Consider the following 66,685-nt stretch of genomic DNA (forward strand, 5'->3'; position numbering starts at 1 on the left):
TTTTTTTTTGAGACGGAGTTTCGCTCTTGTTGCCCAGGCTGGAGTGCGGTCGTGTGATCTCGGCTCACCGCAACCTCCGCCTCCTGGGATCAAGAGATTCTCCTGCCTCAGCCTACCGAGTAGCTGGGATTACAGGCATGTGCTACCACGCCCAGCTAATTTTTGTGTTTTTAGTAGAGATGGAGTTTCTCCATGTTGGTCAGGCTGGTCTTGAACTCCCAACCTCAGGTGATCCACCCGCCTCGGCCTCCCAAAGTGCTGGGATTACAGACATGAACCACTGCACCAGGCCATGCCCAGCTAATTTTTGTATTTTTAGTAGAAACAGGGTTTCACCATGTTGGCCAGGCTGGTCTCGAACTCCTGACCTCAAGTGATCCTCCTGGCTCAGTCCTGTAATGCCAACACTTTGGGAGGCCGAAGCAGGAGGATCTCTTGAGGCCAGGAGTTTGAGACCAGTCTGGGCAACATAGTGAGACCTTGTCTCTACCAAAAATAAAAGAATTAGCCGGGCACAGTGGTGTGCACCTGTGGTCCCAGCTGCTCAGGAGGCTGAGGTAGAAGGATCGCTAGAGCCCAGGAGTTTGAAGTTGCAATGAGCTCTGATGGTGCCGCTGTGCTCCAGCCTGGGTGACAGAGCGAGACCTTGTCTCTCTCTATACACACACACACACACACGTATATATGTATATATATATATATATGTGTATCTGTGTGTGTGTGTGTATATATGTACACATACATATATACATAAAATATATATGTGTGTATATATATATATATATATAGAGAGAGAGAGAGAGAGAATAAAGCACCAATCAAGTATTAGTGCCATTTATAATGGAGATGGGCCAGGCGCCGAGGCTCACGCCTGTAATCCCAGCATTTTGAGAGGCCGAGGCGGATGGATCACTTGAGGTCAGGAGATCAAGACCAGCCTGGCCAACATAGCAAAACCCCTTCTCTACTAAAAATACAAAAATTAGCCGGGCATGGTGGCACGTGCCTGTAATCCCAGCTACTCTGGAGGCTGAGGCAAGAGAATCACTTGAACCCAGGATGTGGAGGTTGCAGTGAGCCGAAATGATGCCACTGCACTCCAGCCTGGGCAACAGAGCTAGACTCAGTCTCAAAAAAAAAAAAAATTTTTTTTTTTAAGAGACAGGATCTTGCTCTTTCACCTAGACTGGAGTGCAGTGGCACAATCATAGCTCGCTGCAACCTCAAACTTCTGGGCTCAAGAGATCTCCCACCTCAGCCCCCTGAATAACTGAGACTACAGGCACATGTCACCACACCTAGCTAATTATTATATTTTTTGTAGAGACAGAGTCTTGCTATGTTGCCCAGGCTGGTCTTGAACTCCTGGTCTCAAGCCATCCTCCTGCCTTGGCCTCCCAAAGTGCTGGGATTACAGACATGAGCCACCTCGCCAGGCCATAATAAGCCACGTTGAATCTTCATACTTGCCAAGCTGAAAGCCTTGGCATCTCAGGATTCTGGTGACCAAGACTTCCTCCTCTGGATTTTTGTTTTTGAGTGTTTCCCTCTTAGACCCCTCTTCTCTCTGTCCCACTGTGAAATCAATGCCAAGTCTTCTGCCATCCCCCTTATCACACCCCATCCAGTGACCTATCTGGACAATTCCCCAATCTACGAATCAAGTCTCGACCTTCCAGGCTGTCTCCAACTATCTATGGGACATCTGTGTTGTGATGAGAGCAGTGAAATAAAAGATGTGAATGATTTGCAGGAAATGACCTGGATCCCTCATATGCTTTTTCTCTTTTTATTTTATTTTTTAAATTTTTCGTAGACACAGCGTCTTGCTACGTTGCCCAGGCTGGTCTCAAACTCCTAGCTTCAAGTGATCCGCCCACCTTGGCCTCCCAAAGTGCTGGGATTACAGGCGTGAGCCACCACCTCTGGCCAATACCTTGCATGCTTTACAACCTTCACAATCAGCTCCTCTTGCAGACAGAGGAAGGAGACCAGAGATGAAAGGGTTAAGTAATTGGCTCCAAGTCACAAAGCCAGTGAGTGCCTAAACGGCTTGCTCAGAATGATAGACTAAAAGGAATCATCTAGATCATCCCACAAGACAGATATCAGAGACGCCGCACTCTCCTGGTGAGTCATAAAGTCACGGCTTTCTCAGCCTCAAAAAGGACATAGCACCCAACTTCCAGTAAGGATTAAATAAGGTAATGTGTGTAAAGTGCCTGGCAGAGCATTCCTGGCACAACATTTCAATTGATGGTAGGTATTATTATCCAGCCAACTGGAGCAGCAATTCTCACATGGGGTGTATCACAGCCTGTACTTTGGAATTCAGGCATAACAGAAGCCTCTTGTTTATTCTGCAGTCAGGACTGTCAGGGCTCGAGGAACACCCACAGGAACTTCAGGAATCAGGCAAGAGAAAGAGGGAAAATCACTACGCGTGACCATGAACTGTTTTATTTGATTTTTGGAGACAGGGTCTTGCTCTTTTGCCCAGGCTGGAATGCAGTGGCACAAACACAGCTCACTGCAACCTCAAACTCCTGGGCTCAAATGATCCTCCCATCTCAGCCTCCCAAGTAGTTGGCAGCACCGACACGCACCACCAGGCCCTGCTAATTTTTAAAAAATTTTTTGTAGACGCAGAGTCTCACCATGTTGCCCAGACTGGTCTTGAATTCCTGGGCTCAAGTGATCCTCCCGCCTCGGCCTCCCAAAGTGCTGGGATTACAGGTGTGAGCCACCACACCTGGCTATAAACTATTTACTTATTTATTTATTTATTTATTGAACAGAGTTTCGCTCTTGTTGCCCAGGTGCGATCTTGACTCACTACAACCTCTGCCTCCTAGGTTCAAGAGATTCTCCTGCCTCACCCTCCCAAGTAGCTGAAATTACAGGCATACACCACCACACCTGGCTAATTTTGTATTTTTTAGTAGAGAAGGGGTTTCACCATGTTGGTTAGTCTGGTCTCAAACTCCTGACTTCAGGTCATCCATCCACCTTGACCTCCCAAAGTACTGGGATTACAGGTGTGAGCCACCATGCCAGGCTTAATATAAACTTCTTTTAGAACAGGGATGATGTCATAGTTATTTTTATGCTGCTGTTACTTAGGTACTTAGTTCAGTTCTTGGCACATAGTAGGTGCTCAGTTCGTATTTATGAATGCATGAATGCCTCCAGCCTATGTCTGCAGTTGGGGACAGTGAGAACAGACCGATCACTTATCTCAGGTCACCCAGTTGACCTGAGTTAAAGATAAAACCTGACTCCTGGTATCCCTGTTTTTTGTTTGTTTGTTTTGTTTTTGTTTTTGTTTTTGTTTTGAGACGGAATCTCACTCTGTTGCCCCGGCTGGAGTGCAGTAGTGCCATCTTGGCTCACTGCAACCTTTGCCTCTCAGGTTCAAGCCATCCTCCTGCCTCAGCTTTCCGAGTAGCTGAGATCACACCCAGCTAATTTTTTTGTATTTTTAGTAAAGATGGGGTTTCACCATGTTGGCCAGGCTGGTCTCGAACTCCTGACCTCAAGTGATCTGTCTGCCTTGGTTTCCCGGCCTGTTTTCCCTCTGTCCCCCAGGCTGGAGTGCCATGGTGGTGGGATCTCAGTTCATGGCAACCTCTGCCTCCTGGGTTCAAGCAATTCTCTGCCTTAGCCTCCCAAGTAGCTGGGATTACAGGCACCCACCACCACACCCAGCTTTTTTTTTTTTTTTAAGTAGAGACAGGGCTTCATCATGTTGATCTCACATGTTTCATCACATTTAGTAGAGACAGGGTTTCATCATGTTGGTCATCACCTGATCTCAAGTGATCCGCCTATCTGGGCCTCCCAAAATGCTGATATTATAGGCATGAGACACTGTACACCCTGATTCCTAGTATCCTAATCCCAAACCAATCCATAGCCCAGCCTCACACTATACTTCTGAAGGTTAGAAGTGTGACTAGCGTGCTTAGATGTATGTGAAGTTTCACATCTGTGCTCCCCCAATCGTCAGCTTCCTCTTTCCCATGCACATAAACCAATACTGGCTACAATGTCTGTTCATTTATTCAGCAAGCATTATTGTCATCTTCTCTGGGGCTGGTTAATTCCACTTCTTCTTACAAGTAGCTCACTTTAGCTGGCTATTAAAAATACACTGTTTTGGGCCGGGCGCGGTGGCTCATGCCTGTAATCCCAGCACTTTGGGAGGCTGAGGCAGGCGGATCACGAGGTCAGGAGATCGAGACCATCCTGGCTAACACGGTGAAATCTCGTCTTTACTAAAAATACAAAAAATTAGCCAGGCGTGTTGGTGGCAGGCGCCTGTAGTCCCAGCTACTCGGGAGGCTGAGGCAGGAGAATGGCGTGAACCCGGGAGGCGGAGCTTGAGGTGAGCCGAAATCGCACCACGGGACTCCAGCCTGGGCAACAGAGCAACACTTGGTCTCAAAAACAAAAACAAAAACAAAACGAGTTTTATTTATTTATTTTATTTTATTTTATTTTTGAGATGGAGTTTCACTCTTGTTGCCCAGGCTGGAGTGCAATGGTGCTATCTTGGCTCACTGCAACCTCCGCTTCCCGGGTTCAAACGATTCTCCTCCCTCAGCCTCCTGAGTAGCTGGTACTACAGGCATGTGCCACCATGCCCAGCTAATTTTGAATTTTTAGTAGAGACGAGTTTCTCCATGTTGGTCAGGCTGGTCTTGAACTCCTGACCTCAGGTGATCCACCCGCCTCAGCCTCCCAAAGTGCTGGGATTACAGGTGTGAGCCACCATGCCTGGCCTAGGTTAGACCAGCCTGGGCAACATAGCAAGAGTTTGTCTCTACAAAAAAATTTAAAAATTAGCCAGGTGTGGTGGTGCACACCTGCAGTCCCAGCTACTCAGGAGGATGATGTGGGAGGATCGCTTGAGCCCAACAAGTCAAGGCTGCAGTGAGCCCGGATCGTGCCACTGCACACTGCAGTCTGGGTGACAGAGCGAGATCCTATCTTAAAAAAAAAAAAAAAAAGCCCAACACTTTTTTATCTGGAGAATATTTAACATACACAAAACCAGAGAGAATACATATTTCAAAGCATCACTTTGTATATGATAAATATATATAGTTTTAGCCAGGTGTGGTGGCTCATGTCTGTAATCCCAGCACTTTAGGAGGCTGAGGCGGCTGGATCACTCGAGACTAGCCTGGCCAACATGGTGAAACTCCATCTCTACTAAAAATACAAAAATTAGCTGGGTGTGGTGGGGCATACCTGTAATCCCAGCTACTTGGGAGGCTGAGTCAGGAGAATAGCTTGAATCTGGGAGGCGGAGGTTGCAGTGAAAATTTACAGGACAATCTCATTTCTTCCACAAGTAAGTTGGAAGAAGAGACAGAGAGAGATGGAGAGGAAATCTACAGATTAAAAGAAAATTAAGACTGGGCACGGTGGCTCACACCTGTAATCCCAGCACTTTGGGAGGCTGAGGCAGGCAGATTGCTTGAGATCAGGAGTTCGAGATCAGCCTGGCCAACATGGTGAAAACCCATCTCTACTGAAATTACAAAAATTAGCCAGGCTGGGCGTGGTGGCTTATGCCTGTAATCCCCATACTTTGGGAGGCCAAGGCCGGTGGATCACGAGATCAGGAGTTCAAGACTATCCTGGCCAACATGGTGAAACCCCGTCTCTACTAAAAATACAAAAATTAGCTGGGTGTGGTGGTGTGCGCCTGTAGTATCAGCTACTGGGAAGGCTGAGGCAGGAGAATCGCTTGAACCTGGGAGGCAGAGGTTGCCATGAGCCAAGTTTGGGCCATTGCACTCCAGCCTGGGCAACAGAGTGAAACTCCATCTCAAAAAAAAAAAAAAAAAAAAAAAAAAATTAGCCGGGCGTGGTGGCATACACCTGTAATCCTGAGTACTCAGGAAATTGAGACAGGAGAATTGCCTGAACTTGGCAGGAGGAGGTTGCAGTGAGCCGAGATCCCACCATTGCACTCCAACCTGGGTAACAGAGCGAGAGTCAGTGAAAAGAGAGAAAGAAAGGAAAAAAGAAAAGAAAGAAAGAGAGAAAGAGAGGGAAGGGAGGGGAGGGGAAGAAGGGAAGGAAGGAAAAAGGAAGGAAAGGAAAAGAAAAAAAAAGAATCTTGTGGCCAAATGTAGGGGGGTTTTTTCCCACACACCAAGCAAGCAGTCAATTCTGCAGCCGGTGTCTTTCAACCCAGTTCAATCTGGACACCACCTGGAGATAGTGACAGATCCCACAGGTGGACACTCAGTCCCCCACTGAGTGGAGACTGTCCCCCACTACCAATGCCACTTACAAGCCTCAGGTTATTCTACCTGCACTTCTGACTACCGGTTATATACTGGGAGAAAACCCCCCGTTGGGTTCAATTAATTTGCTAGAGCGGCTCACAGAACTCAGGGAATCACTCACTTATATTCACCTGTTTATTATAAAGCATATTACAAAGGCTACAGATGGGCCAGGTGTGGTGACTCATGCCTGTAATCTCAGCACTTTGGGAGGCTGAGGTGGGAGGACTGCTTGAGGCTAGGAGTTCGAGACCAGCCTGGGCAACATAGCAAGACTCCATCTCTAAAAATAAATAAATAAAATGAACAAACAAACAAAAACAAAGGATACAGATTGGCCAGAAGCAGTGGCTCAAGTCTGTAACCCTAGTACTTTGGGAGGCCAAGGAGGAAGGATTACTTGAGCTCAGGAGTTCGAGACCAGCTTGTGCAACATGGTGAAACCCTGTCTGTACAAAAAATACAAAAAAATTAGCCAGGCATGGTGGTGCAAGCCTATAGTCCCAGCTACTTGAGAGGCTGAAGCAGGAGGATCACTTGGGCCAGGGAGGCAGAGGTTGCAGTGAGCTGTGATGGTGCCACTGCACTCCAGCCTGAGAGGCAGAGTGAGAGCCTGTCTCAAAAACAAAAACAAACAAACGAAAACAGGGCTGGGTTCCTGCCTGTAATCCCAGCCCTTTGGGAGACCAAGGCAGGAAGATCACTTGAGGCCAGGAGTTCAAGACCAGCCTGGCCAACATGGCCAAACCCTATCTCTATTAAAAATACAAAAATTAACCAGGCATGGTGGCACATGCCTGTAATCCCAGCTACTTGGGAGGCTGAGGCAGGAGGATTGCTTGAACCTGGGAGGCGGAGGTTGCATTTCAGCCTGAGTGACAGAGTGAGATCCTGTCTCAGAAAAAAGAAAACAAAACAAAACTATACAGATGAAGACATGCCTAGGGTGAGGCATGGGGAGTGGGGTTGGGAAATCCATGTCCTCCCAGAGTGCACCACCCTCCAAGAACCTCCACATTCTCACCTATCCAGAAGCTCTCCAAACCCAGTCCTCTTGAGCCTTTTACAGGGGCTTCCTTGGATAGGCATGATTGACACCGGTATAGAAGTGTGATTGGAAGCCGGGGCGTGGTGGCTCACGCCTGTAATCCCAGCACTTTAGGAGGCCAAGGTGGGCGGATCACTAGAGGTTGGGAGTTCGAGACCAGCCTGACCAACATGGAGAAACCCTGTCTCTACTAAAAATACAAAATTAGCCAGGTGTGGTGGCGCATGCCTGTAATCCCAGCTACTCGGGAGGCTGAGGCAGGAGAATTGCTTGAACCTGGGAGGCGGAGGTTGCCGTGAGCTGAGATCGCGCCATTGCACTCCAGCCTAGGCAACAAGAGCAAAACTCTGTCTCAAAAAAAAAAAAAAAAAAAAAAAAAAAAAAAGAAATGTGATTGGACAAAAAGGGTACCACCTAATACTAACAGACCGAGTGGGGAAGCCCAGCCAGGCCTGTCTGTTCAGATTCTCCTTGGCCTCTCTCTGTGTAGTGTTCCTTCCTCCAGGGGATGGGGCAGGACCCCTTCTGAAATGAGGGTCTCATGACCCACAATCAGACAAGGTAGGTCAGAGCATCTCTTAATAACCAGCTTCAGACAGAACGGCGGGGGAAGAAGATTCCAGTATATTTTTAGTTTCTATGGCCTGCCTAGGTGAGAAAAAGGAGCAGGAGAGAGGAGGCCAGGAGGAGGTCAGAGACAGAGAGACTGTTTTCTGAAGCCTGCTTCTGAGGCCAAAAGTGCCCCCACGTTCTAACAAAAGACCGTCTTTCACTTTTATCGCTCTGAAGCTGTTCCGAAGTTGCTTCGGGAATTGAGGACATAGGCCAACTACTCTAACAAGAGAAGGGCCGATTGTTTTAGTTACTTAGGAAATAACAAGGGCTTTGGGAGTTATGAGCCAAGAACCTCGGATCTATATATAGGATCTATAAATGGATATATAGATAATAGCACAGTGCCCTTAAAAAAGAGACCTGAGAGAGACCCTCCTCTCTTCTCCGTGTGAGGTTAGGGCGAGAAGATGACACACGTGATGAAGTGAACCCTCTCCAGATGCCATTTCGGCTGATGCTTTGATCTTGGACGTCCCAGATTCCAAAACTTTGAGATAGATATATATATATATATATATATATATATATTATATTTTTTTTTTTTTTTTTTTTTTTTTTTTTTTTTGAGACAGAGTTTCACTCTCGTTGCCTAGGCTGGAGTGCAATGGCGCGATCTCGGCTCACTGCAACTTCTGCCTCTCGGGTTCAAGCGATTCTCTGGCCTCAGCCTTCCGAGTAGCTGAGACTACAGGCGCACACCACCACGCCCAGCTGATTTTTAGTAGAGACGGGGTTTCACCATTTTGGCCAGGATGGTCTCAATCTCTTGACCTCGTGATCCGCCTGCCTTGGCCTCACAAAGTGCTGGGATTATAGGTGTGAGCCACCACACCCAGCGTGCAGTTGCCTTTCTTACTGATGCTCAAGTTATTTAATTTTTGGATAAATTGCTGTTTTAAAGCAACACAGAGGGCCAGGTGCGGTGGCTCACACCTGTAATCCCAGCACTTTGGGAGGCCAAGGTGGGAGGATCGCTCTAGCCCAGGAGTTCAAGACCAGCCTGGGCAACATGGTGGAACCACTACACTCCAGCCTGGGTGACAAAGCTAGACCCTGTGTCAAAAAAACAAAATAACAAAACAAACGAAAAAACACAGAAGGTCGTGATAGATCTTTTTTTTTTTTTTTTTTTTTTAAGATGGAGTCTCACTTTGTCATCCAGGCTGGAGTGCAGTGGCGCAATCTCTGCTCACTGCAACCTTTGCCTCCCGGGTTCAAGTGGTTCTCCTGCCCCAGCCTCCCAAGTAGCTGGGATCAGGGGCACCTGTCATCATGCCCAGCTAATTTTTGTATTTTTAGTAAAGATGGGTTTTCACCATGTTGGCCAGGCTGGAGAAGGTCGTGATGGATCTTTAAGCAGAGCTATGGGGATGGCGAGGAGGGCCCTGGACCAGCCTGGCAGGTTGGCAGGTCGGGGAATGTGTCTTGGAAATGGAACCTAAACTGAGTCTTGAAAGTCCCCTTCCAGATAAGAGGGGCTGGGTCCTTCAGGTGGGAGGGGACAGCCTGAGTAAAGCCCAGGGCTGAAACACAGCCTGGTTTGCAAGAACAAGCAGTTCTGGGTCGTCTGCCCTGGCTGGGGCTGCACCTTGGACCCAGCCTGTAGGCAGGGGCTGGCTAGCCCCCGAGGACTTCAGGCAAGAGAGGGACAGATTTGCCTTCTGTGTAGAGACCGCCCTCTGGTGGCCACATGGAGGATGGCAGGAGAGAACAGCCCCGAAAGAAAGCGACAGGCTGAGCTCATAACGCTGCAAATGCAGCTTCTTCTTCCTCTTTTTTAAAAGACGGGTTTTGGGCCGGGCTTGGTGGCTCACGCCTGTAACCCCAGCACTTTGGGAGGTCGAGGCGGGCAGATCACGCGATCAGGAGATCGAGACCATCCTGGCAAACACGGTGAAACCCCGTCTCTACTAAAAAAAAATACAAAAAAATTAGCCAGGCGTGGTGGCAGGCGCCTGTAGTCCCAGCTACTTGGGAGGCTGAGCCAGGAGAACGGCGTGAACCCGGGAGGCGGAGCTTGCAGTCAGCCGAGATCGCGCCACTGCACTCCAGCCTGGGCGACAGGACGAGACTCCGTCTCAAAAAATAATTAAATAAATAAAATAAAAAATAAAAGACGGGTTTTGCTCTGTTGCCCAGGCTGGTGCTGTGGTGCAATCTTGGCTCAGCCTGTAACTCCTGGCCTCAAGCAATCCTCCCATCTTGGCTTCTCAAACTCTGGGATGACAGATGCGTACTACCATACCCGGCCCATCCCCAGTGACTGGAAAATGTGCCCACTGGGGAAATCTATTGGCCGGATTGTGATTGGTTGGATGCTCCCACTGCAGGAAAGAGGGAAGGACAAGTGGTCACGTCGAGGCCTGCCTGAACTCCAAGGGTATCCAGGCTGAGGTTGCTCAAACCCAGAGCTGATTTATTTTTATTTTTTGACACAGTCTCACTCTGTTGCCCAGGCTGGAGTGCAGCGGTGCAATCTTGGCTCACTGCAGCCTCCGCCTCCGGGTTCAAGCGATTCTCCTGCCTCAACCTCCGGAGTAGTTGGGATTACAGACACCCGCCACTACGCCCAGCTAATTTTTGTATTTTTGGTAGAGACGGGGTTTCACTATGTTGGCCAGGCTGGTCTTGAATTCCTGGTCTCAGGTGATCCTCCTGCCTTGGCCTCCTAAAGTGCTGGGCTTACAGGCATGAGCCACCATGCCTGGCCTGAATGAAACATTTCTATGCTCCAACTTAAAATGAGAATCTTATTATCTGAGAATCTTATTATCTGAGATTAAAATGAGATTATTGTTATCTGAGAATCACCCAGGGAAGTCGTGGGACTGCCCAGATTTTCATCCAATAAAGGGAAAATTCTTCCCACAAATAAATTTTATAGGACGGTAGAAGCAAATATAGGGCATTCCAATTACATTTCAATGAGTTATTCTTGATGAAGTCGTGGATACACAAAGCCAGCCAGCAAATAGGATTGACCAAAGTCAGAGGATGCTGTGACCACCCCAGGGCTCTTTTTGTCTGTTTGTTTGTTTGAGATGGGTCTCGCTTTGTTACCCAGGCTGGAGTGCAGTGGCACAATCTCGGCTCACTGCAGCCTTGACCTCCTAGGCTCAAGACAGTCTCCCACCTCTGCCTCCTAAGGAGCTGGGATGACAATCATAAGCCATCACACCTGGCTAATTTCTAGTATTTTTCTTTTTCTTTCTTTTTTGGCCAGAGTTTCACTCTTGTTGCCCAGGCTGGAGTGCAATGGTGCGCTCTTGGCTCACCACAACCTCCGCCTCCCGGGTTCAAGCAATTCTCCTGCCTCAGCCTCCTGAGTAGCTGGGTCTACAGGAGAACACCACCACACCCAGCTAATTTTTGAATTTTTAGTAGAGACAGGGTTTCACCATGTTGGCCAGGATGGTCTTGATCTCTTGACCTCATGATCCACTTGCCTCGGCCTCCCAAAGTGCTGGAATTATAGGCGTGAGAGGCAGCGCCCGGCCGTAAGCTGTGTTCTTAACTCTGTCTTTCCTTCCCTGGGGATGGTATCATTTCCCCATCCTGTTAAGTGCCCTTGACTGCTCTTACCTTTAGCTCTTGGAATTCTGCCATCTACCCTAACTTCACCTCCACCTAAATCCTGCTCACTCTACAAAGCCTGCCTCTTCATGCATCCTCCCTCCTAACTCCATCCCAATGCCCAACAGCTCTTTGCTAAGCAGATGCCTTTATTTACAGACAAAGAAGTAAACAGGCAAAAGGAAGAGGCTTGTCCAAGGTCATGCCACAGATGAACTCTCACTGGGAAGACAGTTCAGGGTCCTGATACCCAATCTAAGGTAGCAGCTTTGTAGCACATCAAGATGGGGGCGGGTCATGCCTGGCCATGTTCACTTCCAGAATGATTATAGCTTTAACAACATTTTTTTTTTTTGAGATGGAATCTCACTCTATTGCCCAGACTGGAGTGCAATGGTGTGATCTCGGCTCACTGCAACCTCTGCCTCCTGAGTTCAAGTGATTCTCCTGTCTCAGCCTCCCGGGTAGCTGGGATTATAGGCATGAGCCACCATGCCCGGCTAATTTTTGTATTTTTAGTAGAGAGGCGGTTTTGCCATTTTGGCCAGGCTGGTCTTGAACTCCTGACCTCAGGTGATCCACCTGCCTCAGCTTCCCAAAGTGTTGGGATTACGGACATGAGCCACCATGCCCAGCCTACTATAGCTTTTAACAATCTTTTTTTTTTTTTTTTTTTGAGATTGAGTCTCGCTGTGTTGCCCAGGCTGGAGTACTGTGGTGCGATCTCGGCTCACTGCAGCCTCCGCCTCCTGGGTTCGAGCAAGTCTCCTGCCTCAGCCTCCCGAGTAGCTGGGATTACAGGCACATGCCACCATGCCCAGCTAATTAACAACATTATTTTTTAATTTTTGTAGAAATGAAGTCTCACTATGTTGCCCAGGCTGGTCTTCAACTCCTGGGCTCAAACGATCCTCCCACCTTGGCCTCCCAAAGTGCTGGGATTACAGGCGTGGGGCACTGCGCTGGGCCCAGAACTACCTTTTATGGGAGGCATGGAGTCCACAGTGGGTGGAGGTCTCAGTGCCTTGGGCTCAGGGGCTCAGCGAAAGGCCTCGGCCAGGCCTAGATGAAGGTGAGGCAGGTGGAAGCGGGGACCCCACAGCTTTCCTTGTGCTCCTCGAAGAGCTGCTCCAGGGCCGTCATGTAGAGGGCATGATAGTGATTGACTTCTGCCTCAGTGGGGTGGAGGCGCTGGGGGACGGGGATGGGGCGGCCCACTGCAGGGAGAGGGAGACATAGGTGGGCGAGGGATCTCTGATGCCCACGCAGCTGCTGGTGGCCATCCCCCCGGAGGTGGGCACTCACCCACAGTGGTGATGGGCACAGCAAAGGGCAGCAGGCCCCAGGAGGTGGCTGAGAAGAGACCACGACCCCAGAAGATGCAAGGAGAGAAGCCCGTGAGCTTCTTGAAGGTGAGCTGGCACCAATGCTGCCAGGAGCCTGTGGCAAAAGCCTTCAGTCTAAAGATGTCATTCTCCCCAAAGGAGTACATGGGCACCAGGGACGCCCTGGGAAGGAGCAAGAGAGAAGAGGGGGCTCAGGCTGCTGGACTGCTCCGAGATGGGCACCCCAGGGGCTACAAGTCCCTCCCACTACGTCCAGATGCTACTTCCCAGGGTCAAAGCACATGACTATGGCTACAAAGAAAGATCTAGAAGACAGGACTCACATTTCTTTTTCTTTCTTTTTGTTTTAGAGAGAGGGCCTTGTGGCTAACCACACCTGTAATCCCAGCACTTTGGGAGGCCGAGGTGGGAGGATCATTTGAGGTCAGGAGTTGGAGACCAGCCTGGACAACATGGTGAAACCCCCGTCTCTGCAAAAATATAAAAACTAGCCAGGTGTGGAGGTGTGTACCTGTGATTCCAGCTACTACAGGGGCTAAGGCACAAGAATCACTTGAACCTGGGAGGCAGAGGTTGCAGTGAGCCAAGATTGCACCACTGCACTTCAGTCTGGGTGACAGAGTGAGACTGTCTCAAAAAATAAATAGGCTGGGTGTGGTGGTTCACGTCTGTAATCCCAATACTTTGGGAGGCTGAGGTGGGTGGATCACCTGAGGTCAAGAGTTCGAGACCACCCTGACCAGTATGGTGAAATCCCATTTCTACTAAAAATACAAAAATTAGCCAGACGTGGTGATGTGCACCTGTAGTCCCAGGTACTTTGGAGGCTGAGACAGGAGAACTGCTTGAACTTGGGAGGTGGAGGCTGCAGTGAGCTGAGATCGCACCACTGCACTCCAGCCTGGGTGACAGAACAAGACTCCATCTCCAAAAATTAAAAATTAGAAAATTTAAAATAAATACATAATTAAATTTTTTTAAAAAAGAAAAGGCCTTGCTCTCTTGCCCAGGCCGGAGGGCAGTGGTGCAATCATAGCTCACTGCAGCCTCAACCTCCTCGGCTCAAGCCCTTCTCCCACCTCAGCCTCCTGAATAGCTGAAACTTCGGGCGTGCGCTACCACACCTGGCTAATTTTTTTTTATTTTTGTAGAGATGAGGTCTCCCTATGTTGCCCAGGCTGGTCTTGAACTCCTGGCTTCAAGTGATCTTCCTGCCTTGGCCTCCCAAAGCGCTGGGATTGCAGGTGTGAACCACCACCCCCAGCCAGGACTCACATTTCTTGAGACACAATTGAGTAGTGGGCCTTCTCATAGTCATTTTCTCATTCGGTCTTTGCAATAACAACATTGTAGCAAGGTAGGTATCAGCCCTCTTCACAAGTAAAGAAACAAGTCCGGCCGGGCACGGTGGCTCACGCCTATAATCCCAGCACTTTGGGAGGCCGAGGTGGGCGGGTAACTTGAGGCCAGGAATTCGAGACCAGCCTGGCCAAAATGGTGAAACCCCGTCTCTACTAAAAATACAAAAATTAGCCCTGTGTGGTGATGGGCGCCTGTGGTCCCACCTACTAGGGAGGCTGAGGCAGGAGAATCATTTGAACCCGGGAGGCGGAGGTTGCAGTGAGCCGAGACCACGCCATTGCACTCCAACCTGGGCGACAGAACGAGACTCCGTCTCAACAACAATAACAAAAAAAAGAAACAAGTGCAAGGGCTTGCCTTTGAGATGGGGTCAGAGAGGGAAGCCAGGGCTTCCGAGCCCGAGGGCCCTGCTATTTGCATTATGGTCCTGTCTCCACGGAGGTGGGAGGGAGCCTGGGGTAAGCGGGCCCCATGTTTGGTACCGAGTCATGCCCTGGAGAGCCCACGTGGGCCTCGGTGCAGGGCACGGCGCTGGTCTCTGGGCACCCAGATCCCCCCTGCAGGGACCCAGATGTCTGGGGACTGAGGGAGGGCATAAACCAGCAGAGAACTGACAGGTAGGGCCTGCATGCGCGCACTCACCCGTGCCTCAGCGCCAGGCGCACGAAGCCTTTGCGCTTCTGGAGCGTGAGGCAGTGCTCCCCGGGAACTGAATACAGGGCCTCGTGCGCACCCCCCACCATGATGACCACGGCCTGCCCGAGCTGGGGCTGGGACAGGATGAAGTCCAGGCTCTGGCGGCTCACGGGACAGAGTCCTGTGGGCAGGAGGAGGTGGAAAGTAGTTCCCATCTGCCTCCATGGCACCCCCGCCCCTCACCCAGCCTTTAGTTCCGAGCCCCCTACCCCCATCTCCAAGGCAGGGAACCTACCCAAATGCTCACTGCAAGTCTGGCCAATGCTCAGGCTAGCCCCTGTCCTGGGTGGGGGACTTATTATGGGGGGGGGGTCCCAGAGGGGCCAGGGAACATCTGGTCAGGAGTCTCCTCCCATTCGGCTCACCAAAGGACATGATGTAGTCGCGATAGACCGGGAGGTAGAAGAGGCCAGCCAGTACGGCTAACCAGGGTCGGAGCCCCGGGAAGAGCTGGGAGAAGCCATTGCTCTCGGTGGAGAAATTACAGAGGAAGCCTGTACACATGATCCCATGAGGGTGGGCGCCCAGCACGTAGTTCCGATCCGGGGGCAGCTCTGCCGTTTTCACCAGCTTCGGGGTGTTGAGGAGGATGAAGGGAGGATGGAAGGCAAGACACCAGCTGAAAAGAGGGGCCCTCCACCCCAACAGAGTTCCGAGTTAAGGGTTCTTAGGATAGGGTCAAGGGCCCAGGTTTTTTTTTTTTTTTTTTTTTTTTTTTGAGACGGAGTCTTGCTCTGTAGCCCAGGCTGAAGTGCAGCCGCACGATCTCGGCTCACTGCAACCTTTGCCTCTCGGTCCCGGTTCAAGCTACTCTCCTGCCTCAGCCTCCCGAGTAGCTGGGATTACAGGCACGTGAAACTATGCCCAGCTAATTTTTGTATTTTTAGTAGAGACACGGTTTCACCATATTGGCCAGGTTGGTCTTGAACTCCTGACCTCGTGATCTGCCCGCCTTGGCCTCACACAGTGCTGGGATTACAGGAGTGAGCCACCTCACCCACTCTCTCTCTCTTTTTTTTTTTTTTGAGGCAGAGTTTCACTCTTGTTGCCCAGGCTGGAGTGCAATGGCGTCATCTCAGCTCACCACAACCTCTGCCTCCCGGGTTCAAGCAATTCTCCTGCCTCAGCCTCCAGAGTAGCTGGGATTACAGGCATGTGCCACCATGTCTGGCTAATTTGTTTTGTATTTTTAGTAGAGATGGGGTTTCTCCATGTTGGTCAGGCTGGTCTCAAACTCCTGACCTCAGGTGATCCACCCACCTCAGTCTCCCAAAGTGCTAGGATTAAAGGCTTGAGCCACCACAACCGCCTTTTTTTTTTTTTTTTTTTTTTTAGAGACAAGGTCTCACTCTGTTGCTCAGGCTGGAGTACAGTGGCGCAATCATGGCTCACTGCAGCCTCCAACTCCTGGGCTCAAGCGATCCTCCCACCTCGGCCTCCCAAAGTGCTGGGATTACAGGCATGAGCCATGGTGCCCCACCAAGGCCCCGCTCTTGAATATCATCCACTCCCAGGCCGGGCACGGTGGCTCATGGCTGTAATCCCAGCAGTTTGGGAGGCCGAGGTGGCTGGATCACTTGAGGCCAAGAGTTTGAGACCAGCCTGGCCAACATGTTGAAACCCTGTCTCTACTAAAACTACAAAAATTAGCCGGGCATGGTGGCGGGCGCCTATAATCCCAGCTACTAGGGAGGCTGAGGCATGAGAATAGCTTGAACCTAGGAGGCGGAGGTTGCAATGAGCTGAGATTGCACCACTACACTCCAGCCTTGGTGACAGGAGACTCAGTCTGAAAAAAAAAAAAAATCCATTCCCTGTCCCACTGCCTGAGCTTAGGCAGTGGGGAGCTCAGGCCCCAGCACAGGGAAGGGCTCTTAGGTGTGGGAGGGAGATGAGGAGAGGTAGGAAGCAGTGTTTCTGCAGGGTGACCCATCACCTTGACAGGATAATAATCCCTTAGTTGTCTCCAAATTGCCTGGTTCCTTATCCACTCCGAACGCCTTCCACCTGCGGACAATGAGATACTGGTGGGCGAACCCCTGGAGCCACCTCCCCTCACCCCCATGTTCCCACCATCTCTGGCTACCTCGGCCCCCGTCCGGAGCTCACCTTGGTTGGGTGTGTCCCAGTCCACATAGAGCCACACCAAGTAAAAAACAGAGAAGGGCCAGAGTGACGTGAAAAGGAGGACAAAGACAAGAAGGGAGAAGAAAGGGCCTGGGGGAAGGGAGAGAAAGAAAAGAGTTCACTTCTGAAACTCCATCATTCCCTCCAGCTGCTCCCTTCCCTTCCTCCCCTTCAGAACAACCAGCTATCTCCTCTGGCCCTCTCCCAGACCAGTCACCTGGTCACTTTCCTCAGGCATGCAAGCCAGCAGCCCAGCCACTCTCCCTCCAAGCCCTACACCCCTAGCAGACCCCAGGCACCCACGCCTCCCCCGCTCTCACCCATGAAGAGGAAAGTGAGCACATATTGGTAGGCGCCCACTGCTTCTAGATGCTGCTTCTGCAGGGTTTTGGAAGTGGCTGGGGGCGGCAGGGCTGTGGCAACTCCCATTGCAGAAGCTCCCCTCTTCCAGCAGGATCCCAGAACCCGGAGGACAAACGATGAAGGCTTGGATGTGGACCTGGGCAGACTTTCTTCCTACAGGAGCCCAGCCTTGGGGGCCTGGCTAAGTCGCAAATCACCTCCCAGAGTAGCGTGTGTCCATAGGTGCGTGAGTGGGGAGATCTTTGGATCCAGAGCCCCAGAGGTCTCTGGGTTTTTTCTCTGCCTGATCTTTGAACTTCCTGTCAGTCACCAGCCTGGGCTGGCTGCTGGGTGGGGCTGGGAGGCCTAAGGGGTGTGCAAGGGAGAGGTGACACCCGAGTGCCTCAGGAATTGATTTGGAGTGGACAAGAGTGATCTGGCTAGCCCCACCCACTGGGTGCTGGAAGGGGCCAGGAACCCTGCTGAGACTATTTGACCTCCAGTGGGGGGGGCGGGGGGGCCTGGTCCGGGCGTCTCCAGGAATATCAAGGTCATCACCCCTGCCTGGACCTCCCCCGCCATGCACAAACACACACAGGCTGCAGGTCTGTTTCCCACCTTTAATTTTTTTCTTTTTCTTTTCTTTTCTTTTTTTTCTTTTTTTTTTTTTTTTCAGACGTTGTCTCACTCAGTCACCCAGGCTGGAGTGCAGTGGCACGATCTCGGCTCACTGCAACCTCTGCCTCCCGGGTTCAAACGATTCTCCTGCCTCAGCCTCCCCAGTAGCTAGGATTACAGGCGCGCCACCACGTCTGGCTAATTTTTTTTTTTTTTTTTTTTTTTGTATTTTTTAATAGAGACGGGGTTTCACCATGATGGCCAGGCTGGTCTCGAACTCCTGACCTCAAGTGATCCACCCGCCTCGGCCTCCCAAAGTGCTGGGATCACAGGCGTGAGCCACCGCGCCCGGCCGCCAATCTTTAATTTCACTTCCCCATCTGCAGTCACGCAGCGGACAGGCGAGGCCAGGCGGTGGGGCGCGCCTAGGTGAGGACCAGGTGTCTGTCGGCTGGGACACAATAGCGCGCCTTGTGCTCCTCGAAGAGCTGCGTGAGTCGCCCCACGTAGCGCGCTTGCAGCGAGTCCACCTGGGCCGGACTGGGCGGGGGGCTCTGCTGCGCGGGAATCGCCGCTCCCACTGCGGGCGGGACGGGAGGCGATCGGGGCTGGGATCCTCGGTTCTCCTCCTCTCTTCCTCCTTCCCTCCCTTCAGCCCGTGGGGATAGGCAGGAACAGTTCAGGGCTGGCGCGGTGGCCAAAGGCCAGTCTGGGTGGCGAGGCCCCAACCCGGGACGGGGAGGGAGCGGGCCCTGGGCCAGGATAGGGGGGCGGAGGCCGGGGCTCACCGACGGTGCGGATGGGCGCGCGGAAGGGCAGCGGGAGGCCCCGGCGGCCCAGGAACAGCGGCAGGGCCACGCTTAGCAGCGGATGCAGAGCCTCTTGCGCCCTCCACACCCACGAGCTCGGCGGATTCGGGAACCGCTGGAAGAGCTCGTTCTCCCTGGAGAAGACAGGCACTAGGGAGGCCGCAGGGGAGCAGGGCGCGGCTGACTCCTGGCCCCGGGGTCCGCGGGTGGCGCCACTCTGCTCCTCCCCGGCCCGCCAGCCCCGGCATCCCCACCGGGTCACGCTCGGGTCCTCACCCGAGTTCCAGAGTTGCCTTAACGAATCTCTTCTGATTCCGAATCCGCAAGCTCAGTTGTCCGGGTTTTGCCTCCAGCGCCTCCAGGGGCCCTCCCACGGCCAGGACAGCCACCTGGCCACCCCTGAGGCAGCGGGGCCTTGACAAAGGAGACCAAACCTGGGGGGAGGGCAGAAGCTGGGGGACCCAACGCCTGGGTCTTATTTATTTATTTAGGGACGGAGTCTTGCTCTGTTGCCCAGGCTGGAGTACAGTGGCCTGATCTTGGTTCACTGCATCCTTGACCTTCAGGGCTCAAGTGATCCTCCCACCTCAAGCCTCCCAGTAGCTGGGACCACAGGTGTGTACCACCACACCTGGCTAAATTTTTGTTTTTGTTTTTCGTTATGTAGAGATGGGGTTTCACTGTGTTCAGACCAGGCTGGTCTTGAACTCCTGGCCTTAAGTGATCCTCTCGCCTGCGCCTCCCAAAGTGCTGGGATTACAGGTGTGAACCACCGCACCCAGCCAAAGCCTGGGACTTGGAAAGAAGAGTGGAGAGGACATGGGGAAAGGAGAGCTGGGCCCCAGAGCCCCCTGGGAGGAGGATGGAGGGGCGGGAGACAGCAGCAAGATCCCCCTCTTCTCACCACCTGACATGATGTAGTCCCGGAAGAAGGGGAGATGGAACCAACAAGGCAGCATGAGCAGGTGTGGCGGGAGCTCCGGGAAGAGGCAGGAGACGCCCGTGGGCTCTGTGCAGAAGTTGGCGAAGGCTCCCACGACCAGGACCCTGTGAGGGTGGAAGTCAAAGAGGTAGTTCCAGGAGGGGTCCAACTCTGCAGTTTTAACTAGCTGGGAAGCAGACGGGCGCACCCCACCCCAACGGTGAGATTGCACTTTGGGAGATGGTGGTCCCAAGAGTCTATTCTGAAACCCCAACCGCACCCAGCACCCCACGGCCCAGGTTCTCACCGAGAGGGGGAAGTAGTCACAGTAATGTCTCCAAACTGCCCAGTTGCAAACCCAGGCAGATCTGCGGCCTCCAGCCCTGGGTGTGTTTCTATCCCAATAGAGCCAGACCAGGTAGAGGACCACCAGCATCCAAGCCCAGCTGAGGAATGCAAGAGCCAGGCTGCCAGGTGCATCTGGGCTGGAAGACGGGGCAGGGGGAGCTCACAGTACAGGTGTTTAAGCCCAAGGCTTCCCTCTGCCCCCTTCCATTCCACCTGCTTCCCAAACTCCCTCCCTACACCTCCTCCCTTGGGGTAAAGGAAAACAGATCACCAGCTGCTGGGGCCCTGCCCAGATCCCCAGGCCTTGGGGACTCACCAAGCCCTAAGAAGGAGAAGACCCATTGCGGGACAGCAAACACTTGGAGACCCCTTTGGAGGAGGCTGGAGGAGGCCACCATATTCTGGGGGAACATCACACGGGGGCCATCCCCATTTCTTAAGCACATCTCCTTTTGGCTCAACACGCTAGCCCTGACCCTTGACCTTGGTCCCGCCCCCATTTCCGCCCCCTTTGCTGCTCTGCACACTGGAGCCCCAGGCTCCCAGGGAAGGAATCATTACCTGGGCTCACAAGGCTATGACCAATGGGACCAACAGAGATGACCAGGGGTGTGGCCCAGCTCCTGGGGGAGGTGTTTGAACTCTGCAGAGGTCAGGGGGGCTGGTCAGTTGTGGCAACTCAGCCCTGTAATCCCTGCACACTTTGGGAAGCCAAGGATAATTTGAGTCCAGGAGTTCAACCAGCCGGGGCAACAAAGCAAGACCCTATCTCTACCAAAAAAAAAAAAAAAAAATTAGGCCAGGCGCGGTGGCTCACGCTTGTAATCCCAGCACTTTGGGAGGCCGAGGCGGGCGGATCATGAGGTCAGGAGATCAAGACCACAGTGAAACCCCGTCTCTACTAAAAGTACAAAAAAATTAGCCGGGTGTGGTGGCGGGCGCCTGTAGTCCCAGCTACTTGGAGAGGCTGAGGCAGGAGAATGGCGTGAACTCGGGAGGCGAGGCAGAGCTTGCAGTGAGCCGAGATCGCGCCACTGCACTCCAGCCTGGGTGATAGAGCGCGACTCCGTCTCACAAAAAAAAAAAAAAAAAAAAAAAAATTCAAAAAACATTAGCTGTGTGTGGTGGCACATGCCTATGGTCTTAGCTACTTGGGAGGCTGAGGCAGGAGGATTGCTTGAGCCCAGGAGGTTGAGACTGTAGTGAGCCATGATTATACCACTGCACTCCAGCCTGGGCAACAGAGGCTGTCTCAAAAAACAAAAACAAAGCAAAGTAAAAACCCCCCAAAAACAAAACAACAACCAAAAAAACAAAACACAGAAACTAGGACCCTCTGGGAAGGAGAGAGGTGGTCTGAATGGGGTGTCCTACAAAGGGCAGGGCTCCCCCATGAATCAAAACAGCCCGAAAACCTGCCAGTCATCGGGGCTGGTCCCTGAGGCCCAGGACCTGCAAGAGCGGCTTAGGCCTCTGTGGGAGGACACTTGCCAAGAGGTGTTTTCTCCTGTTCCTACTTGTCTTGCAGCCATCCACAGGACATGGGACGAGGGTAGTGGGGCCCAGGGCGAGATGGATTCTAAAGTCTGGCCAGAACAGTGCTCAATCCCACAGAAAGGGAACCAACCAGGTGATCAGCCCCACCTAGCAGGAAGGAAGGCTCCTTAAAGGAGGTTTTCCCTGAAGACTAGACAGGAGGAAGGAAAGGGATTCCAGGCCAGGCGTGGTGGCTCACGCCTGTAATTCCACCACTTTGGGAGGCCTAAATGGGAGGATCGTGTGAGGCCAGGTGTTCGAGACCAGCCTGGTCAACATAGTGAGACCCCCCCCATCTCAAAAAAATAAAGATAAGGCTAGGTGCGGTGGTTCACACTAGTAATCCCAGCACTTTGGGAAGCCGAGGCGGGTGGATCACTTGAGGTCAGGAGTTTGAGACCAGCCTGACCAACATGGTGAAAGCCCGTCTCTACTAAAAATACTAAAATTAGCTGGGCATGGTGGCAGGTGCCTGTAGTCTCAGCTATTCAGGAGGCTGAGGCAGGAGAATCGCTTGAGCCCGGGAGGTGGAGGTTGCAGTTAGCTGAGATCGCACCACTGCACTCCAGCCTGGGTGACAGAGTAAGACTCTGTCTCAAAAATAAATAAATAAAAAGGCCGGGCATGGTGGCTCACACCTGTAATCCCAGCACTTTGGGAGGCTGATGCGGGCAGATCACCTGAGGAGTTCGAGACCAGCCTGACCAACATGGAGAAACCCCTTCTCTACTAAAAATACAAAATTAGCCGGGTGTGGTGGCACATGCCTGTAATCCTAGCTACTCGGGAGGCTGAGGCAGGAGAATCACTTGAACCTGGGAGGCAGAGGTTGCGGTGAGCCGAGATCGTGCCATTGCACTCCAGCCTGAGCAACAAGAGCGAAACTCCATCTCAAAAATAAATAAATATAAAAATAAAAAATAGGCCGGGCGCAGTAGCTCAAGCCTGTAATCCCAGCACTTTGGGAGGCCGAGGCGGGAGGATCACGAGGTCAGGAGATGGAGACCATCCTGGCCAACACAGTGAAACCCCGTCTCTACTAAAAATACAAAATAAAAAAAAAAATTAGCCAAGCATGGTGGCGGGCGCCTGTAGTCCCAGCTACTCGGGAGGCTGGCGCAGGAGAATGGCGTGAACCCGGGAGGCAGAACTTGCAGTGAGCCGAGACTATGCCACTGCACTCCAGCCTGGGCGACAGAGTGAGACTCTGTCTCAAAAAAATAAATAAATAAAATAAAATAAAAATAAAAATAAATAAATTTTAAAAAAGAGGATTCTAGATGTGGATGGTGAGCTGTTGCAGGCAAGAGATATCTTAGGAGAGGTGAACAAGCCTGTTTGATGTGTGTGTATATATATATATAGATAAATAGGTTTTGTTTTTTTTTTTCAGACGGAGTCTCGCTCTGTGGCCCAGGCTGGAGCGCAGTGGCGCAATCTCGGCTCACTGCAAATTCTGCCTCCTGGGTTCATGCCATTCTCCTGCCTCAGCCTCCAGAGTAGCTGGGACTACAGGCACCTGCTACCATGCCCAGCTAATGTTTCATATTTTTAGTAGAGACAGGGTTTCACCATGTTAGCCAAGATGGTCTCGATCGCCTCGTGATCCACCTGCCTCGGCCTCCCAAAGTGCTGGGATTACAGGCATGAGCCACCATGCCTAGCCTATATATATGTTTTGAATCAAGGTCTCACCCTGTCACCCAGGCTGGAGTGCAGTGGCTCAGTCATAGCTCACTGTAGCCTCCAACTCCTGGGCTCAAGTGATCCTCCCACCTGAGCCTCCTGAGTAGCTGGGACTATAGGCGTGCACCACCATGCCCAGTTAATTTATTTTTATTTATTTAGAAACTGATGTTTATTTTCCATCAACTTTATTTCCACGTTGCTTAAGAGCCCATGCAAAGGCCGGGCACAGTGGCTCACGCCTGTAATACCAGCACTTTGGGAGGCTGAGGTGAGTGGATCACCTGAGGTCAGGAGTTCAAGACCAGCCTGGCCAACATGGTGAAACCCCGTCTCTACTAAAAATACAAAAATCAGCCGGGTGTGGTGGCACACGCCTGTAATCCCAGCTACTTGGGAGGCTGAGGCAGGAGAATCGGCTTGAACCTGGTAGACGGAGGTTGCAGTGAGCCAAGATTGCAGCACTGCACTCCAGCCTGGGGGACAGAGAGAGACTCTGTCTCAAAATCTGTCTCAAAAAAAAAAAAAAGAAAAGAAAAAAAAGAGCTCGTGCAAGAACAGATTAAGACCATTCAGTTGTTGCTCCTACCCATCCAGTGGCCTGAGCGGTGGGAGCTGCAGACCAGTCTTCTGTGGCAGGCTGAATGCTCCAGTCTTCAGTAGGGAACTGCTGGATAGCACAGAGGGCACCTGCATGCCTTCAGACCAGTCTGCAACCTCAGGTTGAGTAGCAGTGAACTCAGGAGCTGGAGCAGTCCATTCACCCTGAAATTCCTCCTTGTCACAGCCTTTTCAGCGGCAGCCTGCTCTTCTTTTTCAATGTCTTCATGATCTCTGTAGAAGTAGAGGTCAGGCATGACCTCCCATGGGTGTTCACAGGAAATGGTGCCACGCATGCGCAGAACTTCCCAAGCCAGCATCCACCACATCAAACCCACTGAGTGAGCTCGCTTGTTGTTGCTTGGGATGGCAATGTCCACATGGCGCAGAGGAGAATCTGTGTGACACAGAGCAAGGTAGGTAGGTTAACATAAGGTGCCTCTGTGAGAGGCTGCTGATCAGCCTTGGGGTCAGTAAACACAAGAAGCCTTGACTCCCGGAAGGCTGCCTGGATCTGGCTAGTGAAGTTTCCAGGAGTGAAGCGGCTAGCGATTGGAGTGGCTCCAGTGGCAGCAGCAAACTTCAGCACAGCCCTCTGGCCAGTATTCCTGGAGGGTATGACACTGACATCAGCGGGGTTTTCAATGGCAACAATGCCACGAGCTGCCAGCAGAAGCTTCTCCCAGATCCTCTTCAGATTTAGGATGTGGATGCCATCACTTTTCCTTTTACACATGTACTGTTCCATCTGTAAGTCAAGATTGGTGCCACCTAAGTGGGTTCCCACTGCAAGGAAATTAAGGACATCTTGCTCCTTCATTTGCAGGACATCAAGGGCTCCAGATGTTGTGAAAGTTTCTCTTTAAGTTACAACAGGAATCCAGAACAACGCTGGATGGACCCCTCTGTGGGTAGCGGGGAAAGCTTTTTTTGCTTTTTTGTTTTGAGACGAAGTCTTGCTCTGTCACCCAGGCTGGAGTACCGTGGCACGATCTTGGCTCACTGCAGCCTCTGTCTCCTAGGTTCAAGCAATTCTCCTGCCTCAGCCTCCCGAGTAGCTGGGATTACAGGTTTGTGCCACCACACCTGGCTAATTTTTTTATTTTTAGTAGAGACAGGGTTTCACCATGTTGGCCAGGCTGGTCTCAAACTCCTGACCTCAAGTGATCTGCCTGCCTCGGCCTCCCAAAGTGCTAGGATTACAGGCGTGAGCCACTGAGCCTGGCTTATTTATTTTTTTGAGATGGAGTTTCGTTCTTGCTGCCCAGGCTGGAGTGCAATGGCGCGATCTCAGCTCACTGCAACCTCCCCCTCCCGAGTTCAAGCAAAATCTCCTGCCTCAGCCTCCCAAGTAGCTGGGATTACAGGCATGAGCCACCACGCCCGGCTTTTTTTTTTTTTTTTTTTTTTGAGACAGAGTCTTGCCCTGTCACCCAGGCTGGAGTGCAGTGGCACGATCTCGGCTCACTGCAACCTCTGCCTCCTGGATTCAAACGATTCTCCTGCCTCAGCCTCCCAAGTAGCTGGGATTCCAGGCACCCGCCACCACGCCCAGCTAATTTTTGTGTTTTTTAGTAGAGATGTGGTTTCACCATTTTGGCCTGGCTGGTCTTGAACTCCTCACCTCGTGATCTGCCCGCCTCAGCCTTCCAAAGTGCTGGGATTACAGGCATGAGCCACCGTGCCCAGCTTAATTATGTATTTTTTTAGTAGAGACAGGGTTTCACCATGTTGGCCAGAGTGGTTTCAAACTCCCAACTTCAGGTGATCCATCCACTTCAGCCTCCCAAAGTGCTGGAATTATAGGCATGAGCCACCGCGCCCAGTGAATTTATTTTTTGTAGAGATGGGGGTCTTGCTATGTTGTCCAGGCTGGTCTTGAACTCCTGGCCTCCAGGGATCCTCTGCCTGCCTCGGCCTCCGAAAGTACTGGAATTATAGGTGTGAGCCACTGTGCCCAGCCTGGGAAGTCCTTCTTTTGGTCTGTGCCCTCTCACGCACTTTTGTTTTTTTTTGAGATGGAGTCTCACTCTGTGGCCCAGGCTGGAGTGCAGTGGCGCAATCTCAGCTCACTGCAAGCTCCGCCTCCCGGGTTCATGCCATTCTCTTGCCTCAGCCTCCCGGTTAGCTGGGACTACAGATGCCCACCACCATGCCTGGATAATTTTTTGTATTTTTTAGTAGAGATGGGGTTTCACCGTGTTAGCCAGGATGGTCTCGATCTCCTGACCTCGTGATCCGCCCCCCTTGGCCTCCCAAAGTGCTGGGATTACAGGCGTGAGCCACCACGCCCGGCCCCTCTCACACACTGTCTCCAGCTCAGGCAATACAGGGGAAGGGGAAAGTGGGAGCCAGGGAAGCTTCCAGGTTCCCACGAGGGTCTAACATTCTGCCTCTCCCTTTTCCTGTTGCCTTCCCTTTTCAGGGTCTCTCCCCTCTATGCTGCTGGCAGGAGGGGAGATGGGGTTAATGGGCAGACCAATGGACTCAAGACTTACAAACTGTCCTTTATTCGGAGTGAGGCTGAGGAACATTAATAATTTATCACGTGGGGAGTCCCCAGAAGCCCTGTGCCCATGAACCCCTGTGGGCAGAGGAGAGAGGCGGGGACTCTGGGAGCTTCCTGAGAGGGCTGTGTGTTGGGAGCAAGGTGACATATTCAGTCCAGGCACACGGAACATGCACTCAGGAAGCGGGGAGAGAGTGAGACCCATCCCCTAACTCCCAGGATGGGGGCCAGGCCCCCTAAAAAGGCACAATGGCAGGGCAGGTTTGGCAGAGTGGTTGAGTGTCAGGGGTCGACAAAGGACACCATGATGTAGCGTGTGCCCCAGGTCGTGGGCAGCCCCTCGTGGTAGTGCGTGAGGCGGCCGGGGTGCAGGAGTGCCCAGCCCTTCCTCGGGGAGGAGATCATGCAGTCGTAGCGCAGAAAGCGGCAGCCACCTCCCTGGAAAGAGGAGAAGGGAAAGGAAACATGGAGTGAGGAGACGTGTGGCCTGGGGAGCAGGCAGATACAGGGGGCAGGGCGGCTAGACCAGGGGGCATGGTGCAGCAGACTGGGGCGACAAGGGAGATGGCAGATATGGCAGACACCGGGGGCTGGGGTGCCCGCAGACAGGAAGATCCAGGAGGAAGCAGAGGTCGCCTGCCTAGAAGTGATCCAGGAGCTGATACCCACAAAATCACTGGGAAATGGGTAGGGAGGGGAGCTAGGGGTGCATGCAGGGGCTCTAGGTGGGGACCCGAGGGTCCCGAGGTGAAGTGTGGGTGGGTGGTGTGGCTGGGGCGCACCTCATAGTCCAGGCCCTTGTGGTTGAGGGCGACGTTGAGGGTGAAGGTGGATGAGTCGTGGTGTGGCCGCAGAGACGGCTGCTCGTCTGGCCGGTATCGAACCACAAAGTTCATCACCGCCCGCGCCTGGGGGAGAGGAGGGAAGAGGCTGCAGGGACAGCTGTGAGCGCAGGGGGTCTTTTATTTTGTATTATTATTATTCTTTTGAGACAGTCTCACTCTGTCACTCAGGCTGGAGTGCAGTGGTGCGATCTTGGCTCACTGCAACCTCCGCCTCCCGGTTTCAAGCAATTCTCATGCCTCAGCCTCCCGTGTAGCTGGGATCATAGGCACCCGCCACCACACCCGGCTAATTTTTGTATTTTTAGTAGAGACGAGGTTTCACCATCTTGGCCAGGCTGGTCTTGAACTCCTGACCTCAGGTGATCCGCCCACCTTGGCCTCGAAAAGTGCTGGGATTACATGTGTGAGCCACCACGCCTGGCCACAGCAGGGGGTCTTCAGGGAGATGACGGTCCCTGTCCAGGGAGGGGAGGGGAGGGGCGGTGGGACCCCTGCATGGGAGGGTCTCGCTGCTCACTGCCATTAGATTAGGGCCAAGCCTCGCCCCGGGTCTCAGCCTGGCTCCCTCCCTCCCCTGGGGTGCCTCCTGCAGTGTCTCATTCCCCTGGGAACTAAAGTGCATGGAGCCCAAATGCTGTGGGGGCCCAAAGGGGTCTGCGTGGAGACTTCCTGCCCGGGACTGGGGTGGGGAAGGTGAGGAAGCAGCTGGCAGGTGGGCAGCGCACCTTGGTGTGGTAGCCGGGAAACAGGCTCTCGGTCATAGGGCCCACATACGTCCGCAGCAGCTGCAGCCACTGGTCCTCGTACCCCACCTGCTTCATGTGGATGTCCACAGTGGGCACATTCTCGTAGCCTCCAGCCAGCCTTGAATCCTGGGGGCGGCGGGCACTGAGCCACCCGCCCCTCCAGCCATGGCGTCCCCCCAGGGCAGTCCAGCCTCCTTCCTCCTGTCCTCCAGCCTTCACACCTGTGTTCCTCTGTGCAGAACAGTCTTCTTTGCTACTTCTCAGCCTGACTCACTGCTCCCGGCCCTTCAAGTCCCAGCTAAGATGTCACCTGTCCTGTGAAGCTCCCTAGTACTCCCAAGTCTGGATCAAGGCTTCCCCGTGGCTTCCACTGCACCCAGGCTGCTCATCGCAGCCTTAGAAGCTGTGTGGCGGCTGCTGCTCACAGCAGGGCAGAGCTCGGCCGGCACGAGGCATTCCTGCAGTGCAGTCTAGGACAGTGGCCCAGGAATGGAGTCTTGCTCTGTCACCCAGGCTGGAGTACTGCGGCATGATCACAGCTCACTGCAGCCTCTAACTCTGGGGCTCAAGTGATCCTTCTGCCTCAGCCTCCTGAATAGCTGGGACCACAGGGACATGCCACCATGCCCAGCTAATTTTTTGGTTTTTCTGAGATGGAGTTTCACTCTTGTTGCCCAGCCTGGAGGGTGATCTTGGCTCACCGCAACCTCCACCTCCCGGGTTCAAGCAATTCTCCTACCTCAGCTCCCGAGTAGCTGGGACTACAGGCGCCCGCCACCATGCCTGGCTAATTTTGTGTTTTTAGTAGGGATGGGGTTTCTCTATGTTGGTCAGGCTGGTCTCGAACTCCTGACCTCAGGTGATCCACCTGCCTCGGCCTCCCAAAGTGCTGGGATTACAGGCGTGAGCCACTGTGCCTGGCCCAAACCCGGCTAATTTTTAAATTTTTTGTAGAGACAGGGTCTTGCTATGTTGTCCAGGCTGGCCTCAAACTCCCCCTGCTTGAGCAATCCTCCCGCCTCGGCCTCCCAAAGTGCTAGGATTACAGGCATGAGCCACTGTGTCCAGCAGTAAATATTTCTTGAATACATGAATAAATGCAGTTGTGACCCCAGGGTCTGCCTCCCGCTTGGGCACCCCTCTTTGCTCCCATTTTCCTGATTCCATTGTTCATTTACCAGATCCCGCACCTCCTCCTCTGGGGAGCCCTCTGCCCTCGTCGCCCAGGCCCTTACCTCATGCCGGCCGCCTGACCACTGGCCGTAGTGCTCCATCTCTGCCACCAGCTCATCACACATTTGTTCTGACAGCAGTGGGAACCAGTACACGTCCGGGCATGGCTGAGGACGGGGCGAGGGAAAACAGGGCTAGCTGACGCCGCAGAACGGGGAAGGGGACAGGCAGCAGGCAGAATGGGAAGGGGCAGGGAGGAGCAGGGATGGCTGTGTGAGAGCAGCCGGGGACCCGCCAGGTAGGGGCTGGGGGAGCGGCAAGGCTGAGGACCAGTTTCTGGCACAGCAGAGGTGGCAGAGGCTCCTGGAGCCCCTCAGGCTGGGACAGTGGTTTCCAAACTTCTGTAACAGTGCATATCTCTTTTTTTTTTTTTTTTTTTTTTTGAGATAGGGTATTGCTCTGTCACCCAGGCTGGAGTGCAGTGGCACAATCATAGCTCACTACAGCCTCGACCTTCTGGGCTCAATTGATCCTCGCCTCAGCCTCCCAAGTAGCTGGAACTACAGGCACATGCCACCGTGCAAAGCTAATTTTTTCTTTTCTTTTTTTTTGAGACAGGATCTCGCTGTGTCACCCACGGTGGAGTGCAGTGGCATGATCTTGGCTCACTACAACCTCTGCCTCCCAGGTTCAAGCGATTCTCCCACCTCAGCCTCCCGAGTAGCTGGGACTACAGGTGCATGCCATCACACCTGACTAATTTTTGTATTTTTTTTTTTTAGTAGAGAAAAGATTTTGTCATGTTGGCCAGGCTGGTCTTGAACTCCTGACCTCAAGTGATCTGCCTGCCTCAGCCTCTCAAAGTACTGGGATTACAGGCATGAGCACCACTCCTGGCCTCATTTCTTATTTAATTTTTTGTTGTTGTTGTAGAGACAGATTCTCGCTATGTTGCCCAGGCTGGTCTTGGACTCCTGGCCTCAACCGATCCACCCACCTTGGCCTCCCAAAGCGCTGGGATTACAGGCATGAGCCACTGAGCCCAGCCCCATTCTTCTTTAAAGATGTGATTTCATGCATAACACCAATATACCCAATACACAGGACATGAGAGGCTGTCTGATCAATGCTGGGTTTGGGGGCAAGAATCCTTTCTGCTCGGCCTCTGCCTTCATCTTGTCTGAACAGAAAACCCTCACATCTCTGGGGAACTCAGTGTGAAAACTTTGAATCCAGGCGGGGGCCCCCAAGAGGCGATGGCCATGAGGGCAGGGGGCAGGTGGGGAGGCTGCGCGGGCTCACCTGCTCCACGATTCCTTCCCCTTCCAGGGCCCGGCTGTAGTTCTCATGGATGTACTGCTCCTTCCAGTCCTGTGGGAGGGTGGGGGGCACATCAGATCTGTGCCCCCTCACTCCCAGCCCCCAGGGGACCGCCCCTCCCGCTCAGTGTCCTGCGCTGGCAGCAGCCATCACGTTTGGTGTCTTCCTTAGCATAGGGTGGGGAACCTGTGTGCTCTGGGCGTGGGGGCCCCACTCACGATGGGGTTGTCGAAGATCTGCCAGAGATCGGGGTGCAGGTGCTCCGTGTCGTATCGGGAAGTGGCCAGGAGCCGGCCAAATTCATGCTGATTGCTCAGATGGAGGAAGATGCCCTGTAGTGGGGTGGGGGTGTCCATGATGCAGGCGATGCCTGGAGTCCAGGGGACTGCCCCCAGGCCAGACCATGCACCCACGCTCACCTTGTCTCGAAAGCTCTTACAGAAGGCCATGTCTGGGTCTGTGTCACTGCCCGAGAACACGTCCTTCTGAGGCACCTCTGTCCGCAGGGTATCACCCCGGATCACATAGGCCTGGGAGATGTATGGCACGTTCCACACACCCCTGGAGGCACCGACACCACGGTCAGCTGGGAGGGCAGCCCCCCAAATTCTGCCCAGCTCATCCCGGGAAGTCCTTCTTCCCTCAGGGTATCCCAGTCCCTGAACATAAGGCCCCTGCATGTCCCTTGTCAAGCATTGCTGGTCACAACCACCCCATCTCCCAAAATGCAGTCAGTTCCTACCCCAAGCTGTGGCACTTCTTTTTTGTTTCTTGTTTTTGGTTTTTGAGACGGAGTCTCACTGTGTCACCCAGGCTGGAGAGCAGTGATGTGATCTTGGCTCACTGCAACCTCCACCTCCCAGGTTCAAGCAATTCTCCCACCTTAGCCTCCCAAACAGCTGGGATTACAGGTGCCAGCCACCATGCCTGGCTAATTTTTGTATTTTTGGTAGAGATGGGGTTTCACCATGTTGGCCAGCCTGGTCTTGAACTCCTCACCTCTAGTAATCCACCCACCTCGGCCTCCCAAAGTGCTGGGATTACAGGCGTGAGCCACCGCGGCCGGCCTTTGTTTTTTATTTTCTTGAGACAGGGTCTCCCTCTGTTTCCAGGCTGGAGTGCAGTGGTGGAAACATGGCTCACTGCAGCCTCAACCTCCCAAGTTCAAGTGATCCTCCCACCTCAGCCTCTGTAGTAGGTGGGACTACAGGCACGCATCACCGTGCCCAGCTAATATTTTAAGTTTTTTGTAGAGATAGGATCTTGCTACGTTGCTCAAGCTGATCTTAAACTCCCAGGCTCAAGCAGTCCTCCTACCTCGGCCTCCCAAAGTGGTGGCATCAAAAGTGTGAGCCACTGCACCCGGCCTCGTGGCACCTCTGACTGGTGACCACTCCAAACCCCTGAGAGTGGGGGGCTTGGGTCTACTTGGGCCCTAGGTTGGAGGAGGCAGGGGGCTGCAGGCTGGCGGGACTCACACTCGCTTCCGCTGCACCAGCTCCACGTAGTCCTCGGAGCGGGCGTAGTACTCATCGGGGCTCAGGGCACCCCAGAAGTTGGACCACAGCTTGCCGTGGCGGGACAGCATGGGGGCGATCACCTTCCTGCGGACAGGTGGGGGTGAGGGCTGGGCCGACGGGAGCAGGCCTGGGGAGCCCGGAGCCCAGGGCAGGAGTGGGGTTCCCGGGGCCCGTTGGGGTGCCCTCCGGCTGCGGGGAGAGGGGGTAAGCCACCTGTTCTCCTCAATGAGGATACGCAGGGTCTGCAGGTTGGTGAGGACAGCGTCGGCGTCCAGGCTGAAGTAGAACCCACACTCGGGGTCCTGCCGACACAGGTCCCTGGAGGTGAGAGGCGAGAGCTGAGACGGCGGCGGGCGGGGAGGCGGTGTGGATGGGGGAACCGGCCCATGCCCCCAGGAGAAGAGGAGGGAGGCAGTGCCTATCCTTCCTTCCCCAGGCTCTCTGCTGTCTGGGTGAGCTGGCAAGGGCGGGGGTGACAGCATGGGGGCGGCAACGACGCGAATGGGGAGGCCCACGAGGGGCTGGACGGGTGACAGGTGAGGCGAAGGTCAGGCAGCAGGTGGTAGCACCCCCGACCCTACACCCTCATCCCACCTTCTCCTCCCCCCGCAAGCACCCGCTCACATGGCCATGTCCCTGGCCTCGCCTGGGCTCAGAGCCTCCTCCGGCCCCACCAGCTTCACAGCTGAGAAGTGGTCCTGGAGCTGCGGCCAAGAGTCAGCGATGTGGGGCTCATGGAAGACCTCCTGGGAGGGGATGACATAGGGGGATGGGCTCAGAGGGCAGGGAGGCGGCACCTGAGGGATGGGGATGCGGGAAGGAGATGGGGATGGGGGTGCGGGAAGGAGATGGGGATGGGGGTGGGGGCACGAGAGTTCTGATCAGGGCAGGGAAAGGGTCCCTCAGGAGAGGCTCCAAGGGGGGAGTCTCACGTTGTTGTGCAGAAAAAGGGTGACCCTGTCGGGGGGATAGTCCAGAAGCAGCAGCCGCTGCAGGAAGCGGGGCAGAAATGGGGTAGGCTGTTCCACAAACACGGCCAGAAACACCCGGGGGGGAGGCTGGAAGATGCAACACGCAGGGACTCAAGAGAGAAGCCCGGACTTCTCTGCTGTCCCCACCCAACCTCCACCCTGACAGGTGCAGGGACCCAGGAGCGATGCCCCCACTGCCCCCCAGCCCACTGTCCTCGTACCTCCTGCTCAGCACACTGCCCTCTCGTGCCCCTCCCCGGCACCCTCACCTCACCTGCCCCCCCGGGAGTGTCCTCCGGTCCTGGTTGCAGAAGCCACAGCCTCCCTCGGGAGTCCAGCCGTTGGGGACGTAGTTTCCCAGGTAGTTGAGCTGCAGCTGTTGGGGACAGACTGAGGCTGAGTGGCTGAGGCCTCCAGGGGTGGAGGTGGGAGTCAGGCACCTCTGCTATGGGGGCTGGGGAGGGCCGGCTTCTCAGAAGGGTTGGAGGTGCCTGGGGGTTGGGGCAAGGCGGGGCGGGGGTTGAGACCACTGGTGGCACCTTAGTGGGACCATTTCCATGGACCACAACGGGGAGCGTGTCGTAGGCCACGTTCCGGATACGCACACGGTTCCGATCAAACTTTAAAACCACTTCATCTGGGGAAGAAAGAGGCCAGGCTTCAGACCCCCTTTCTCTGGGAGCTACCAAGCAACACATTCTTCTAAATATGGGGTCCCAAATTCTCCAGGGAATAAAGGGACACCAGGGCTATCCTGGAGTGTGGCTCGTTGGGGGCAGGAAGCTTTGGGTTCTGACTAGGCTGCTGGCCCAGAGAGCTCCACTGCCTACTACCTGCGTGATCACATCGCAGCTGGGCGAGGAAGGGGAGGGTGAGCTGAGCGGGAGGCCAGTAGGAGCCTCAGCATCCTTTCCCCTCCTCGTATTCTCTCTCTCCTTCCTTGGTTTTTTTTTTCAGAGATGGAGTCTCACTCTGTCACCCAGGCTGGAGTGCAATGGCATGGTCTCGGCTCACTGCAACCTCTGCCTCCTGGGTTCAAACGATTCTCTTGCCTCAGCCTTCTAGGTAGCTGAGACTACGGGCACATGCCACTACACCTGGCTAGTTTTTGTATTTGTATTTATTGTTTTTTATGCTGAGATGGAGTCTCACTCCCAACACGCAGGCTGGAGTGCAGTGGCACGATCTTGGCTCATTGCAACCTCCACCTCCAGGGTTCAAGCGATTCTCCTTCCTCAGCCTCCCGGGTAGCCGGGATTACAGGCGCGCACCACCATGCCCGGCAAATTTTTGTATTTTTAGTAGAGACAGGGTTTCACCATGTCGACCAGGCTGGCCTTGAACTCCTGACCTCAGGTGATCCACCTGCCTCGGCCTCCCAAAGTGCTGGGATTACAGGCATGAGCCACCACACCCAGCCTAATTTTTGTATATTTAGTAGAGACTGGGTTTCACTATGTTGGCCATGCTGGTCTCAAACTTCTGACTTCATGATCTGCCCACCTCAGCCTTCCAAAGTGCTGAGATTACAGATGTGAGCCATCGCACCTGGCCTCCTTTTTTTTTTTTTTTTTGAGAAGGAATCTCACTCTGTCACCCAGGCTGGAGTGCAGTGGTGCAATCTCAGCTCACTGCAACCTCCGCCTCCCGGGTTGCAGTGATTTTCCTGCCTCAGCCTTCTGAGTAGCTGGGATTAGAGGCGCCTGCCACCACGCCCAGCTCATTTTTGTACTTTTTTTTTAGTAGAGACGGGTTTTCGCCATGTTTGCCAGGCTGGTCTCAAACTCCTGACCTCAAGTGATCCTCCTGCCTTGGCTTCCCAAAATGTTGGGATTACAGGTGTGAGGCACTGTGCCTGGCCTCTCTCTCTCCCCGTTCTCCCCATCCCCTGAGGCAAGTCACCAACCCCTTCACAAGCTGTTTTTCTCATCTGTACAAGAAGGATAACCAGGGACCTTCCCTTTGTTAAATGAAATCACAGAAGTAGGCTGGGCACAGTGGCTCATGCCTGTAATCCCAGCACTTTGGGAGGCTGAGGCAGGCGGATCACCTGAGGTTGGGAGTTCGAGACTAGCCTGGCCAACATGGTGAAACCCTGTCTCTACTAAAAATACAAAATTAGCTGGGTGTGGTGGCGCATGCCTGTAATCCCAGCTACTCGGGACACTGAGGCAGAAGAATCACTTGAACCCGGGAGGTGGAGGCTGCGGTGAGCCGAGATTGGACCACTGCACTCCAGCCCGGGCAACAGAGAGAAACTATGTCTCAAAAAAAAAAAAAAAAACAACAAAAAAAGTTCCTGGCCCGGTGCCCAGGCACAGCATGTGTGCAACAGATGCCAGACACGTTTTTGCTTTCCTTGCTTCTGGTAGTACCATCAGCACAGTGCAACTCACACAACCAGCCACTCAGACGCCTGACAAAACCACATAGAGGTGGGCTTGGATCAGCCCAGCTCCTCCAGAAGCCTCTCCCAGCTCAAGACCCCTAGCTGTAGAGGCCGCGCATCGCCCACCTGCAGCTGTCTTCCTCCTCACCTAAAGCCCCGTTGAGGTTCTGAAAGATCCGAGACTTATGATCCAGATTAAGGCTGAGTTTCTCCTAAATGGAATGAGATGCGATGGAGTGGTTAAAATGGAAGGAGTGGGAAGGACATCATGTCTCACTTTTCTCTCTCTCTCTTTTTTTCTTCTCTCGCTTTTGTTGCTTAGGCTGGAGTGCAATGGCAAGATCTCAGCTTACTGCAACCTCTGCCTCCCGGTTTAAATGATTCTCCTGCTTCAGCCTTCCAAGTAACTGGGACTACAGGAGAGTGCCACCACGCCTGGCTAATTTTTGTATTTTTAGTAGAGACGGGGTTTCACCATGTTGGCCAGGCTGGTCTCAAACTCCCAACCTCAGGTGATCCACCCACCTCGGCCTCCCAAAGTGCTGGGATTACAGGCATGAGCCACCATGGTTTTTCTTTTTTTGTGAGAGACAGAGTCTCATTCAGCCACCCAGGCTGGAGTACAGTGGTGCAAAACATCCTCAAACTCCTGGGCTCAAGTGATCGTCCCACCTCAGCCTCCCAAGTAGCTGGGATTACAGGCGTACACCATGAAGCCTGGCTAATTTTTTTTTTCTTTTTTTTGTAGAGATGAGGTCTCAACTATGTTGTCCAGGCTGGTCTTAAATTCCTGGGCTCAAGCAATCCTCCTGCCTAAGCCTCCCAAAACTCTTGGATTATAGGTGTGAGCCACCACGTCCAGGCACACATTTTTCTCTTTGCAACCCCCTTTGCTTCTCCAATCCCATTCAGCCTGAGGCCTCCACTCCCACAGAGCTGCGGGATGCGCCCACTCCTCTGCCTTCCCTACCCTCAGTCCTGGGTCCAGGTAGAGCCGTGTGTAGAACAGCTGGTCATCGTCATCATCCTTGTACTTCCACTGGCGCACGATTTGGTGGATGGTGGTGGCAAAACCAATGAATCCTGGCGGGGAGGGGTAGTGTTGACCCCGAGACTCCCAGGGTCCCAGGGCCTGTCACCCAGGCTGTCTCCAGCCCTCAGGCACCTTTAACACTCTGTGTCCCACCGCTCTTGGCCCCTCTGCCTTGGGCACTCTGCCACTCACCACCAGAGTTGAGGAAGCGCTTCCCCGTGCCCACCTCAGGGTACTGCTCCGCCAGCCCCCACTCGGGCCAGCAGAAGCTCTCCGCAGAGAAGAGCAGGCGGCTGCCACTCTGGACGAACTTCTTCAGCAGCTCTGTGGGGCTGCCAGCCAGAATCACGTCGTAGCTGGGTGAGGAAGGGGAGGATGGGCAGGGGTCCACTGGGAACCTCAGCATCCTTACCTTGCTCCCTATCCCCAGCCCCGTTACCTATCCACAAACATGATGATCATATCCTCCCGGTCAGCGTATTTCTCCATTTCCTTCTTTAGCCACCGGACCTTCTGTCCTCCACCAACTGTTCGGGCCACATCACCCCCTCGCCACTCCTCTCCCAGGCCCAGGGTCTGTGGAGAAGATGCCCCATGCCAGGCAAGGGGTGGGGAGTTGGGGGGGGGACTCCTAACCAGGCTCACCGTGGTGACCTGGGCATCCAGACTTCAGCTCACCCCTCCTGCTGGGACCCCCTCCCAGGGGCCTTTCCCTCTCCTCACCCGCACAGTGTAGTTGAAGAACTCCGCAGAGCGCAGGAAACGCAGGTACCCCTCGGTTTCAGCTGTGGCCACAGTGATCACCAGCAGCTTCTCTGTTACCAGAGGGAAATGGCACTTGAGATCCACCGCCCAGCTCCGGGCCCCACGTGCTTTGCTGTCCTCCCTCTCACTCGACTTCCCTCCCTTTCTTCCTTCTCATTCTTAAACTCTTCTCACCCAGGAACACTCTGACCCCACGGAGGGCAGGGTGGGAGTGGTGCCCAGGAATTCCGAGTCCCTTTGCACAGGGAGGCTGGAAACCACAGTTCAGGGTGGTGATGGGCGAGGGGCTTGGCGCGACTCAGCCTCAAGAGCACGCTGGGCGGGGGACGGGCCAGACACCTCCTCGAGCCTCCGACCCCCTCCGGGCCAGGCTGGTAGGCACATCAGCCTCTGCCCCCTCGGCCGTGCCGGGCCTCCCCGGGATCTCACCTGGGTTGACTGGGTCTCGGCCCCGGGGCCGGTCGGAGGCTGAGGCCGCAGGGGGCAGCAGCAGCGGCAGCAGCAGCAGGAACCGGGGTCCAGGCCCCGAGGAGGTCATCGTGGGGAGCGGGCCCAGACAGCACGCAGGATCCTGGGATCTCAGCTACGCGCCTGGATCCCAGCTCCGGAGGGGAGCTCCGGCAAGGGAGCGCTCGGGCTGCTGTGCGGCCGCGGCGGGGAGCAGCTCGGCTGGGGCCACGCCCTGAAAAAAAGGCGTATCCGGAGGCTACAGAAAGCTCCAGATGCCGGCGCCGCAGACAAGGCGAGGATTGTCCCGGGCCCACGGGAGACGGGGGAGGGGCGGCGGCTCGGGCCGGCGGGCGGGAGACAGGGACTCTGGGCCGAGCCAGCCGCTTGACACATGTGGAAGTTGAAACCTGGACAGGGGAAGTGACCCCTGGCGTAGAGTCCGGCGGGACGCAGGGGCGGGTCCTGGCCGCAGCCCTGCCCGGAGAGTACGGGCGGAAGACGGGGAGAGCGAGGGGCTGGCGGCGACAGGGAGGGAGGAAGCCTAGGAGTCCCCCGCGGGACGGAGGCCTGGGGGAACTGGGAGTTGAGCTTTCTGCAGAGGGCCACTAGGAACCTCGGATTGCCCACGGAAGCCAGCCACTTGCTTTGACAGTCCGGCCCACCTCCTCTTCTGCCCAGAGGAGAAGCTCCAGGGGTGCCTTTGTGATCACAGCATCTTCACAAGGACCAAAGGAAAATAAGATTTCTCGTAAGAACACCATGACCACATCTTTAAAATGACCCATTTCATGGCTCCCACAAGATTTACACCTCCACACTGAGGCCGGAAGTGATTTTGCCCCTATAAAACATGGCGAAAAGCTTTCTTGTCTCCAAGGAAACGCCACGTAATGAATCGAAGCTGTGGCGCACGCGCAGAAATACAAGCCACCGGAAGTGATGGCTCCCCTACCAAAGCCGTGGGGTTACTACGCGTGCGCAGCAGTCTGTTCCGACTGTCGTGTTGTGCCAATGGTGGAGAAGAAAACTTCGGGTATGTGAGCCCCCGCGGTTCGCCCCCTTCCCCTTCCCAAGTCCAATTTCCCAGTCCTAGAATTTTCTTACCTAGTCATTCCTCTTTTTTTTTTTTTGAGACATGGTCTCGCTCTTTCACCTAGGCTGGAGTGCAGTGGGATAGTCATAGCTCACTGCAGCCTCGAATTCCTGGGATCAAACCATCCTCCCACCTCAGCCTCCCGAGTGGCTGGAACTGCAGGCTTGAGGCTCCACGCCTGGCTAATTTTTAATTTGTTATGTGGTGACGGGCTCTCGCTATGTTGCCTAGTTTGGTCTCCAACTCTTGGCCTCAAAGCGATCCTCCCGCGTGGGCCTTCCAAAGTGCTGGGATTACAGGCGTAAACGGCCGCGCCCGGCCCCAGCTATTCCTCTTAAATCCCTTCCTCAGCCCTCGGGTCCTGGCGTTGACCATTCATTCACGTTTTATTGATGCCTGCTCCAAGCCGGGGGCTGGGGATGAAGAGGAGAAAGACCCCTGTTATCCAAGCATTGGCTTTTTCTGGAAGGGGGACAGAAACGCAGACCTAACACTGTATGTCACTGTGATTTGTGATTTGTGCTATGGCAGAGGGAAAGCACAGCGCCTGGGAACAGGGAGGCGTGGCATCTAGCCCAGGTTCTGGGAGGCAGGGGACGGTGAAAGCTTGAAGGAAAAATGAAAAAGCTTGAATTGAGTCTTGAAAGTCTAGTTAGGGTTTCTCTCAGTGGGAACCTCACGTGCAAAGGCAGTAAAGCAAGAAAAAGCAGGTCGCTTGGGAAGCCAAGTCCACAGTTTGGATCTCAAACAGAGTGATAAGAAAGGATGGAAGGCTGGGGAAAGGTTACATTTTGAAAGGCATTATACACACTGCCCAGGAATTTGAACTCTGTGGGGAAACACTGGAGAGCCAGCAAAGGCTTTGATTTTTGTTTTTTGTTTTTTTTTAAGACGGAGTCTCGCTCTGTCGCCCAGGCTGGAGTGCAGTGGCGCGATCTCGGCTCACTGCAAGCTCCGCCTCCCGGGTTCACACCATTCTGCTGCCTCAGCTTCCCGAGTAGCTGGGACTACAGGCGCCTGCCGCCACGCCCAGCTTATTTTTTTTTATTTTTAGTAGAGACGGGGTTTCACCGTGTTAGCCAGGATGGTCTCGATCTCCTGACCTGGTGATCCACCCACCTCGGCCTCCCAAAGTGCTGGGATTACAGGCGTGAGCCACTGCGCCCGACCTGGCTTTTTTTTTTTTTTTAGACAGAGTCTTGTTCTGTCACCAGGCTGGAATGTAGTGGTTCTGTATAACTCACTGCAGCCTCAACCTCCCATGCTCAAGGGATTCTTCCGCCTCAGCCACCTGAGGAGCTGGAACTACAGGTGGGTGCAGGCCACCATGCTGGGTGGTTTTTATATTTTTTGTTGAGATGGGTGTCTTACTATGTTGCCCAGGCTGGTCTTGAACTCCTGAGCTCAGGTGATCCTCCTGCCTCGGCCTTCCAGAATGCTAGGATTACAGGCATGAGCCACTGTGCTTGGCCCTTTCAGTTTTTTTTTTTTGTTTGTTTGTTTGTTTGAGACGGAGTCTCTCTCTGTCCCCTAGGCTGGAGTGCAGTGGCGCAATCTCGGTTCACTGCAAGCTCCGCCTCCCGGGTTCACACCATTCTCTGGCCTCAGCCTCCAGAGTAGCTGGGACTACAGGCGCCCGCCACTACACCCAGCTTATTTTTTGTATTTTTAGTAGAGACAGGGTTTCACCGTGTTAGCCAGGATGGTCTTGATCTCCTGACCTCGTGATCCGCCCGCCTCAGCCCCCCAAAATGCTAGGATTACAGGCATGAGCCACTGCGCTTGGCCTTCTCAGTTTTTCAAAGGCATGGCAGTCTCCCAGCCATGACTTTTTTCATGTTGGCCTCAAGGCCTGAAATACCCTGCTGTCTCCCTTAGCCAGGTCATTCACCAGTTAGGCCTTAAGCTAGACTTACCTTCTTCTGGAAAGTCTTCCCTGACTACTCCAAGGCCAGGTTGGGTGTTTCTGTCCTGGGCTCTGCAGCACTTTATACTTCCATATCCTAGCCTACCCCATGCTGTACTTACTGTGTTTGTTTGATTAATCATTTGTGTTTGCCACTGGACTGTAAGCTTTGGCATCCCTAAAACCTAGAGCCCTGCCTGGCATTTGGAGGGGAGACAGAGTAGTACGGTGATCACAATCATGGTTTTTTTGTTTGGTTGGTTTTGGGTTTTCTTTTTTTTTTTTTTTTTGAAACAGGGTCTTGCTCTGTCACCCAGGCTGGAGTGCAGTGGTGCAAACACACCTCACTGCAGCCTTGAGCTCCTGGGCTCAAGCAATCCTTGCACCTCAGCCTCCTGAATATCTGGGACTACAGGTGTGTCCCACTACACCTGGCTAATTTTTGTATTTTTTTTGTAGAAACAGGGTTTTGCTGTGTTGCCCAGGCTGGCCTCGAACTCCCGCACTCAAGCAATCCACCCACCTTGGCCTCCCAAAGTGCTGAGATAACAGGCATGAGCCACTGCTCCTGGCAAGGTCATGCTTTTTGATGCTGGGTAGTTCTTTGACTTCTGACCTGGCCACTTGCTAGCTGTGTGAACTTTGGACACATTTCTTAATCTCTATTTTGTTTTGTTTTGTTTTTCTGAGACGGAGTCTTGCTCTGTCACCCAGGCTGGAGTGCAGTGGCACGATCTCGGCTCACTGCAAGCTCCGCCTCCCGGGTTCACGCTATTCTCCTGCCTCAGCCTCTCCGAGTAGCTAGGACTACAGGCGCCCACCACCACGCCCGGCTAATTTTTTGTATTTTTAGTAGAGACGGGGTTTCACCGTGGTCTCAATCTCCTGACCTCGTGATCCGCCCGCCTCGGCCTCCCAAAGTGCTGGGATTACAAGCGTGAGCCACCACGCAGGGCCTACATTTCTTAATCTCTGAATGTTGGTAAATTGGGGATGATGATACTGTCCCATACAGCTGTTGTAAGGGTTAAATGGTTCAAGTGATGCAAACAGCTGAGCACGTGCCTGGCTCATAGTAAGTGTTCAACAAGTGATAGCTACTAGGGCTGCTGCTGTTATTGTTATGGTTAACAGGTGGTTAATGAATAAAGAGATACATTATGCAAAATTATCAGAATCCGGCAAATAGCTGATAAGGCAATGAGGAAAGAGGTTTTTTGTTTTTTGTTTTTGAGACAAGGTCTCACTCTGTTGCCCAGGCTGGAGTGCAGTGGCGTGATCTCAGCTCACTGCAACCTTCACCTCCCGGGTTCAAGCGATTCTTGTGCCTCAGCCTCCCGAGTAGCTGGGATTACAGGCGTGTGCCACCACACCCTGCTAATTTTTGTATTTTTAGTAGAGACAGGATTTCACCACGTTGGCCAGGCTGGTCTCGAACTCCTGACCTGAAGTGATGAGCCCACCTCAGCCTCCCAAAGTGCTGGGATTGCAGGGGTGAGCCACTATGTCCAGCTGAGGAAAAAGGTTTAAAATAACTTCTAGGTTTCTGGTTTGGATGTCTGCATAGACGGTTCCATTTGCTTAGAGAGAATCTGCAGGAGAAGCAGACTTGGATGGGAATTTTTTTTATTTTGAGTTGCGGTGTCCACGGGGCCAGCGGGTGATTTCTTTTTTCGTTCTTTTTTTTTTGTTTTTTTTTTTTTTTGAGACAGTCTTGCTCTGTCACTCAGGCTGGAGTGTTGGCGTGATCACGGCTTGCTGCACACTGCAGCCCCAACCTCTCGGGCCCATGTGATCCTCCCACTGCAGCCTCCCAAGTAGCTGGGACTACAGGCGTGTGCAACCACGCCTGGCTTATTTTTTAATTTTTCGTAGAGATGGGGTTTGGCTATGCTGCCCGGGCTGGTTTCTAACTCCTGGCATCAAGCGATCCTTTGGCCTCCCAAAGTGCTGAGATTACAGGCGTGCGCCACCACGCCTGGCCTCACCAGGCGCCAGCTGCACGGCCAGTTCTGGAGCCCGGGAGCAGGTTCTGGGTTGAGGGAGTCACTCTGGGAGTCATTTGCTTGTGGGTGATCGTCAGAGCCCTTTGTTTGGATTCGAAATCCCAGGAAGAGTGCATAGACTTAGCAGAGAAGAGGGCCAGCCACCTCCATAGAGGCAGGGAGAGCAGCCGAGCTGGAGCCGGAGGATTGCTGGACATGGAGAAGGCCTGCAGTTTTGTCAAGGAAGCAAGCAAAGGGTCTCTTTCTATTCGATGAAGGTAGTCAGCACCGCCACAGGGTGGACAGGGCTCAAGTCCAAGGAGGAGGAGGAAGGCACACTGGAGCCGCTCTGGGGCCCCGAGGGTGGGTAGTCCCCCGTGGATGACCAGGCAGGTGTCAGATTTCAGGGTTCGAGGAGAGGATGGGAGGTGAAAAAGCGATACGTCACGTGAGTTGATGTGAAGGAGAAGGAGTTGTGAAGCCCAGTAGACGCATGAGCATCGCCAGCTTTTTGATGGAAAGGAAAGTGCCGGTTGAGGAGGAGGGGTTGAAGATGGGAGAGGGAGGGAATGGGCTGGAGGTGAAGGCTCGGGTTCGGTGGTGGGACTTGGGGGGCTCCAGGGCAGGGGTGTGCCCACTTGGCATCACGTTTGTGGGTAGGTGGCCTGGAAGATGAGCATGTCCAAGCGTGGGTGGCCCCTGGTTCCTTTGAGGTAGGAGGTGAGATGCTGAGCGTGAGGGCCATGTGTATTGAGGGCCCAGGACAGCCTGGAAGCCCCAGGGCACCATGACCTCCCCAGTCAGCAGTGAGCTGTCTCCAGGAGGGGGCTCACTGGCTGGGACTGGGATTGAGAGGAAAGCGGAGAAAACAGGCGGGAGAAACTGAAAGGGTCTCAGCTGGTGGGACAGGAAGTGTGGGGCCGGGGCCTGGCCTGGGAGGAGACAAGGGGACCGAGGGCTTGGCGATGGGGATGAGATCAGAGAGCTGCAGCTTCCACCCCCGGTGCCTTCCTCGCCCTGCCCAGAGCGGTGGCCACACTGCTCTTTCTCGGAATCCCTGTAACTTTGTGTGCCCTGCCCCATCCAGTTCGCTCCCAGGACCCCGGGCAGCGGCGAGTGCTGGACCGGGCCGCCCGGCAGCGTCGCATCAACCGGCAGCTGGAGGCCCTGGAGAATGACAACTTCCAGGATGACCCCCACGCGGGACTCCCTCAGCTCGGCAAGAGACTGCCTCAGTTTGATGACGACGCGGACACTGGTGAGGTGGATGGAGGAGGAGGCGGGGGATGGGACTGAGATGAGGGCAGAGGAGGGCGGGAGAGTCCGCCCAACTCAGGCTGTGGGAGGACCCGAGAGCTCCTGGTGCCTCTGCCAGTGACTGGCTCCCATGGCTGTGAGCAACCACACCCCCTTTCTGTGCCTCAGTTTCCTCTCGTGTATGTGAAATAAACAAGAGAGACTGGATGAGCTCTGACACGAAGCCTTAGGCTTGGGGGCATGGAGGTGACTGTCAGCTGGGATTGGAGAATTGGGGTGGAGGGCAGAGGCTGGTAGCGAGGGGCCGACTTAGAGCCAGGAGGGCAGGGCCAGGTGTGGTGGCTCACGCCTGTAATCCCAGCATTTGGGAGGCTGAGGTGGGCGGATCACTTGAGGTCAGGAGGTCAAGACCAGCCTGGTCAAAATGGTGAAACCCCATCTCTACTAGAAATACAAAAACAAAATTAGCCAGGCATGGTGGTGGACACCTGTAATTCCAGCTACTCAGGAGGCCAAGGCAAGAGAATCACTTGAACCCGGGAGATGGAGGTTGCAGTGAGCTAAGATTGCACCACTGCACTCCAGCCTGGGTGACAGAGTGAGACTCTGTCTCAGAAAGAACCAGGAGGGCACATGGGCACAGGGAGTGATGAACCAGAGAAAGCTGCTGTCTTTCTGGGCAAGTGCCAAGCAATGGATCACCCTTGACCCCTAGGAAAGAAAAAGAAGAAAACCCGAGGTGATCATTTTAAACTTCGCTTCCGAAAAAACTTTCAGGCCCTGTTGGAGGAGCAGGTGAGGGGAGGGTCGGCCTGGGAGGACCCCACAGGGAAGGGGTGAGCCTGGCCCCAGCAGGTGTTCGCTGCGTGGGTGGGCAGAGGAGTCCTAGAGCCGGCCCCTCATCTCTGCAGAACTTGAGTGTGGCCGAGGGCCCCAACTACCTGACGGCCTGTGCGGGGCCCCCATCACGGCCCCAGCGCCCCTTCTGTGCTGTCTGTGGCTTCCCTTCCCCCTACACCTGTGTCAGCTGTGGCGCCCGGTACTGCACCGTGCGCTGTCTGGGGACCCACCAGGAGACCAGGTGAGTGTGAGACCTGCTGTCCACACCCACTCACTCCTTCCCACAGCCTCCCCAGACCTCTCTCCCCTCATCCTGGCTTCCCCTCTGTCTGCAGGTGTCTGAAGTGGACCGTGTGAGCCTGGGCATTCCCAGAGAGGAAGGGCTGCTGTGCACTGCCCGGCCTTCAGAAAGACAGAGTTTCATCACCCAATGCAGGGGGAGCTCTTCCTGGACCAAGGGAGGAGCCGCTCATTCACCCAACAAAACTGTGTCTTACCTGCCAGGAAAGACCAGCCTCACTCCCAGGAGCTATCTGGCAGGTAGGCTGGGCCCCCCAGTGCTGTTAGAATAAAAAGCCTCGTGCCAGAAGCCTGCCTGTTTGGTCGTGGTGTGTTTGAGGTGATGGTGATGGGTCACCCGTCTCTCCTGCTCACGGCTCCGTCTCTCTTCCTCCTGCCTCCCACTCACCCCTGCCACTGTCTGCCCCTCTGTGTCCCTGATCACGAGAGATTCTGTCCCATTCTCCTGCCACCCCCGAGCCCCTGCCCTCCTTGGCTGCTTCTTTAAGTCTTTTTGGTTATTGATTTAGTTGTTTAAACTATTTTATTTATTTATTAGAGACAGGGTCTCGCACTGTAACCCAGGCTGGAGTGCAGTGGTGCGGTCTCAGCTCACTGCAACCTCCGCCTCCCAGGTTCAAGGGATTCTCCTGCCTCAGCCTCCCAAGTAACTGGGATTACAGGTGCCTGTCACCATGCCCAACTAATTTTTTTCTATTTTTAGTAGAGTCGGGGTTTTGATGTGTTGGCCAGGCTGGTCTTGAGCTCCCAACCTCAGGTGATCCACCCACCTCGGCCTACCAAAGTGCTGGGATTATAGGCGTGGGCCGCTGCGCCCGGCCATGTTTTTCCTTTTTATTTCTCCAGTTGCTATATTTTCAAAGTACAGCTAGGTTCCAGGGACGGGTGACAGGGAGATGGTGGGAGGACTGTGGAACATGTGCAGAATGGTACCGCGGAGGGAGCTGGGCCTGTCTTCCTCTCAAGGTACTTAGGCAAAGGGGAGTAGTCCTTGTCCTTGGTGCTGCCAGTCTGAGGGAGCAGTTGTCCTTAGGAAGCCCGTATTACCAGGGGCTGCAGTGTGTGAAGTTATTAGCAGTATGGAAAACCTAGAAGTTTCTGGGAAACATGGGGGAATTCATGGTATAGAGCAAATTTGTCCAACCTGCAGCCCGCATGTGGCCCAGGATGACTTTGAATGCAGCCCAACACAAATTCATAAACTTTCTTAAAACATTATGAGATTCTTTTGCGATTTTTTTTTCCTTTTAGCTCGTCAGCTATCGTTAATGTTAGTGAATTTTATGTATCTCCTAAGACAATTCTTCTTCTTCCAGTGTGGCCCAGAGAAGCCAAAAGAGTGGACACCCCTGGATTAGAGGACCCTGGTCTGGGTGGCCCTGGGTGCTGTGACTCATGTGAACTTCTTATACCCATACCTTGTCTAAATGAATTGCAAGCTGTAATCTCGTAAGGTCCTTTTGGTTGCTGTATGAAGGCCCAGAACCCTGTTAACCTCATAGCAAAGCAAGTGCTTAGTAAGTATCCGTTGAACAGATGGCCTTATTAAGATGTTAGAGAGATCCAGCAAAGTCAACGTTAGGCACCATCTTTTTTTTTTTTTTTTTCTCTGAGGTGGAGTCTCGCTCTGTCGCTCAGGCTGGAGTGCAGTGGTGCCATCTCAGCTCACTGCAACCTCCACCTCCCATGTTCAAGTGACCCTCATGCCTCAGCCTTCTGAGTTGCTGGGATTACAGGCGCCCACCACTATGCCCAGATAATTTTTGTATTTTTTGTAGAGATGGGGTTTCACCTTGTTGGCCAGGCTGGTTTCGAACTTCTGACCTCAGATGATCCACCCGCCTCAGCCTCCAAAGTGGCGGGATTATAGGTGAGAGCCACCGTGCCTGGCCAGTCACCATCTTAGGCCTTCACTTTTGGGTACTTTCCTGGGGGTTGGCTCAAGTATTCCCCAGGGTTTTCTTGAGGAACTGCCTCCCTTTCTCTGCAGACTTGCAGCTGGGCAGGCGGTACTGGTTTTGGTGTCAGCTTCATGTTGGGGGGCTGATGTCAGGATTCAGAGACAATCCAGGTGAGGTGGTTTTTCAAGATGTCTCAAAAATCTTTGTCCTCCCATTAAAAAGTGGAGTGTTATGGCCAGGCAAGGTGGCTCACACCTGTAATCCCAGCACTTTGGGAGGCTGAGGTGGGCAGATCACTTGAGGTCAGGAGTTTGAGACCAGCCTGGCCAACATGGTGAAACCCTGTCTCTAATAAAAATACAAAAATTAGCTGGGCATGGTGGTGTGCGCGTGTAATCCCAGCTACTCTGGAGGCTGAGGCAGCAGAATCGCTTGAACCTGGGAGGTGGAGGTTGCAGTGAGCTGAGATCACGCCACTGCACTCCAGCCTGGGCAACAGAATGAGACCCTGGCTAAGAAAAAAAAAAGGCTGGGTGCAGTGGCTCACGCCTGTAATTGTAACACTTTGGGAGGCCAAGGCAGGTGGATCACCTGAGGTCAGGAGTTTGAGATCAGCCTGGCCAACATGGTAAAACCCCATCTGTACTGAAAGTACAAAAATTAGCCGGGCGTGGTGGTGGGTACTTTTAATCCCACTACTTGGGAGGCTGAGGCAAGAGAGTCGCTTGAACCTGGGAGGTGGAGGCTGCAGTGAGCTGAGATCTCGCCATTGCACTCCAGCCTGGGCAACAGAGTAAGACTCCATGTCAAAAACAAAAACAAAAACAAAACAAAATTAGCCAGGCATGGTGGCATGTGCCTGTCATCCCAGCTACTCAGGAGGCTGAGGCAGGAGAATCGCTTGAACCCGCGAGGCGGAGGTTTCAGTGGGCTGAGATCGCACCATTACATTCCAGCCTGGGCAACAGAGTGAGACTCCGTCTCCAAAAAGGAAAGAAAAGACTATTTCGGGGCTGAACAACACCATCTGTGCTTCTCCGTGGCATCCTAGGCCGGGATTCCCGTCCAGCTTGCACTGTCAGCATAATCTCTTTGGATTCTTTCCTAACTTAGCTGACTGTTTCATATTTTGTGGTTATAAAAAGAGGCACACTGGTTCTGTTCAGTGTAAGATTTCTCTCCCCAGTGATGTACTCCGCCTTCCAAAATGACCTTGAGAGGATAGGGCTGGACCCTGAGGACCTCTGGTTGCTCTCTGATGCCATCCATGACATTCTCTAGGAAGCCGAGTCCAGGGTCTTTGGACCCCCATTGAAAAACCATAATTCGGCTGGGCAGGTGGCTCATGCTTGTAATCCCAACACTTTGGGAGCCTGAAGCAGGCGGATCACTTGAGGTCAGGAGTTCAAGACCAGCCTGGCCAACATGGTGAAACCCAGTCTATACTAAAATTACAAAAATTACCAGGTGTGGTGGCACACGCCTATAATCCCAGCTATTTGGGAGGCTGAGGCAGGAGAATTGCTGGAACCCAGGAGGCGAGGTTGCAGTGAGCCGAGATCACGCCACTGCATTCCAGCCTGGGTGACAGCAAGACTCAGTCTCAAAAAAAAAGAAAAAAGAAAGAAAACCATAATTCCCCAAGGACAGCCTGAAACAATTTTGCCAGCTTCCTTCATGCTAGGGAGATTTTTTCCTACGTTGGGAGACACCTGGTCTTTGAGAAATGTATACTCTGCTATAAGGTTCTAGAAGGTAAACCTAGTGTCATGTGATAGGGGCAGCACCCCCCTTTCCTGGGAGCACAGAGGAGGAAGAGGTTGGCGCCAGGGTTTGGAAGTCTGGACATGGGCAGTTACTCCTAAAAACTTTAATGAAGCTGGGTGCTGTGGCTCAGGCCTGTAATCCCAACGCTTTGGGAGGCTGAGGCAGGAAGGTCTCTTGATCCTAGTAGTTCGAGACCAGCTTGGGCAACACAGAGAGACCCCATCTCTACAAAAAATTTAAAAATTGGCCGGGCGCGGTGGCTCATGCCTGCAATCCCAGCACTTTGGGAGGCCGAGGCAGGCGGATCACGAGGTCAGGAGATCGAGACCATCCTGGCTAACACGGTGAAACCCCGTCTCTACTAAAAATACAAAAAATTAGCTGTCCTGGTGGCGGGCACCTATAGTCCCAGCTATTCGGGAGGCTGAGGCAGGAAAATGGCGTGAACCCAGGAGGCGGAGCTTGCAGTGAGCCGAGATTGCGCCACTGCACTCCAGCCTGGGCGACAGAGCAAGACTCCGTCTCAAAAAAAAAAATAAATAAAAAATAAAAATTAGCCAGGTATGGTGGTACATGCCTATAGTCCCAGCTACTCAGGGAAGGATGGCTTAGGCCTGGGAGGTTGAGGCTGTGGTAGGCAGCCATCACTTTACTGCAGTCCAACCTGGGCAACAGAGCAAGACCCTGTCTCAAAAAAAAGAAAAAAAGATGTTGATTTTAATTGATGTGAGTTAGGAGAGCCAAGAATTCTGGGAAGCAGGGCAGTTGTGTCTTCAGTCTTGGAGAACTCCTGGTCTGAGTACTAACTAGTGGTGTAGCTTGGACAAGTCACTTCACCTCTCTGATTCTGTTGGAGCCATGCTGCAGCTATTGCAAGAATTCAATACACCCAGCCTGAGGCCTGGCTTCTAGTGAGTATGCAGCAAATGAGAGCGCTTGATGATACTGCCAAGATCTAAAGCATGTTGTTGAGTTTTTCACAGCCAGCTCCCTGGGGACTAACCCCAGCACCTGGCCCAATTGTCAGGTAGCCAGCAGTTTACATTTACATTTCTTTTTTTGAGACAGAGTGTCACTCTGTCGCTCAGGCTGGAGTGCAGTGGTGTGATCTCAGCACACTGCAACCTCCACCTCCCAGGTTCAAGTGATTCTCTTGCCTCAGCCTCCTGAGTAGTTAGAATTACAGGTGCCCACCACCATGCTCCGCTAGTTTTTAGATGTTTTTTATTTTTTTCTTTTAATTTTTTGAGACAGAGTCTCGCTCTGTCACCCAAGCTGGAGTGCAGTGGCACGATCTCAGCTCACTGCAACCTCTGCCTCCCTGGTTGTTCAAGCGATTCTCCTGCCCCAGCCTCCTGAGTAGCTGGGATAACAGGCGCCTGCCACCTCACCTGGCTAATTTTGTATTTTTATGAGAGATGGGGGTTTCATTATGTTGGCCAGGCTGGTCTCGAACTCCTGACCTCAGATGATCCGCCAACCCCGGCCTCCCAAAGTGCTGGGATTGCAGGCGTGAGCCACTGTGCCCGGCCAGTGGTTTATATTTGTGTTTGCTCCTAGGCTGTGGGTTCTTTGAGGGCACAGGCCCACTCCAGCTTCTAGCAGGGAAGCAGCTCAGTATGTGTTCTGAAAAAGGGCAAATGTCTTCATAACCCTTTGTAGTCACGTGACCACCCTGGAAGAAATCAAAACTCAACCTGGTGACCATACTAAGGCACACACTTAAATGCTCAGTTGTAAAACTGGGTACAGGTTGTTTTTCCTGAAGGGGGAAGGAGTGAGAAGAGGCAGGCTGGTGTTGGGAAAAGGAGGTAGACATGTGGGGGTGGCACACCGGAGACTTTTGGAAGCGCCTGGAGGTGTCAGCAGTTGTAATTGACTTTTGTCTTCCTTCACTGCAGGGAACACTCTCATGGCCTTTCAGGATTGTAAGACACTTTTTGTTTGATTGTTTTTCGAGATGGAGTCTTGCTCTGTCACCCAGGCTGGAGTGCAGTGGCGCAATCTCAGCTCACTGCAACCTCCATTTCTCAAGTTCAAGCGATTTTCCTGCCTCAGCCTCCCGAGTAGCTGGGATTATAGGTGTGTGCCACCACTCCTGGCTAATTTTTGTATTTTTAGTACAGTTGGGGTTTTGCCAAGTTGGCCAGGCTCTTCTTGAACTCCTGACCTCAGGTGATCCACCCACCTTAGCCTCCCAAAGTGCTGGGATTACAGGTGTGAGCCACTGCGCCTGGCCCTAATTTTTATTTTTTTAGTAGAGATGGCGTCTCGCTACGTTGCCCAGGTTGGTCTTGAATTCCTGGGCTTAAGGGATTCTCCCGCCTTGGCCTCCCAAAGTGCTGGGATTATAGGCATGATCCACTGAGCCTGGCCTGTAAAAGACAGAAGATGGTGTGGAAGGAGAGGATTGCAAATGGTCACAGACTTGTTGGCCACAGGACCCTTTATGTAGGGAGCAGCTCAAAAGGTACCAGGGCTTCTGGCCAGGCGCAGTGGCTCACACTTGTAACTCCAGCACTTTGGGAGGCTGAGGCAGGTGGATTACCTGAGGTCAGGAGTTCGAGACCAGCCTGGCCAACATGATGAAACCTGGTCTCTACTAAAAATACAAAAAAATTAGCTGGGAATGGTGGCGCACGCCTGTAGTCCCAGCTACTCGGGAGGCTGAGGCAGGAGAATCACTTGAACCTGGGAGGCCGAGGTTGCAGTGAGCCAACGTCACACCACTGCACTCCAGCCTGGGTGACAGAGCAAGATTCTGTCTCAAAAAAAAAAAAAAAGCACCAGTGTTTCTGGCTGGAGACCAGCCAAAAGGATCCCAAGGATCCCAGCCCCAATGTGAAGGTGTGTCCAGGGCCCAGGAAGCAGCCTGGTGTGATGGTGGAGCATGGTTTATCCAGAGGAAAGGGAGCAATGGGGATGGTGAGGTGGGCCAGGGCCAGGGCCAGGCGGCGTGTCAAGTTCATAAGTGTCTGGGGCTTTCTTCTGGCGGGGCCAGGAGCTGCCAAGGCAGGGCGGTCAGTGGTTTTCCAGGAGTGCATTAGGAAGACTGTGCTTGAGATGCCCAGCTGGGGGAACCCTGTAGGGGGGGGGCAGGAGAGCATGAGGGCCTGCCCCAGGACCAGGCAGTAGAGAAGGGAGAGAAGTAGATGGGTGTGAAAAACACCATAGAGGGAGAGTCTGGAGGATTTGGCAATGAACGGAGGAGAGGAAGTGGTGGAGCAGAGGGGAGGGAGAGGTTGTCCATCTGCAGACAGAGATGTCGGCCATGCTGTTGACAGGGGTGATGGGGACTGCAGCTCTGCCGTAAGTGATGAATTCGATGTGTCTGGAGCCCACGTGGTAGGAACATACATGTACTTCTGAAGCGCAGGGGAGAGGCACAGGTGGAATGCCGATGCAGATCTCTCCATTCTAGGGGAGGGTTTGTAAGGGCGAATGAATGAGATGAAGGAGAAAGGGGAGGGGGCTGCAGTCAGAATCCAGGGCTCCCCAAGGGACTGGCCACTTGTTCGCACTGCAGAGGATAGTGCTGGGATAGGGCTCCATTGCCCACTTTGCTGGATACCAGGCTTCTTCCTAGTGGCCTCATTGTCCTTTTGTTTTCTCTTTTTCTTTTTTTTGAGACAGGATCTCCCTCTGTCGGCCCAGGCTGGAGTGCAGTGGTTCAATCACAGCTCACTGCAGCCTCCAACTCCTGGGGTCAAGCGACCCTCCTGCCTTGGCCTCTTGAGTAGCTGGGACTACAGGCATGCACCACCATGCCCGGCTAATTTTTGTATTTTTTTTTTTAGAGAAGGGGTTTCACCATGTTGGCCAGGGTGGTCTCGAACTCCTGACCTTAAGTGATCCCCCCCCCCCCACCGCCCCCCTCAGCCTCCCGAAGTGCTGGGATTACAGGCATGAGCCACCACACCTGACCTCACTGTCTCATCTTAAGTGGGTGCAGCTCTGTGCTCAGCACCCACTGGGCCTGCAGCCAACCTACCCACAACCCAGAACTGTGTCTGAGCCGGACACCACCGAGGTGCACACACACCCGCCAACAGACCTCCAGAGGCTCTTCTTGAAGGTACTGTACCTTCCCCGGAGAAAGTCTCTGCACCAGTCCCAAGTTAATGTTAAACAGAATTTCAAAAGGCTTATCAATCCTGATAACCATCCACGCTCAGGCCCAGGGCATGCAGCTCTGCTCTAGACTGGCTGAGGAGAGTGAAAGGAGCAGCTTGGGATCTCAGGCTGGCCAGGGGCCATCTCTGCTATTTCCAGTTTCCTGGAGCGGGGGCTTCCGGGATCTGCTCCTTGGTGGCTCTTATCAGCAATTATGTGCCACTAGCGAAATCACTTGCAACCCCTTTTCTATTTTGCTGTACGACACAGCCCCAAAGTGGTGGACAGGGTGACAGTCTGGGTTCCGAGACCTGAACCGACCCCTCGCACCACCCCTCACCCCTTGCTCGGCCGGCCGCTTCTGACACCTTCAAGCCCTGAACGGTCACAATATACATTTATTAATGAATGTATTTATACAGAATACAAACGTGCGGGGACACCTCCATCCCCTTCACAGCCCAGAACCCAGGGTCAGAAGATGAGGGATCCAGCCTCAGGGGGAGATATGCGACTTCCCAAGAGCAGTTCTTGGCTTGGAGGGGCCGCGGGAGTGCAAGACACGGGTGCGTGGCCGGGGCGGGGCTCCGGGAGCGGGGCGTGGCCGGCCCCTTAGGTTACTACAGGGGAATGGGCCCCGGCCAGGACCCCTCTCCTTTGGGCAGTGGGAAGGACAGTGGGACCCACGGGCCAGAGCTGCTACACGTAGGCGTTTCTGCCGTATTTGCCAAAGCTGCTGTCGCCTTCTTGGTCCGAGGTGGCGACGGGCATCACGGACACTGGAGCCTGGTAGGGCCGCCGGGCACTGTGGGGAGGGGCCGGGGTCAGAGCGGGGGCGCGGCCCTCCTCTCCCCAATCTCGCCTGGCCCCAGCCTGCGCCTCTCCCCCTCTCACCTGGCGGCTGGGTCCTCGTCAGAGCCGCAGCAGCAGGTGGAGCAGAGGCAGAGGCCACCCAGGATGGAGATCAGGGAGGCGCTCCAGCCCAGGTAGAGGGCGGGGCCCAGCTCGTACCTGCGAGGGGCCGCGCGGGGGCAGGGGACCAGTGAGGCGCCAGCCCCGGGGGGGGGGGGGGGACGTGGGGGCAGGGCTGTTTCACCCGGTGCCCCGAGGGCGGGGCGGTCCCCTCACTCACTTGGTTCCGGGGTACAAGGGGTCGAAGAAGTCCCGGGTGATGTTGAAGGCGTACCAGGAGATGGCCACCATCCCGCAGATACCTGGGGACCGGAGGACGACCCCAGTCCAGGGGGAGGGATAGTGGGGGAAGGGGCTTAGGGGGAGAGGCAGGCAGGGGCTGCCCAGAGTAGGACGAGGGCACCAAGTCCAAGAGCAGCAACTTCACTCAATTCCTTTCTCCCCACCCCAGTTTATAAGCCTTCCTCCTTCCTGGGGTCAGCTTCTCAGGGTAGCCCTTAGGCCCCTAACTCCAGCCCACCCAGCTCATCTCCCACTACCTTGACCTCCTCCTGCCTTTTGTCTCTTTGGTCACAAACCTACCTAGTTCATGCCCACCTCTAGGGCCTTCATCCCATCATCTCCTCACCCAGATGGAGCCCCATCCAAATCCCGCCCACCCTTGAAAGCCCAGCTGGGCCCTGGGAGTCCAGGGTCGTCCTTTCCTGAAGCCAGGCAGACCCCCGGGGCTAGCAACACCCTATTCACTGGGGGCTTGTCCTCTTGCAAGCCACCTGACATTTCTGGGCCTGTTTTTACCTCTGGAAAACAAGCAATACCCACCCTACCTCGAAGGCTTATTGTGAGGCAATGGGTGCAGAAATATTCTGCAAATTGAAAAGCAGTGGCCAGATGGCATTGTTTTTGTTTTTTGCTGAGATGGGTTCTCACTATGCTTCCCAGGCTAGTCTGGAACTCCTAGGCTCAAGCCAGTTCTCCTGCTTTGGCCATTTTTTTTTTTGACAGTCTCACTCTTTTACCCAGGCTGGAGTGCAGTGGCACGACCTTGGCTTACTGCAACCGTCCGCTTCCCAGGTTCAAGTGATTCTCCTGCCTCAGCCTCCAAGTCGGTGGGACTACAGGTGCCTGCCACCACGCCTGGCTAATTTTTTTTTTTTTTTTTTTTTTTTTTTGTATTTTTAGTAGAGACAGGGTTTCATCATCTTGGCCAGGCTGGTTTTGAACTCCTGACCTCAGGTGATCCACCCACCTCAGCCTCCCTAAGTGCTGGGATTACAGGCGTGAGCCACTGCACCTGGCCCTGCCTCGGCCTTTCAAAGTGCTGGGATTACAGGCATGAGCCACCACGCCCCTTGGTATGGCATTGTGGTTGTGCACTGGGTGTGTGCCATAGTGTGCACCCTAACTCTGCTCCCTAGCCAGGATGTAAGCTCCCAGAGGCAGCTCCTCACTCTCATCTTCGAAGTCCCTCCCACACCTGGCCATGGCCGGCCCCTACTGGGAGCTCAAGAAACACTGCCATTGGGCTGATTTGCAGCCAGGAGATCTGGGGAGTACAGATGAGGCAAGGGTGAGCAGGTGTCCATGCAGCAGGGTAGGGGAGGCGAGCATGAGGAGTGGGAATTGGAGATAAGATGAGGACAAAGCAGCCTGAAGTCTGCGGCCGAGGGCGACCCCCGGCCCCCACCGCCATGCAGACCCCTGCCCCATCACCTTCCCCCAGTTACCGGCCAGAATGTGGAGGGCCCCTGCGGTGGCCGCCAGCTTGGCTTTCCTGGAGAGCTCCAGGCCCCCAATGTTGGTGCAGCGCAGGCCCGCTATGCCTAGCAAGAGGCCGAGGAAGCCCAGGAGGATGGCGGTGATCATGAGTGCCCGGCAGGCCTGAATATACCCTGGGGGCGGGCACAGTCGTCAGCCTTTCCCCCCATCTCCCCTCTGCGACAGAGCCAGCCCGACAGTCCCTCACCATCCCGGGTTCAAGTGATTCTCCTGCCTCAGCCTCCCAAGTAGCTGGGATTACAGACACATGCCACCACACCCGGCTAATTTTTGTATTTTTAGTAGAGACAGGGTTTCACCATGTTGTCCAGGCTGGTCTCGAACTCCTGACCCCAAGTGATCTGCTTGCCTTGGCCTCCCAAAGTGCTGGGATTACAGGCATGAGCCACTGTGCCAGGCCCCCCTCACCTTCTTGCTCTCTTGTACCTAACAGTCCCCAAGTCCTCTCCTTCCCCTGGGCTCCTCCAGCCTACCCAGTTGCAGTCACCCCTCCCTCCTTAGGCATCTGGGCCCCTCCCACCCTGCTCCCCACTCCTCCCATGCACCTGGCATGCTTTGCTTGTGCCTGGATTACAGGCTTTCTCCTGGGCACTCTTGACACTTGAGCTGGGTAACTATTCTGGGGGCCATCCTGTGCACTGTGGGATGTTCAGAAGCCTCCCTGACCTCTACCCACGGGGTGCCAGTAGCAACCCCCTCCCCACAAGCTATGACAATCATTGTGCAAAGTCGCCCGGCTGAGAACAACTGCCGTATCAGGTTGCTCTCACATTGCTGGGTATACAGAAACCACAGCTAAGCATCGCTGTCGCCTTCCCCACGTCTGATTCCACTCCAGGTCCTTCACTGTCCTAGCCCAGTGCTGGACATTTTGACCTTGGTTTCTTCCTGGAATAACAGGTAGGGGGCAGCAGTGCTGTATAGCAGAGGGTCTAGGGCAGTTTTAGAGACAGGGTCTTGCTTTGTCGCCCAGGCCAGAGTGCAGTGGCGCCACCACAGCTCACCACTGCAGCCTTGACTGAACTCCTGGGTGCAGGCGATCCTCCAGCCTCAGCCTCCTAAGTAGCTCAGGTTACAGGCGTGTACCACCACACCTGGTCGAGTTTCTGACCTAGGTGGAATCCCGGGCCCAGGACCGATCCAGGTCAGTCTAGCTCAGTCTTTCAGTGCCTCAGTTTCCCTTTTCTCAGAGCTGAAGGAAGCTGCAGGCTCCCTCTTGCTTCCCCCTTCTCCTCCCTTCTCTGTCTTTGATAGTTGCCAAGCATTCCAAGGACCTTGCACCCCTTTCCCGGGTGGGGCATAACCGTTGGTGCTGAACGGGAAAGGCTGAGTCCCTGCCAGGAGATGCAGGGTGCAGAGTCGGGAGGTAGGCAGGAGGGGCAAAGTTCTCTGGGACTACTTTCTTCCTCCCAGCCACTCCCTCTGGGGCTGACACGAGTCTGAGTCCCCAGGTGGCTCTGGCAGTCAATGGAGAGATTATGGAAGAGCCCAGGGGCACATGGGCTGCGTGGCCAGGGGCTGGGGTGCACGGTTGGGAGACGCGGTCAGGTCCCTCTCCCAGGACCACCCCGGCCGTGGAGTCTGAATCCCAACTCCCCTCTCCTGCCTGTGTGACTCAGGGTGGGGTGCTGCACCTTGCCAAGGCTTTTCAGCTTCTGTAAAAGGTTCCCCCTACTTCCCCCCTGTGGAAAAACGTAGGCAGAAGCACCTAGCGCAAGGCCCAGAACCTGGCCACCCTCTACCCCTGTGCCCTGGGGACTCTGGCACCATCTTTCATGCAGTTGCCAGGGGTGCCCCCTCAGGTGTGCAGGCTCACAGCAGAGCCCCCTCCTCACGGCATGATGTGTCTGGGAAGTGGGTGTAGGGGCTGCCTCCAGTGTCCCTTCTGGACACTCAGAACTCTGGGGTTCTGGCCCAAGTTGTACTCAGCTTTTATAGGTTTTTTTTGGGGGGGGTGGGGGGCACCGGCCCTGCATACAGTCAGTCTTGCAGAAATGGATGAAAACATGAAGCCTCTGCCACTGCCTCAGGAGGGGCTGGGAGTAGTGGGGGCACAGGAGACCCACCCAGGCCCCTTAACTGCTCCGAGCAGCTCCGACATCCCCAGGGGCGAGCTCTCAAGCCCCGCTTCACACCCAGTGTTGCCCTTGGCTCCTTCCCTGCCACACGGTGCCTGGTGAGTGGACTAGCCCCGAAGGACCCAGCAGGGCGTGCAGCGGCACCACACGCAGTTCATGGTCGCCAACGCTCAGTCTCTGGCATAGGACAGATAGAAGGGAGACTGCCCGGGAGAAACAATGCGGCAGCCTCATCCTAGCGGGGAGCAGGGAGTGGGAAAGTGCCGCAGCCACAGAAAGAACTGCCCTGGGTCCAAAGAGCTGTTGGCTCCAGCCCTCTAAGACCCCAAAAAGACACTGTCCTGGAAGCCCCACACACCTGCACACACACCGCCTCCTTAGAGCGGACGCTCAACCTGCAACTTGCAAGATGCCTCCCTTCACAGGGGCCCTTTAGACATCAGCTGGACAAGGAGACCAGTGCCCCCCGACAATGAGGCTGGGGAGTCTGTGGAGCCTGGAAGTTGATCAACCTCTAAGAATCCAAGATGGGGCCTCCTCCCCCTGCCCACCCCAGCAATCCCACCCCCAAAACATGCTCAACTGTACTGAGGCCTATGTGTGTTAACATCACGCTAACATTCTGCACTTTCTCAGTCACCTGTGAACTGGGACTCTCGCCCTAACCCTACAGGTGGGAGATGAAGCTGGTTTCATCATTTGCCCACAGCATAGGGCTGGGAAAGGGTGTCTGATTCTGGTGCCTGCACCTGTAACAGCTAGAAGCGCCATACTAGTGCAGGGGGCCACGTGTGGCAAGGTCTTCACTCCAGTTCTAGACAGGGGCCGCCCCCAGCACTCCTGGCTGCAGGAACCCACACCCCCAGAGCTTAATTCAGGCTCCCTGTATCCTCACGGCAGTACCCACCCTCCCCTGGGGTCTCTGCAGCTTCCCCGCCGCCCACTCTCCCTGCAGCGCTCCCCACCCCATACCAGAGAGAGCCAGCATGGACGGGAACTCCCAGCAGTTGTAGACGCCCAGGGAGTCAGTGGCACAGCTAAACCAGAGGTTCTCGAAGATGGTGTTGGTGGTGATGACGTTCCCGTGCACGGTGGACACTCGCCAGTAGCTGTTTGGCAGAGTCACCCCCAGCATCAGCAGCCCCACAGCTGCCATGAAGAAGCCAAAGGTTTCCACAGCCATCGACATGGTGGGATGCAGGACCCTGGGGGGCTGGTGCCCCAGAGAGGGGGAGGGGCGGAACCCCTAGGGAACTGGAAGGGGCTGCGGCTAAGGAGGGTTGTCCCAGCAGGCTAGGGTGGAATCGGCCTTGGCCTCTGCCTGCCTCTTCCTCGGGCTCAGGTCCGTCTCCACTTTCTGCCTCCAGGTTTCTGCTTCCCTCCTGCTCTCTGGGTCTCTCTGCTTCCTGGCAGGTCAGAGGAATGAGCTAAGCCTGCGCGCGGCAGCTGTTGACGAGATGGAGGGAATAACCGAAACAGGCCAAAAGTCCACCCCCTCCCCCCAGCGTCTGGGCTGCCCCGGGCTCCCCGCCCCACGAGGGTGGGGGGGGGCAGACTTACCCTGGAGCCACTGACGGATACAGCCAAGGAGGGGCCCCCAAGGGAGGCATTGGGAACTGAGGGGAAGCGTCTGTCTCTGACTCAGCTTTCATTGGGGGCCAAAGAACGGAGTAAGAGGGACAAGGAGTGAAAAGATGACAGAGATAGACGTGAGAGCAACAAGGGACAGAGACAGAGAGAGAATGAACAGCAGCCTTCAGTGGAGAAGGATGGAGGGACCGTGAGAACAATCTAAGATACTCAGACCGAGGGCTTGGGGCATGTGAGTCTCTTAAGGAAGATCAAGCTGGAATGAGGGGACAGGAGGCTGGGAGACCCACAGCTCTGGGCTCCATCCAGCCTGGGCTAGAACTCAGCCCCACCATCCATTCACCAGGGAACTCAGGCAGGGAGTTTTAGTCCCCTGAGCTTCTGCTCTGTCGGTGACAGACCCGACTGCTTACTGCAGGGGCTGTGGTGAGAACTGGGACCAGGGGCCGGGCGCAGTGGCTCTCGCCTGTAATCCTAGCACTTTGGGAGGCTGAGCTGAGAGGACTGCTTGAACTCAGGAGTTCAAGACCAGCCTGGGCAACACACTGAGACCTCATTTGGACCAGGGAGTCAAGTCCCCCACACATAACCAGCGCTTGGCACCGGGGACTGTCCTGTGAGTGTCGCAGGGCTGAGTGAGGCCACCAGGGAGTTGCTCTCACCCAAAACTCGAATTTCCTCCTAAGTTGATCTTTGACTCAGCATTGAGCCTGGTCCTGCTGCCAACAGCCTGGAGCGTGATCCTGTGGCTAAGCTCTGCAACCTGTTCCCAGTTATCAGGGACTGTCACCCACTCTATTCGTTAATGATGATGGATTAGCAGCCTCTGTTCCCCATCCTGAGCCAGTGCAGAGCACCTGTCCCAGGGCAGACACTCTCATCTCCTGCTCCGGTTCCCTAGGGCTCTGTCCCTGGGGGCCATCAGCGCTGGCTGCACACCTCCCTGGCCCCACAGCCCTGCTGGGCTGCTTCTCCGGCCTCCCCTCAGGTGTCTCCTCCCCACTCCTGTGCTGGCCTGGGCTGTGGAACGAGAGGTATGCGGTGAAGCAAAACAGGCCCATGCCGGGCCTGGCACGAGGGGGTGAAGCTGGCCAGGTGGGGCTGAGTCCTGACCTTCCAGCCCACAGGCGAGAGCTGGGGCACCCTAGGCTCTGACCTCTCCTGGGACCCCCGCCTACTCCATGCCAGATGCAGGATTCCTTCCCCCACCGGGCTCCCCCTCCCCAGAGGAGGAGGTAGGAGGAAGGGGAGGCCACAGGAAGACAAAGGGAGGGGAGGGCGGGGAGGAGGAAGCCAAGGGGGCCTGCTGTGGAAAACTCCACAGAGGCAGCTGAGTGGGTCAGAGGAGAATGCAGGCCTGAAGCCCGGCCTGGCCCCGCAGTTCTGCCCGCCCATGCTCAGGTCACTGCCTTTTCCCAGGACTCTGGGACCATGGAAAAGCCCCATGTCTCCGAGCTGCCCGGCACTCTCAAGGATGTGCCTTCAGGAAAGGGAGGAAGGGTGTGGGCTCTCAGCTGCGGGGTGGACAAAGAACCCCATGCCAACCCGGAGGGCAGGGGCAGGAGAGGACCAGGAGTGACGTCTCTGCCCCCTGTGCCCAGCGTTCGGAACCCACCCCTCCCCTCAATGCAGACACGGGGGTTCCCAAGCCACAGCCGTGTTTTATTTACACTCATCCCAAAGCACACGATTTGGGGCTGAAGGATGGGTCTCAGGGGAGCAGAAGTTAGTTGAAGGCCACAGAGGACAGAGACAGGGATGCAGGGGGAGAACAGGGAAGGGACAGCGAGGATGGACAGGCCCTCCTGGAGTGTTCTCCATGGGCTCCCACGCCTCCTTCAGGATTTGGACTTGGACACAACAAGTCCGATGAGTCCGGCCAGTCCCGCCACACCCAGGGCCATGCCTCCCACGATGGCCATGCCCACGAGTCCATCTGGGGAAGGAAAGGGACAGTGTCAGGAGCCTGGCCCCTGCGGGGACCCTGACGGTCCCCTTCCGCCAGCCCTGCTCAACAGAGGCACACCCCTTCCTGGAGTCACAGGGCAAGGGGCTCTAAGAACTGGAAGGGTTGGGGCTGAGGGGCTGCCTGGAGGGGTTCATTTACAGAGACCAAAGCGCCCAGGCGTGGGGAAGAGCAGGGCTGAACAAAGGGGCCGAGACTGTCACCTTTCTTCATGGCCTTGTCAATGAGCCGCTCCAGTTCCTTGGCCTGGTTGTTCTGGGGTTCTGTCTGCAGCAACCCGCGGACGTACTTTAAGGCCTTCTCGTATTCCTGCGCTCAGGGAAACGCGCACGTGTCATACACACCCCAGCGTTTTTTGTTTTTTGTTTTTTTTTAATAAGAGATGGGGTCTTGCTCTGTTGCCCACGCTGGAGGGCAGCATCGCAATCACAGCCCACTGCAGCCTCAAACTCCCAGGCTCAAGCAGTCCTCCCGCCTCAGCCTCCTGAGTAGCCGGGATTACAGGTGTGAGCCACTGGGCTGGCTACACCTCAGTATCCACCACTCCTCCTGCCCACCTGAAGGGCCTTCCCTTCTTCAGCCCTGGGGGCTCCTCCCTCGACCTCCACAGCCTCCCTCCCTCCAGCCCCACCCCACGGAGTAGAGTCCACAAACAACCCCAACTCTGCAGGAGATAACAGTGCAAGGCTTGGGCCTGCACCCAATCTCTTGACGTCACCTTCCTCCCCACACCCTCGCCACTCTGATCTTCCCTGGGAGTCCTCATCTGACACCGCTCTGCACCTCTGCACCCCTTCAGACTTCCCGCTGTCCAGGGCTCCACCCTGGAGGACACAGTAAGAAGGTCCTGCAGCCCCAGAGGAGGATGAAGGGAACGGGGGCCCCACCTCACCTTGAGCCGGTAGTTCCCCACGGCCAGGTAGAAGACGTAATCCCGCTGTTCCTCCTTGCTCCCTTTGGGCAGCAGCTCTGGGGAGGAGCAGAGAAGAGGGTGAGAAATGCTTCTTTCCTAATACTTTCCTAATACTGTGTCCCAGAGGCCCCTTCCACTTTCTGAATGCCTCTGTGATCCTGTGAGGGTCATAGTCCTAAGCCTCCCTTTCAGCTCCAGTCACTCCCAGCACCCTAGTCAGAGCTCTGGGGCAGGGAGAACCCCAGCTGTGCCAACACCCCAGTGACAGAACATCCCTTTTATCAGTATTACAGTCAACTGGTCCATCCAACTGAAACGAGGAAATCGGGGCCCTGGAGAAGCCAAGGCAGCGTGACTCAGTTTTGGCATCTGCTGTGGTTTTTTTTTCAGACGGAATTTCACTTGTCGCCCACGCTGGAGTGCAATGGCATGATCTCGGCTCACTGCAACCTTCGCCTCCGGGGTTCAAGCGATTCTCCTGCCTCAGTTTCCCGAGCAGCTGGAATTACAGGTGCCCGCCACCACACCTGGCTAATTTTTGTATTTTCAGTAGAGATGGAGTTTCACCATGTTGGCCAGGCTGGTCTCAAACTCCTGACCTCAAGTGATATGCCTGCCTCGGCCTCCCAAAGTGCTACTGTTGTGGTTTTAACTAAACTGCCTGCTGTACAATTATTGTTTAAAAAAAAAAGTGTTAGGACTCCCTCCCCCTTTAAAAAAATCAGCTCAAAACTCACCTTCAATCAGCCTTCCCTGAAGACCCCACCTGACTTTGTCTTCCTTCCTTTTTTTTTTTTTTTTTTGAAAGAGACAGGGTTGACTGTGAGCGGTAGCTCACGACTATAATCCCAGCACTTTGGGAAGCTGAGCCGGGCGGATCACCTGAGGTCAGGAGTTTGGGACCAGCCTGACCAACATGGAGAAACCCCGTCTCTACTAAAAATACAAAATTAGCCGGGTGTGTTGGCACATGCCTATAATCCCAGCTACTTGGGAGGCTGGGGCAGCAGAATTGCTTGAACCCTGACCCAGCCATCCCATTACTGGGTATATACCCAAAGGATTATAAATCATGCTGCTATAAAGACACATGCACACGTATGTTTATAGCGGCACTACTCACAATAGGAAAGACTTGGAACCAACCTAAATATCCAACAACCATAGACTGGATTAAGAAAATGTGGCACATATACACCATGGAATACTATGCAGCCATAAAAAATGAGGAGTTCCATGTCCTTTGTAGGGACATGGATGAAGCTGGAAACCATCATTCTTAGCAAACTATCGCAAGGATAAAAAACCAAACACTGCATGTTCTCACTCATAGGTGGGAATTGAACAACGAGAACACATGGACACAGGAAGGGGAACATCACACGCTGGGGACTATTGTGGGGTGGGGGGAAGGGGGAGGGATAGCATTAGGAGATATACCTAATGCTAAATGACGAGTTAATGGGTGCAGCACACCAACATGGCACATGTATACATATGTAACTAACCTGCACGCTGTGCACATGTACCCTAAAACTTAAAGTATAATAATAATAAAATAAAAAAAAAAAAAAAGAATTGCTTGAACCCAGTAGGTGGAGGTTGTGGTGAGCCAAGATTGCACCATTGCACACTCAGTCTCGGGGGAAAAAAAAAAAAAACGGAGACAGGGTCTCGCTCTGTCACCCCAGTCTGGAGCACAGTAGCACGTCCATGGCTCACTGCAGCCTCGAACTCCTGGGGTCAGTGATCCTCCTGCCTCAGCCTCCCAAGTAGCTGGGACTATAAGCACACACCACCATGCCTGGCTAATTTAAAAATTTTTGTTATAGAGACAGGCCAGGTGGTCTCAAATTCCTGGCTTCAAGCCATCCTCTGGCCTTGGCCTCCCAAAGTGCTGGGATTACAGGCATGAGCCACAGTGCCTGGCCCCACCGGACTTTCTTAATTCAGAGAATTCCCAGAGGATAACTGTACTGTATGCACTAGAATTTGTTGCTAAATAATTCTGCAGGTGTTTATAAATCTTCCTAAGTGTTTGTACTGTCTCCTCAACTAGACTGGCAACACTTAGAGAGGCTGTTTCTTCTATATCTACACCCTGCTGTAGAATAAACCTGAAAATCTGAATTGCCGAAGTAGACAAACATAGGGTAAAAATATTTGTACCTTTTAAGAAAGAGTCTTATTTTTATAGATTTTTTTTTTTTTTGAGACAGAGTCTCACTCTGTTGCCCAGGCTGGAGTGCAATGGCGTGATCTTGGCTCACTGCAACCTCTGTCTCCCAAGTTCCAGTGATTCTCCTGCCTCAGCCTCCTGAGTAGCTGGGGTTACAGGTGCGCGCCACCATGCCTGGCTAATTTTTTTTTTTTTTTTTTTTGAGACGGAGTCTTGCTCTGTCCCCAGGCTGGAGTGCAGTGGCGCGATCTCGGCTCACTGCAAGCTCCGCCTCCCGGGATTCACGCCATTCTCCTGCCTCAGCCTCCCGAGTAGCTGGGACTACAGGCGCCCGCCAACACGCCCGGCTAATTTTTTGTATTTTTAGTAGAGACGGGGTTTCACCCTGTTAGCCAGGATAGAAATTTTTGTATTTTTAGTAGAGACAGGGTTTCACCATGTTGATCAGGCTGGTCTCGAACTCCTGACCTTGTGATCCACCTGCCCTGGCCTCCCAAAGTGCTGGGATTACAGGTGTGAGCCACTGCGCCTGGCCATTTTTATAGATTTTCAATAGGCATCCTTTGCTAACACAGTCGGCATTCTGTATTCATGGATTCATCGAACCATGGATCAAAAATACTCAGAAAAAAAAAAAAAGATAGTTGCATCTGTACTGAACATGACCAGACCTTTTTTTCTTGCCATTATTCCCTAAACAATACAGTATACTACTTACACAGCATTTACATTGTATTTGGTATTATAAGTAATCTACAGATGATTTAAAGTATATAGGAGAAGGTGCACAGGTTACATGTAAATACCACATCATTTTATATATGGGACTTGGATGACTATTGGTATCTGTGGGGGTGGGGCTCCTAGAACCAATCCCCCATGGCTATAGAGGGATGACTGTACACTGACTGTGTGCTTATAAATGATTACTTGAACAAAAGAAAGGAGCTACAGAGAAATTAAGTGGTTAAGTATTGTGGCCTCTGACAAATGATGACCCACCTAAAACCAATGGGAAATAGGGTTCCAATCCAAAAAGCACCATCTGGCTGGACGCGGTGGCTCACGCTTGTAATCCCAACACTTTGGGAGGCCGAGGTGGGCAGATCACCTGAGGTCAGGAGTTCGAGACCAGCCTGACCAACATGGTGAAACCCTGTCTCTACAAAAAATACAAAAATTAGCTGGGCGTGGTAGTGGGCGCCTGTAATCCCAGCTACTCAGGATGTTGAGGCCGGAGAATTGCTTGAACCGGGAGGTGGCGGTTGCAGTGAGCTGAGACAGCACCACTGTACTCCAGCCTGGGGGACAGAGCAAGACTCCGTCTCAAACAAAAACAAAAAACAAAAAGCACTATCTGCTCACAATTTTGTAGGACAGTCCCCTGTACCTCTTCCATGCCACAAAAGATTCTCAATAGCTGCTAACTAAGCAACACGGTGGTGGTGTTGGGGGGAAGGGCATGGCTAGGTCTCACAAAACAGGAGCTTCTAGTCCCAATTCAGCCATTAACTGATTAGTTGCGTGACCTCAAGTCACTTTCCCAGATCAAGACAGTCCTGGGGGAACTGACATGCTACCACTCTGTCTGGCAAAACAATGGTGGGCGGTAAGTAGCCAAAAGTTCACTGGGAGACGTCAAGCTAAGTATAGCCCTTGGTGCAGTAAATCTACCGGAGACAACTGAGAGGTGACTGGACTACGGGGCCCACATCACAGAGCAGCCCAGATGGCAGCGGGAAGGGGAGAGTACAGCGCCTCACCCTCGAGCAGCACGATGCCTTTACGGATGTCATCATTGTACTTGCTCCGCACCAGGCACCAGGCGTACTCAAACTGCGTGCTCTTGGACACCGAGCCTGATGCCTTCTCAGACTGAAATTTCTTTTCAAACTTCTGCCACAGAGGAGGAAAGGAATCATTTAGAAATGAAAGGCGTCAACCATTCTCTATCTGGACATGCCATCTCCCTGGCTCTGCCCCCTTTCCCTCGCAGGTCTTGGTATCGGGCACCCCAGCTTCTGCTATCTCCATGCCCCGGACCCAGACTTTCGGCTCCTCCGGGCCTGCGGGCCAGCTCTTGTGACAGAGGCCTCTGGTCTCCCCTCCCCCCGGCGGTACCGAGCGGAGATGCCACCTGGTGGCAGCTCCAGGCACCGCTCCCGGAGCAGCTGACCCCGGCGGCCGAACCAGTAAACACGCTGTCAGAACTGCTCAACAACAGCCCACGCGGTCCTCATTTGAGGCTGCTGGCCCCATCTTGCCCCACCCTGCCGGGCCTGGACCTTTTATTGTCCAAGAATAGAAGTAGTGCCTACCTCCTAGAGCTACAAAGGCTGAGATCCGGCATGCGATGCCTTAGCAACGTGCCGGACGCAGTAATAGGTGACACCTTATGATGGTCACTGTATTCCTCCACCGCTGGAGGAGCGCCCTGAGCTGACAGCACCTG

The 66,685-nt window shown here is 54.1% G+C and overlaps 6 protein-coding genes and 1 pseudogene across 9 annotated transcripts in view; 1 reads left to right on the forward strand and 6 right to left on the reverse strand.

Annotated features, from left to right (window-relative positions):
* Positions 1-12,386: 12,386 nt before the first annotated feature.
* On the reverse strand, positions 12,387-17,683 carry MOGAT3 (monoacylglycerol O-acyltransferase 3). The gene is made up of 7 exons (XM_030796748.1): positions 17,393-17,683; positions 17,055-17,162; positions 16,882-16,952; positions 15,311-15,515; positions 14,892-15,066; positions 12,847-13,049; positions 12,387-12,758 (listed from the first exon to the last, which is right to left on the reverse strand). Exons 1-7 carry the CDS (start codon positions 17,499-17,501, stop codon positions 12,604-12,606), a joined length of 1,026 nt encoding a protein of 341 aa, XP_030652608.1. The 5' UTR covers positions 17,502-17,683; the 3' UTR covers positions 12,387-12,603.
* A 774-nt stretch (positions 17,684-18,457) lies between these two features.
* LOC100596929 (2-acylglycerol O-acyltransferase 2-B-like) lies at positions 18,458-20,453 on the reverse strand. Its single transcript, XM_030795597.1, has 6 exons — positions 20,428-20,453; positions 20,071-20,248; positions 19,746-19,946; positions 19,118-19,293; positions 18,821-18,975; positions 18,458-18,612 (listed from the first exon to the last, which is right to left on the reverse strand). The coding sequence occupies exons 1-6, from the start codon at positions 20,451-20,453 to the stop codon at positions 18,458-18,460; spliced, it is 891 nt and encodes a 296-aa protein (XP_030651457.1).
* Positions 20,454-23,895: 3,442 nt separating this feature from the next.
* Positions 23,896-26,647, reverse strand: LOC105737680 (annotated as a pseudogene).
* PLOD3 (procollagen-lysine,2-oxoglutarate 5-dioxygenase 3) lies at positions 26,421-38,248 on the reverse strand. 3 transcript variants are annotated; one of them, XM_030797435.1, is made up of 19 exons: positions 37,634-38,248; positions 37,163-37,254; positions 36,879-37,015; positions 36,632-36,795; positions 36,377-36,489; positions 35,555-35,618; positions 33,557-33,654; positions 33,292-33,393; positions 32,979-33,104; positions 32,671-32,792; positions 32,260-32,364; positions 32,005-32,130; positions 30,946-31,087; positions 30,745-30,858; positions 30,509-30,577; positions 29,269-29,373; positions 28,013-28,159; positions 27,225-27,350; positions 26,421-26,880 (listed from the first exon to the last, which is right to left on the reverse strand). In XM_030797435.1, the coding sequence occupies exons 1-19, from the start codon at positions 37,740-37,742 to the stop codon at positions 26,725-26,727; spliced, it is 2,217 nt and encodes a 738-aa protein (XP_030653295.1). In that variant the 5' UTR covers positions 37,743-38,248; the 3' UTR covers positions 26,421-26,724. The 3 variants fall into 3 exon arrangements, with proteins under 3 accessions (XP_030653295.1, XP_030653296.1, XP_030653298.1); XM_030797436.1 differs by having other exon boundaries at positions 26,426-26,880; positions 28,013-28,102; XM_030797438.1 differs by lacking the exons at positions 26,421-26,880; positions 27,225-27,350 and adding an exon at positions 27,659-27,742.
* On the forward strand, positions 38,172-45,324 carry ZNHIT1 (zinc finger HIT-type containing 1). Its single transcript, XM_003276612.4, has 5 exons — positions 38,172-38,687; positions 43,726-43,896; positions 44,611-44,690; positions 44,807-44,976; positions 45,071-45,324. The coding sequence occupies exons 1-5, from the start codon at positions 38,594-38,596 to the stop codon at positions 45,090-45,092; spliced, it is 537 nt and encodes a 178-aa protein (XP_003276660.1). The 5' UTR covers positions 38,172-38,593; the 3' UTR covers positions 45,093-45,324.
* A 7,870-nt stretch (positions 45,325-53,194) lies between these two features.
* On the reverse strand, positions 53,195-60,722 carry CLDN15 (claudin 15). Of its 2 annotated transcripts, XM_012496432.2 has the most exons (6): positions 59,146-60,722; positions 58,558-59,031; positions 55,456-55,620; positions 53,949-54,030; positions 53,711-53,827; positions 53,195-53,621 (listed from the first exon to the last, which is right to left on the reverse strand). In XM_012496432.2, the coding sequence occupies exons 2-6, from the start codon at positions 58,772-58,774 to the stop codon at positions 53,516-53,518; spliced, it is 687 nt and encodes a 228-aa protein (XP_012351886.1). In that variant the 5' UTR covers positions 58,775-59,031; positions 59,146-60,722; the 3' UTR covers positions 53,195-53,515. The 2 variants fall into 2 exon arrangements, with proteins under 2 accessions (XP_012351886.1, XP_030653299.1); XM_030797439.1 differs by lacking the exon at positions 53,711-53,827 and having other exon boundaries at positions 58,558-60,722.
* A 94-nt stretch (positions 60,723-60,816) lies between these two features.
* FIS1 (fission, mitochondrial 1) overlaps positions 60,817-66,685 on the reverse strand; it is a 6,301-nt gene continuing 432 nt past the window's right edge. Inside the window, exons 2-5 of the mRNA XM_003276605.4 lie at positions 65,997-66,129; positions 62,034-62,110; positions 61,345-61,450; positions 60,817-61,111 (exon numbers count right to left, since the gene is read on the reverse strand). Coding sequence (XP_003276653.1) covers positions 61,014-61,111; positions 61,345-61,450; positions 62,034-62,110; positions 65,997-66,129 — 414 coding nt within the window. The 3' untranslated portion in view covers positions 60,817-61,013. The remainder of the gene's footprint in view (positions 61,112-61,344; positions 61,451-62,033; positions 62,111-65,996; positions 66,130-66,685) is intronic.

Source organism: Nomascus leucogenys, chromosome 17 (genome assembly GCF_006542625.1).
Source record: "Nomascus leucogenys isolate Asia chromosome 17, Asia_NLE_v1, whole genome shotgun sequence".
Lineage (NCBI taxonomy): Eukaryota > Metazoa > Chordata > Mammalia > Primates > Hylobatidae > Nomascus > Nomascus leucogenys.

Bases quoted from the DNA above. Each gene is read 5' to 3' on its own strand.
- MOGAT3 (XM_030796748.1), bottom strand. From the start codon at position 17,501: ATGGGAGTTGCCACAGCCCTGCCGCCCCCAGCCACTTCCAAAACCCTG. The intron at 15,067-15,310 runs GTGAGCCGAATG...TCCTGCCCACAG, and splicing joins CGACTACATCATGTCCTTTG to GACTCTGTCCCGTGAGCCGC. The intron at 13,050-14,891 runs GTGAGTGCGCGC...GCTCCTTCCCAG, and splicing joins CGCCTGGCGCTGAGGCACGG to GGCGTCCCTGGTGCCCATGT.
- LOC100596929 (XM_030795597.1), bottom strand. From the start codon at position 20,453: ATGGGTCTTCTCCTTCTTAGGGCTTG. The intron at 18,976-19,117 runs GTGAGGACCCGA...TGTCTTCTCCAG, and splicing joins AAGGCAACTCTGGAACTCGG to GGAGAACGAGCTCTTCCAGC. The intron at 18,613-18,820 runs GTGAGCCCCGGC...TCCCGCCCGCAG, and splicing joins CGCGCCCATCCGCACCGTCG to TGGGAGCGGCGATTCCCGCG.
- PLOD3 (XM_030797435.1), bottom strand. From the start codon at position 37,742: ATGACCTCCTCGGGGCCTGGACCCCGGTTCCTGCTGCTGCTGCCGCTG. The intron at 33,655-35,554 runs GTGAGGAGGAAG...TTTCTTCCCCAG, and splicing joins GAACCTCAACGGGGCTTTAG to ATGAAGTGGTTTTAAAGTTT. The intron at 27,351-28,012 runs GTGCGCTGCCCA...CCTCTCCCCCAG, and splicing joins TTCCCGGCTACCACACCAAG to GCGCGGGCGGTGATGAACTT.
- ZNHIT1 (XM_003276612.4), top strand. From the start codon at position 38,594: ATGGCTCCCCTACCAAAGCCGTGGGGTTACTACGCGTGCGCAGCAGTC. The intron at 38,688-43,725 runs GTATGTGAGCCC...TGCCCCATCCAG, and splicing joins GGTGGAGAAGAAAACTTCGG to TTCGCTCCCAGGACCCCGGG. The intron at 43,897-44,610 runs GTGAGGTGGATG...CTTGACCCCTAG, and splicing joins TGATGACGACGCGGACACTG to GAAAGAAAAAGAAGAAAACC.
- CLDN15 (XM_012496432.2), bottom strand. From the start codon at position 58,774: ATGTCGATGGCTGTGGAAACCTTTGGCTTCTTCATGGCAGCTGTGGGG. The intron at 54,031-55,455 runs GTAACTGGGGGA...TCCGGTCCCCAG, and splicing joins GGCCCTCCACATTCTGGCCG to GTATCTGCGGGATGGTGGCC. The intron at 53,622-53,710 runs GTGAGAGGGGGA...CCCTCCCCACAG, and splicing joins GACGAGGACCCAGCCGCCAG to TGCCCGGCGGCCCTACCAGG.